The sequence below is a fragment of the Arachis hypogaea genome, chromosome 7 (assembly GCF_003086295.3).
Source record: "Arachis hypogaea cultivar Tifrunner chromosome 7, arahy.Tifrunner.gnm2.J5K5, whole genome shotgun sequence".
Lineage (NCBI taxonomy): Eukaryota > Viridiplantae > Streptophyta > Magnoliopsida > Fabales > Fabaceae > Arachis > Arachis hypogaea.
Genome location: NC_092042.1, coordinates 56800245 through 56872333, shown reverse-complemented (window position 1 = coordinate 56872333; position 72089 = coordinate 56800245). Strand labels below are relative to the sequence as shown.

The following is a 72089-nucleotide window of genomic DNA, read 5'->3' as shown; positions in this document are numbered from 1 at the left end:
ATAATTTGATAATAAAATACCTATCAAAATTCTAAACTCACAAAAAAATCTAAAAAAATAAACCAAATCCTAATCACAAATTTTATTACACTAATTTAATTAATAATTTTTATTAATGTTATGACATGATTTGACTATGTGCTACCTGTTGAATTGGGAAATTACTTTTGCTTCGGTATAAACAATTGCAAGGGCATTGAACTTATTCCTTCGGTTATGTTAATTTGTCGCCGGATACAAATAAAAGACAATAGAGGAAGTATTAATTTCATTTTCATTGATCCTTCTCGATTGTCTACAGGATATATTAAAATCCTGTTATTGTTAAGGTTGCTACTAAAGCTTTCTGGACTTTTTGCCAAGTCAAATATTGATCAGTGTTAGATAGGTGTTTTCTTGTGGCCATATTCTAGTTAAGTCATGCCATTGTCTAAATTTAAAAACTGAAACTGTCATACGTTATTTTGATTCTATTATCAGTCACATTCCAATTTATATTATCCTCTCATACTTTTAGATGATGAAATTCATAAACAAAATTTATTTACATGCATGACTCGATCTGCACAATATTCGTTCCTTACAATTTTTCATAAATTATTTATAGCCCTCAATAGAGGCTGCAATTCTTATCACTATTTCAATTCAAAATTTTAGGTGAAAGAAACTCGTTTAGTTAACCAACTTGTTGGCCATAGTAATGCATGTACATTGAATTGTTATAATGTCAGCAAACTTTGGATTCAAACAAGTGTACCACCAAACTATGTGAATTGGTAATTTTCTTGCTTCTTATTGGCTATTAATTTAGAGGTAAGGAAGTACATTAATAATACAAAAGACCATGTCAATGTCCAACTTTAAAAATTTTATATTTATAGAAACTAATTCTAAATAAAAGTATTCAGCAATTTAGGAATTCAACTAAAGCTGACAACTTGACATTGACCATTGCATTAATTTATTATAGCCATTAGAGCTTTAATTTCTAGTGTATTTAGTATGAATCTTCAGTGCCATTACTATATGATATAAATGGATTGAAGACACATTCTGGACCTAAATTGTAACCCTCTTAGTTTATCTTTGTCTATGGGAAATATAATTTTTCTTTCTTTACAAAAAAAATATAATTTCCTTTTTTACTTTTTATAATAATATCCATGCTCTTCTTATTCATACTTTACAAAAAAAACTATGATGAGAATGAGGATATACTTGTGTAAAAGATATTGAAGTTTTGTGTAAATAATGACAAAATAGTTTCTTAATGTTCATATATCAACTTCTAATAGTACCCAATTCTTAAAGTGTGACCTTATACATTATTATTATTCTTTGATTTAAGTAATATAGTTTTTTCTTATTTATTTGATAAACTATGCAATGTGCATAATTTATTAACATGGAACCCTTTAATTATATGTCTTACTATGTTTTTACAGATACTAAGAGAAAGAGAGAAAAAAGACCAATGAAAAAGTATCAAAGTCCTAAAAAAATTTTTAAAGATGTTGAAGATGCTAAATTAGTGCCATCTCCTAATACAAGAGGAAATGATCATATCTCAATTTTCAATTTTATCAAATTCTTAAAGTGTGAACTTATACATGATTATTATTCTTTGATTTAAGTAATATAGTTTTCTCTTATTTCTTTTATGTTTTTACAGGTATGAAGAGAAGAAAGCTAATAAAGAAGTATCAAAGCCCTAAAAAATCCCTCAAAGTTGTTAAAAATACTAGACTAGTGTCATCCCCTAATGTAACAAAAAATGATCATATCTCAATTTTTAATTTTACCTAATTCTTAAAGTGTCATTCTCTAATATTGTTTTTTTCTTATTTTTTTATATTATTGCAGGTATTAAAAAGAGAAGGCTTATACAATTTGAAGATGAAGAAGATGAACATATTGAACCGAATATTGTATATGCTAGAGAAAATGTTCATCTCTAAAATGATGAAAATGGTAACTATCTCCTCTTTTAGCATACTATGATAAAAATATTGTGAAGTTTCTAATTCTTTTAATTAGGGTTTTAGTTTTTTTACTTTAAAGTTATTTTGGCACGAGAAAAAAGATATCTTCCAAGTCATTCTAGGTCATTATCTTCTAAAGGCACGAGTCAACAAGAACATATAGTTCAAAGTTCATCCATTCAAAATGATTGTAAGAGATTTGTAGTTTTTATTATTGCAGTTTATTATTGCAATTTTTAGTAACAATTAGGATAAAGTAACTCTGTATATATGGAAAGAGTGGAGTGCATGCAATTACTGCGTTTTCTTAAGGAAGGTACCTGTTTAAAGGATCATAAAGAAAATTAAGAATATGATATGATCCAGTCAAAATTAAAGTTACTCACTGTAGGAATAATTAAGTTCATTTAGGAATCTGTTGACATTGTTGAATGCTAAAACTTAAATCAGTTCATATATTTATATTATAGTACTCATTAATGTCACAGTTGGAATATATATATATATATATATATATATATATATATATATATATATATTAATTATAGTAAATGGTTTAATATTTTAACACTCCCATTGTTTGCTTATAGATGTCTTTTTTCAGAAAAAAAATTGTAAATTATGTGTATGAAATAACTCCCCCTGCTTGCAGGTTACATTACAATCAAAAATATTTACACGAACTTATATCAAAACACCAAAAGCTGAAAACTATCTTATGCTTATTTTATACTATTTTATTTTTTGACAGATGCTAAAAATCATAGTTATGACATCCTCCCCCTCAAAAAAAATGCAGGAATAATGCACTCCCATAAAAATTCTTGCAAGATAATACAAATTTTCCGTTAAATTTGAACAGCGGTTTGCATTAGTTACCGTATTAGGATGCCTTTTAAATGCAAGAAAGCTCAACATCATCTTATTTCTGAATCTGATTTAAGATTTCCAGTTATGAATCTCACTGTTTTAAGAAACAAGTTTTGAAACAAAAGTAATGGAAGAGTGATATATATATATATCCCGAAAAATTATTTTAAAAAGAATATTGATTAAACATAGTACAAAATAATAAGTACAACAGATTAACAAATGAAATGTGAACTAACTTGGTGCATATTAAGGATAATATTTGATTGGCCAATAAACACATATTTTTGTTTTTTCTTAAAGTGTCATTCCCTAATATTGTTTTTCCTTTTTTTATATTATTGCAGGTATTAAAAGGAGAAGGCTTGTACAATTCAAAGAGAAAGAAGATGAACATATTGAACCGAATGTTGTATATGCTAAAGAAAATGTTCATCTCTCAAATGATGAAAATGTTAACTATCTCCTCTTTTAACATACTATGATAAAAATATTATGAAGTTTCTAATTTCTTTAATTAGGTTTCTAATTCTTTTACTTTGAAGTTATCTTGGCATGAGAAAAAAGACATCTTCCAAGTCATTCTAGGTCAACATCTTCTAAAGGCACGAGTCAACAAGAGCATATAGCTCAAAGTTCATCCATTCAAAATGAAGTTCATAGCCATAACCTATTAGATGATGATTTTCTTAATAATGGAGAGGTAGATGGAGTTGCTATTTCTAGAAAGAAGTGGAACACCACATGGTCTGTTATTGTTGTAGGTATGTTATTTTTTCTTATTAATTTACTAGTTCAAATAATCTGTTGTCAATTACGAGTTGTATTAAATAATAGCTCTTTTATTTTCTTTTTAGATGAACAAGGGGTTGAAAAGAGTATGCATCTTAAGTTAAAAGATGATTTTCCCTTCATCATAGTAGGAAACATGTTCTTATAGAATGGAATGGAAGTAGTCAGCCAATTACAGAATCTGGTGGACTCTTGGGAGGTGTTTTGGGGCTCATTGCAAGTAATTTTAATAATTTTCTTATAATATACAAAACTTGGCATAAAGTTCCAATGCAATACAAAGATGTTGTTCTCGAGAATACTATTAAGGTATGCTATTTTTTATTATATTTTTGTTTTGAAAAATATTATTTGTTGTGTTTACCTTAAGTTTTACATACTAACTACATATTTATGTTTTTTTTTTTGAAGAAAATATTTGTTGTTAATAATGATGAACACAAAAGGTATATCTTGTCAAATCTTGGAAATAAGTGGAAGAATAATAGATGTAAGCTATTCAATGAGCATTGTAAATCGGAACTTAGTTGGGATGTAAATGTTAATTTGAATTCAATTGGAGTTTCCAAAGACCATTGGACTACATTTTTGGAATATAGATTGAGTCCAAAAACTCAGGTAAACACATGTATTATTTGTTAGTTTTTATTTGTGTTTAAGATCCATTAACTTTTATGTTTGTTAATATGCAGGAATTGTGTGAAAATAATGCTACAAATCGGTAACAACTAAAAATTCCTCACACTCTTGTCTCAAAAACACTTGCTAGGAAACGCCATGAACTTGTACATTTGTTTACTTTCTTAGTATTTTTGTTTTATTAATTTTATGTATTAGTTATATTTTAATTTGACCAATCTTATTATAATAATGTTAGGAAGTTGAAACTGGGCGACAATTTAGTAGAGAAGAAATATTTTCTATCACTCACAAGAAAAAAGATGGAACATTTGTCAATGAAAAAGCACAACAAAAAAATATAAGATAAGATTCTAATCTATATTTGTGCTCACAATGATATGAACATAGTGCCCTTTCCATCTTGTGGTTGAATTCATATGATTTAGTTAGTATAATATTTTATTAATTATTTTATGACAACTTGACAGTATATAGTTACAACTAACTCTCATTCATCATGGAAATTAGAGGCTATATAAACACATATATTTTTGGATCAATTAATAACTAACCAGTACGTGTAAGTTCATGGTGCTATTGTTTGACAATCAGGTTCAAATGGCTTTAAATATTTGTATATCTAACCAAGAGGCCAATCAAATAACATCTTCATTATAACAAAATGGAAAAGTCTAGGGGACCAGCAACTTTATTAAATTCTGGCCAGCATGTAACCAGTAAAGAAAAGTGAGTCATTGGATGAAATCTCACACCAATATCACACCATTAGATCATCATTGATGGCTATTTGATGGCTACAAATCACAAAAGTTACTGACCTCCTATCATTCCTCTAACAAAATAATGCACAAATAGAAAACAACTAATGCTGACTTTTGAGTTTTGATATAGCTCTAGTAAAATGTTAGGGTATTCTAGAACACTTCTGCTTTCATTTCTAGCAATCTTTCAGATAAATTCTGTTGAGTTTTATCATCAATGCCTCATTTACAAGTTTTTAATGCCTTGCTGTTCTTCTTTGCAAAATGATTGATAAATTCTGTTGGACTAATATTGCATATGTAACATTATTATTTGTCTATGAATCACTTCAGGAAGACTTACAAAAGAAAATTGGTGAGGGTGCTTCTGAAAATGAAGCATATGTTAAAGTATTTGGCAAAGAGAATACGTTAGAGGTATAGGATTTGGTGTTTGTCCATCTCAAGTGATTGGATCCTCATCCCACTGAAGAGAGTCTATGCAATCTACTACAACTAGTGGACCATCAAGAACTGAATATCAAAACTTGAAGTTACAAGTACAATTGCTACAGGAGCAAGTAAATTTTCTTGTGAATCGTCAAGAGGGTCAATTGCCACCCAGTTTTCCTATTGAGGTAAGATAAGGATATATGTTATACTTAATTTTATAGACTTGCATACTTAATTGTCGTCATCAACAACTTCTAAAATGATTGTAGTTTGTAATCATAGCCTCTTGTATAACACTTGTTGATCTGTTAAGTATCCTTCTAAAATATTTTCTAAATTTTTTTATTTTCAATTATAGGTTGCAGATTTTGAATCACCAACACATATAAGACCATATTCTTCTGCCAGTCATGAACCTCAACAACATAGGCCATCCAACGTTTAAAGGAGTTTTATGATTGAATTATTAGGTTTACAAGTTTGGATTAAGTTGAATTTTTTTGAATTTACATTTGGATTATGACTATGTAATTAAAACTTGTAGAATTCAACTTTTAAAATACATTGTTGCTATTTTTGTAAAACTTGTGGGATTGAATTTGGATTTGTTGAAAAACAATGTCATTTATGGAGAATTCAACTTTTGATAATAGAAATTTTGATGTTGGAGAGATTATGACAATTTAAAATAGTCACTAAATACAGGAAAAAACTATCATAGGAATAAATAACTTAGTAATGGTTTTAAATCGAAAAACTGTCACTAAAAATATTGTGACGGTTTAAATAGTCACTAAATATGCCTAAAAATTTTCATAAGAACTATTAACTAAGTGATGGTTTAAATAGTCACTAAATATGCCTAAAATTGTCACAGGATTTAGTAATTTAACGACGATTTCAAAACGTCGTGAAATACTGTATAAAAAATACATTTACAAGTGTTACAAATTAGTGACGGTTTTAAACTTTAAAAACTGTCACAAATAATTTAGCGACACTCCTTACCAACGGTGGTCCAAAACCATCACTATGCCAGCTGGTGACGCTCAAATCCGTGACGCTATTTTTATCCGTCGCAAAACCATTTAGTGACAGTTAAAACCGTCACCAAGCATTAAAAAAAATATCGTCAAAATGCTGTTTTGTTATAGTGAAGATGAGTAAAATATATATTACTTTTGAGTATGGTATGTGAACTTACACTATCCACAAAGCAAATATCTTCACTATATGTTCTTGCCATTTTCTTCAAAGACAAATAATAATAATAAGATCATAACATAAAATAAGTAAAGGTACATACACAGTAAAATTATATTCTTGATTGGGACTATTTGTTACTGTATATAAAAATAGTATCATATACTAAAAATTTTATTATTATTATTTCAGAACCTAACATATTTAGTGATTTTGAAATCCTTAAATATAAATATTAATATTTTATTAAACATTATTTATATACATCATACTTAAAATTCAAATGCATAGAAAATAAAACTTAACAAAAAATTTCTTATATTATTTATTTATATAAGTACTTAACGAACTTAAATATTAAATTTTTTTTATCATTGATTAAATGACTAATATTTATTTTAGGATTATCAAAGAATCAGATACTTCATAATGAGTGGTGTAATTTTTAGCAACATCCTTTGAAACAAAATTTGTCTCCTTTTCTTTTTTATCCTTTTATAAGGATGCTTGATAAAGATCAATTAAGTGTCTTGGGGTACGACAGGTACGTGGCCAATAGCCCTTTCTACCACAACTGAAATATTTATTCTCTGTTGATTTATTTTGCCCATTATTTCTTTCTTTATTCCACTTCTGGTGAGATCCTTTCTTGTGAACATAATATTTTATCCTAGTTGGGTGCACTTCATGATTTCTTAAAAGAAATTCATTGTTTCGTTCAGTAATAAGAATGCAAGAAATTAGTTCAGAATATTTTTTAAATTCTTTCTTCATACTACTGCTACAGGAGCCCATTCGAGGCATGGAAGATCGAAAAAATTTTCTCTAACATGTCACTATCAGTTATCTTTTTCCCACATAATTTCATTTGTGACGTAATTCGAAACATTGTTGAATTGTATTCATTTATAGATTTAAAATTCTATAGACACAAATGTCTCTACTCATATTGCGCTTGAGGAAGTATCACTGTCTTTTGATGATTATACATTTTTTCAAGGTTATTCCACAGATTTGTATGATCTTTTAGTGTGAGATATTCATTTTTCAATGTTTTGTCAAGATGATAACGAAGGAAGATTATGACTTGGCTTTATCCTTCTAAGATGCTTTATTTTCAGTTATAATGGTATCTCCAGGATCTATTGAATCAAGATGAATTTCGGGATCTAATATCCATGATAAGTAGTTATTTTCAGATATATCAAGAGCATTAAATTCAAGATGAGAGAGTTTTGACATAATAAAAATTTATTACCTGATGAGTCTTCCTAAATTTTGATCAGAGTCTCATGCTAATAACGTGCTGTGAAATATATAAATAAGAAAAAGAAAATAAATATAAAATAAAGAAGTATAAATAGCGAACTCTAGTATTAATATTTACCAATGTTATTATCTAACTAAAATAGAGATGATTCATATATATATTCACTAATAATATATATTGCAGTGTACATATATAAAAAAAGAGAGGAATGTTTTATATATTGTTGTGTGTGTAAGTTCTTTGCCTCATACCATGCTTCTATCTATATACGTATAGAAGTTATACTTTCAAACTTTATTAAGTTCAATCTATCTAGAGAAATTGAACTTCACTATTGAAAAAGTTAGTCGCCCAAATCATTAAATAGACATCCATCCATATCCAACAAGATATCCTTTTTTATATAAAATAAGAGATAAACAAAAAGATTAAAATTAAATAAAAAAATTAAAATTAAAATAAAAAATAAAAGGTGTTGAGTTAAGAAATTAACTAAATTAATTGATGATGAAATATATTATTTTTATTGGGTTAACTACCCAATTAGTATTGATCATGCTTGACTAAGTGATGTAGGCCACAATTAGTAAACATAACGGCAGCCCAAAATGGAATAAAGAAGTTGAATCTGCTCTTGTGGGCAACATTTACAAACAAATCTCAAATAAGAAATGACAAAAGAATCTCATGGGATAAAAGGTAAGTGAACAAAATCCAAGGCCAAGGTACTTCACTCAAACTGATGCCTTCCAAGCTCTTTACATCTGCTTCAATTAGACTCAAAGAAAAGAAAGAGAGAGCTCTATTCCTCGTTCATTCATCAAAGAAGAAAGAAAGAGAAAGCTTAATCAAAGAAAGCAAATATCTAATCACCCAAATCAGATCCATTTAAGCTAAGTCAGAAGATAAAGGTGATTTATTTCCATTTGCATGCATGTTAATTTCTTCACTCCTTCTCCAACTTTCTGCGATACCATTTTTGGTTAAATAAAGAAAGAAGTCTTTGATCTCTGCTGCTGTAAATCAATGGTTCACAAAGTTACTTGGAGCCAAAGCACATTATTAATGGTTCGGATGTAGGTTTACCACTGAACAACTTTCTCGTTGCTACTCTGATGTCTTCGGTTAAGTAAAAAGGACTAGCTTTGAAATTCCTAATTTGGGGGTTAATTGAAGAAAGTAAAATGACAAACTTGGGAAAGCACACAGCTCAAGGAGTTGACTTGGAAGAAGAGCAACTCAGCAACATAGAAGGAGATACAAAAAGAAAAATCTTCACGTTTCTGGAGACAAGGAGAAAGAACCAGAATCTGAGTTTCATAGAGAGCTTCTTGAGAAAGTTCAACGTTTTGAACAGTGCTATCTAAAGAAAGAAGCATTCCGCCAAGATGAAGAACTTGATTAGTGTTTGCTCAACTCGATTCATCTTATAGCAACAGAGGCTGTTGAAGCATCAATCTCTTCATGTTTTACAGATTGTAATTTCATTTTAATCTATATCTTTCTGTAATTTCTTAAGTGGTAAAAGGCTGAAAGAGAGAGATTAAGGAAAAGTCAAAGAGTGACAAAAGGTTGAGTGATACACTTGAGTGAAAAGTCTAGAGTGATTTCAGATTTTTTTATATTGTTTCATATGTCTTGTATCTTGTACCTGTGAGGTACCCCTTTCTATGTTGGGTTAACACTTAGAGTGGAGAGTTAGGTATTAGCATAACCAAGACAAGTTAGGATAGAACTTGAGAGGGAAATGATTGTGTCAATCCTGTGAAATAAATTAGTGTATGTAATACTTTAATTATAGTGAAAATTTCACCACTGTTGTGGTGGAGACTAGATGTAGATTGCATTGTACAAGGCAACTGAATCAAGATACATGCTGGTGTTATTTTTCTTCTCTTTCTCTGAATTCTGTTTTCTGATATTTATGAGACAAAACGAAATTGTCTCATAAAGTTTTCGCTGCACAGTTCAAACAGATTCTATGTCAAAGTCAATAATTAAAGGCTTATTTCATTAAAGTAAAAGAAGGTCATAGATCGAACCCCCCTTCTTTAAGCCTTTTACAACCTTCAAAAGTAATAAATTAAAATGAAATACAAAGAGAATCATTTTATTTTTTTTTATCAAATTTCTTGATGCAATAAAAAAGAAACTCGCTCAATTTAATTTGTCCACAATATAATTTAAAAATTGAATCGAAAAAATCACTCAATTTTTTAACTCAATTTTTTAACGCAACAAGAGAGACTCACTCAACCTCACTTGTCCATACCTGGTTTCATTACGGAACCAAAAAATGATTTTTCACACATCTAATCACTCTATGCTGACTATAACAATTTAAAAACTATTTATAATCTTATATTAGATTAAAATAAAAAAAACTTTAAACCTACTAACATAATATAAAGACTAATCTATTAACTAAATAAATAAATTTAAAATACATAAAATTAAACATTCTAATATTTAAAAATATAAATTAATAACTATTAAATAATATTTAAATTTTTTATCACGAGTATTAAACTATGTATTAATTTTTTTTAAAAATTATTTTTAAATTTTATAGATAAAAAATAATATATGAAAAAGACAAATAAATATTAAAAAAGATAAATTTTTTTGTGTTTTTTTTTTTACATTATATTCTTTTCCCTTAAAGAAACATAAAGGCTACTGCTCAATTTTTTTTAAATAAAAAAAAAAAAGACATCACGCTAAAAAGAAGAAAGACGCAAGAAAAGAGAATAAAAAAATAATAAGAGAAATAGCAAAGAAATTCACGTGAAGATAAGAATGATGATTTCCAAGAGAAGAGAATAAGGTAAGACTTACGAGGACATTTTGGTGGTATTTTTTATTTTAAACAATAAAATTAATAATAACAATAAAACAATAATAAAACAAAAACAAAAAAGAACAATAAGAATAAAGACGCGAGAGACGCTAGAAAAATTTTTTTTTATAGGACACAAAAAAATAAATATAGACTAATAAAAATTAATTTAATACTTAAAATTTGATATTAAATGATATAGAACGAATACAATAATTGATATTAAAAAAATAAATTAAAATTAAATTAAAATAAAAAACAAAAAAATTAGTTTAAATTAAATATAAAAAATTACTCTTATTTTATCTAATTTTTTAATATATATAGAGTAAATAATCATTTCTGACCACGAAAGATTCGAACGCTGACAAAATTAACCATAAAAGAATAAAATTAAAGTTGTACCTATAAAAAATGAATTATGTTTGCCAAAAATAATCAATTATTAATTTTTATTAAAACATTAATTATAATACTCAAATTACCCCAATCTTTTTTATTATCTTTAACCTTTCAAAATTTTTTAACTCAACTCTCTGTTAGCAACAAAATTACTATCTTTTTTTCAAATTTTGAATACCACCATCACTGTCAATACTACCGTCAACACAACATCAGTAAAATGAGATAGAATGAGACAAAAGAAGATAAACTGAAGGAAGACAAACAAAGCTAGAAAAAACAATGAAGAGCAAAAATTATCAACTCCGTCGTTTTTAGTAATCATTAAGCTCGAGAGAAGGAGGGGAAACGTTACTTCCGTCGTTGAGGCGGTTCTGCCGAAGGCGGCAACGGAGGAAAGATGCTATAACCCTAACTCTAGTGAATTCCCTGCAACTTTATTTTGCAACAGTGGATCCGTTGGGCTTGACGAGGAGAGGATCGAGTTGTCAAATATGGAGGTATGAGAAATTGAACAAGAGCTATAGCTCATTTCGATTTCTATTCAAATTCTCTTAACTGAACAAAAAAAAATAATAAATGTTGTTATTGGAGTTTATAGATTTTTATTGAACTTTCATTTTGTTTGTTCTTTAATTGTTTCTTCTTGCTTTATTTTCCATGATTCCTCTATTTGTGTGCGAAATAGAGTCTTTTAATGGCAAACTATTGAAGAGGATGATAAGAAGAGAATCAATGGTTACTAACAGTTTATCTTCTTTTGTCACACTCTCTCTATCTTTATTTATTGATGAATTTTGTTGAGGGTGGTGTTGATAGTGACGATTGTGGTGGTATTCAAAATTTGAGAACAAGAGGCAATGATTTTGCTGTTAACACAGTGAAATTGAAAAATTCAAAAAATTCAAATAGAGGTATTTTGATTATTTTAATTATTTTTTTAATAAAAATAATAAAAAATTAATAATTTATTATTTTTGTTGAACATAATTCATCTTTCATAGGTACAACTTTAATTTTATTCTTTTATGGTTAATTTTATCGGTGTTTAAATCTTTTGTGGTTAAAAATAATTATTTACTCATATATATAATAAAAAAATGACACACTTAATAACTAATTCACACTATAATTTTAAAATAAAATAAAAAAATTATTTAATTTTCTATCTGATTCTTTAATACAATAAGACAAAAATCCATTCAATCTTTTTTATCTACATCATAATTTTATCAAAATATTATAAAAAAATGTTTTTATACTTCAAATCATTCTATGACATTATAATAATTAAAAAGTATTTATAATTTTATATTAAATTTAAATAAAAATTTAAATCAATTAATATCAAATATAATTTATTAATTAAATAAATAAAATTAAAATACATAACAATAACTATTTTAATACTTAAAAATATAAATTAATAATTACTAAATAATACTTAAATTTTTTATATCACCAATACTTAAAATACTTATCGCTTTTGGTATGTAAGTTAATAAACCCATTTGCTACTCGAAGAGGCTGTAGCCTGTAGGATTAGGAATAGAAGGGAAACAATGGACTTCCAATAAATTAATTAATAATAATCCAATCATAAGGCAAAAGATAGAACAAATAATATTTTAGTCTTGAATGGCAGCTGTAATATATTACTCTTCGAAACTCCCGAATTCGGCACCTCTTCATTTATACACGTCATTAAGTGGGTAGCATAGGACAACTATAAATCAGCCATTCTCACTAGGAAGATTACTACTAACATAGTGCATCACAAGATTACTAGAATAGGAGTGCTTTATTTCTAGTTTTTATCATTCATTCACAAGAATAATGTGTATAGCTTTGTTTCTATGGCAAGCCCACCCACTCTACCCTTTTCTTCTCTTCAACAACAGAGATGAGTATCACAACAGGCAAGTTTTTATTTTTGGGAATTTATATTTGTTATATGATATACTAATTGATTTAATTTGGGTAAGGAGATATATAGGCCTACGAAGGAAGTGTCATGGTGGGAAGGAAGTGATATATTGGGAGGGAGGGATGAGATAGCAGGAGGAACATGGATGGGTTGTTCAAGAGAAGGAAGGATTGCTTTTCTTACAAATGTTTTGGAGCTTCATACCCTTCCTGAGGCCAAATCCCGGGGTGACTTACCCCTCTTATTTCTCAAGGTACGTGTATAGCTACTATTCTACTAACAATACTAATACTATTTGCTTCTTACATGCCAATTTTACTTGACTCAAGTGAAGAGTATTGATCGAGACTCTTAATTTATTTTTTTATTATTTTATTAATATTTAAAATTAAAAATTTTTAAAATAAATATTACTTTTTAAAACCATTAAAAATTAAGAGAAAAATAAAAAAGATGAGTTAGTATTTCAAATTATTTTGCAGTTTAAAATATTCAGAATAAGTGATATATGTAAGAATTTTTCTTAGGGATATACGATCGATATCACCAAAAGTTGTTAGTCTCTATCAAGTTATTTTCCAAATTTAGAGATAAAAAGATAGATGAGTAATAAAGATAAGTAAGGTCACTAAGCTCCATAAAATTTGATTAAGATTGTGTGTTAGAATGTCATTAAATGGTAAAAATTTTTTAAGTAAAAATGAAAGTATTGAAAAAATAAAAAATATATTTTTCAAAATTCTATAACTCTTGTTTTTTTAAAAAATCTTTTATTTTAAAGAAATTTTAACATAATAAATAAATAAAAATTATTTTGTATTACTATACCAAAATATAATTTATAACTAAAAAGTTAAAGATATTTAAATACTAAATTATTTTTATTTTTAAAAAAATATTTTTTTAGAAGTGCTCGAAACACTTCTTGAATAGAAGTAAAATCAAGTATAAAGGATAAAGTATATTTTATATTTGAAATTTGTTAACAAATTTAAAAATATTCTTAAATTTTATTTTTTTTAAAATTTTTTGATTTGCATCAAATATATCATTGCTGACAGCTAAATTTGAAAAAGTTTAAGATGAATTCAATAATAATGCATGATAATTATGTGTGATTTGTTTTTGTCAAAAATTATTTTGTGAAATTATTATTGAATTAATCATAATTTTTTTAAAAAAATTAGTCATTAAAAATAAATTTGATACAAATTAAAAATTTTAAAAAAAATAAAATAAAATAAAACTTAAAAAAAATTAAATTTTTAAACAAATTTTAAAAATAAAAAATATACTTTATCCATCTATAAATAAATACACTATCAATTTTTAATGCATAGAAAATGAATTGAATTGGTTTATGTGAAAAATCTAAAGTGTGTAGTGGATCATTTCTTGACCATTATTTTAATTATACTCTATTGCTCAAGACAAAAACGAAACCTTGCTCTTATCATAGGCATAATTCTCTCATTCCTCTGTTTGAATGGAAAATTGCAGAGCAACAAAAGTCCCAAAGAATTTGCAGAAAGCCTAAAAAGACAAGCTCATTATTACAATGGTTTCAACTTAATTGTGATCGATATTAAGTCAAAATCCATGGTATACATCTCCAACAGGCCCAAAGGACAACCTATTACCATTGAAGAGGTTTCTCCAGGACTCCATGTGCTTTCTAATGCCAAACTTGACACACCCTGGCACAAGGTTAGTTATGTATATATGTGTGTGTGTGTGGTTACGGCACTTTAAAAAATGTTACTAACAATTAAAAGTAATTTTTTATTATTTAATAATATTTTTTAATTTAAAATATACAAAATTATTATTAAAATATAAAAAAATATTACTTCAATTTCAACAAAAACTTAAACAGCCATCATAGTTACCGTATCATAAATTCATAACCACGTGTGTGTGTGTATATATTAGGTTGTGCGCCTATATATATATAATGTACTAACTGAAATCTATATCAGCGACATCAGACATGTAGACTGGCTTTAATTTATTAACATGTAGACTGGCTAAAATATGAAAATGAGAAATAAGAAATTGAATTTTTTTTTCATAATACAAAAGAGATAATTGAATATTTTAAATATTATAACTTCATTCTATTTTTTACAAGAAGATAACAATAAGTCAATAACATTCTTTCTTTGGAAAAAAAACACAAGTCTCTCTTGTATAGATAACTCTTTCAAAAAAAAATATCTTTTTAATTCTAATACAATGTGACTAGATGGTTTAATAAAATAAGAAAATAAATAATTTCTCAAAAATAATACTCAGTATATAAGATTGTAATCTAGGGAGTTATTGAATTTCGGTTTATAGACAAAAACCCCAAATAATTATTCTCTATCCAATCGTGGATGGATAAACTTATTCCTATTTCGAACCGTTCCCCGGCTAAAATCCGAAATTTTAATTTAACGAAATTCTAATTTCTGTTTTTCCCCTTTTTTTTCCTTCTCTCTATATTTTTCTAGACTCAGCGTCTTGAACAGAGTTTCAAAGAACAGCTTGCTAAGTATGGAAAAGGTGAGATTCCTGTTAAGGAAATGATCCAAAAGCTAATGAAGGACAAAGTTAAAGCTGACCAGAGTGGTTTACCTCATATTTGCTCTCTTGATTGGGAGCTTAGTTTGAGCTCCATTTTTGTTGAAGTACAAACGCCATTGGTAAATTAACAACATTTATTCTCTGATCTCTACTTTTTTTCTATTTGTCATTATTATGTTCTAGAGTAATTATCTAAACTAGTTTTATCAATATTTTTATTTCAGAAAAATTAGTTTTTAGGAAGAAAAAGAATTTAATTTTGATGCATTGACATGTAAAACAGTTTTATATGTGCATCTAGTTAAATATTATCGTGTCAACGAAAATAGTTACCTTTTACAATCGACAGATGAATAATCATCGAAGAAAATAGACGTGATTGAATCACTGTAAAATAGTTTAGACTGGTTTAAACTGTCATTGCATTAAAATTAACTTAAAAAAAGTTATTCATTTCACTTCTTAATTTGAGATGACTCATTCCACTTCTTTTATGCAGGGTCTTTATGGCACAAGGAGCAGTGCTGCATTAGTTATAAGATCAAGTGGGGAAGCAAGTTTCTTTGAGGAATACCTTGATGATGGCATTTGGAAGGAGCATGTTGTTGATTTCTATATTCCCAAATTGAAGTTCATCAAAGGACAAACATAGAGCTAACATCCTCCATCCTCAAAAGCAAGAATATTAATTCAGTTCTTATATAACTTCTACATTTTATGCTATCACTGAGCATTTTCGGTGTGCTCTTGTATAGTTGGGAACTTGTCAATAAAATAAAAAGCCATAAGGTAGAAGGCAGAAACTTGGCTATCCATAAGGTAACAGCAGTTTGAAGATTTTTCTGATCAATGGTTCACTGATCTGGCTCACTAAAGTGTGAACTTGTAATGGGGCTTCAAGAAAAGTAGTGAAATAAACCAATAAAGATCTTGTCCCTCCATGGAAAGTAAAGAAAACGGAAAAAATTATTTTCCTTTTTTGGTCATATGGAAACAATGACTATCAACTCTTATTCACAGTTGGAAATTACTTATTAGGCTATAACGAGTAAAAATTCGTAGAACCAAAAAAATATGCTCTCCCTCCATATGGAAAATAAAAATACATGATGCTTGTTGAGAAGTTTTTAATTTTGATATGGAGGGGTTGATGAAGTATAGCAGCGATATGGGGGTTTATGGTGTTTCACGGAGATATGATGGTTGGGTAAAAGAAATCGGACGGACCGATTTGGTGGACAGAAATCGGATGGACCGATTTCAAGACGCGGAAGGTGCACAAATCGGACCCACCGATTTGTGTTCCCTGTCCACACGTCACGTATGCAGCCTTCCTTGGTTGGCCCGTGATTCTCTCATCCAAAAGACCATTGATTTCCCCCTCCCAACAGTATACCTTTCACTCTCGTATCCCTCTCTTCAACACACATTTAACCTCACCATTTTCTTCCTTTATCACTATTGTTGGACCACAACAAACTTTCAAAAAAATTTAAAAAAAATGTCAAGAAGGCCAAAAATTAAAGAAGTAAATCAACCAGAGTTTCATATTGTTAATTATCTTGGGCATCTAAATTATGTAAGTTTTTATTTTTTAATAATCTAGTTTAATAATAATAATAGTGATAATATTAAATTTTATTAGCAATATACATTATAATGGCACTAAGTAGAGATTAATTATGTATGTGCGTATGATTTTATTGTTAGGTGGTTAGAAATAGAAATCAAAATAGGAATTAATCATGTATGTATGTATGTATGATATGGTGCTCTATGGAAGAATTGGGGTTTTTTTTTTTAATGGTTATTGGTTAAAATAAAATAATAAAAGAATGAATGAATGTAATGAAAGAAGAAGGAGAATGAGATGAGATCTGTACATATCAGATTAGAGTAGAGTAGATTAATATACTGTTGTTGTTATTATTATTATTAGCAGTAATAATTAAGTTTAATAAATTATTATGATTAATAATAAAAATTTAATAAATTATTTTATTTATGATCATTAAGAATTGAATTTAATTCAGTAAAATGTAGATAATAAATTAGTAATAACTAAACTTAGATTAGGAAATTATTATTATGATGCCGTGTTATTAATAATAATAATAATAATAATAATAAAATTAGTATGCTGTTTTATGAATAATAATAACAATAATAAAATTAGTATGCTGTTTTACGAATAAATAGTTTATCAGTCGTAAAATTATTCTAGTTAGTTATTTAAGGTTAAAAAATTTTTGTTATAAGGTAATGAATATGATTGAAGGATTTTTGTATAACAGATTTACTGTGTATGTTTGAAATGCAATTATGTTGGAATTAGTTATAATGGACATGTAAGGATAATTATGTTTTTGAGAATATAGTTATATTATACTGGTACTTATAGCAAAAATGTGATATTGTAGGGTTCACGGATGTTGATGTGTGATCATTTAAAGTCGCCGGATCCATACAACTAAATTGTTGAGTCACACTTACGCGAGACTGGATTTTATTATGTTTCACAAATTGGAATTATCCAATGTCAGTCAGCAATGATTAATGCTCTGATTGAGAGATGGCGGCCTGAAACTCATACATTTCATTTTCCGGTTGGTGAGTGTGCCGTGACCTTGGAGGATGTGGCGATAATTCTTGGTCTGCCGACAAATGGTCTTCCGGTTACAGGACCGACCATGAGTAGTTTTGAGGCATTGGAAGCCGAGTGCTTGCACCAATTTGGAGTTGCACTGAGGAAGACAGACTGTAGAGGGAGCTTTAGAAAATTAACATGGTTTAGGGGTTTGAAAGATCGTATAGTGTTGAATGATGATGTGCACATTCAGATGTATGTAAGGTGTCACATAATGTTGTTATTTGGGATAATTCTATTTGGAGATAAGTCAGGTGCAGCTGTGCATTGGAAATTTTTACTTTTGCTCCGTAACTTTGGTCAGATCATACAGTTTAGTTGGGGTTTGGCATGCCTGGAACACTTGTATAGATCATTGTGTAGGGCAACTCGTGTCGACTGCAAGGAGATGGACGATCCACTGACACTGTTGCTCACTTGGACTTGGATCCGGCTACCATTTCTAGCGCCAATTCCCGGCAATCCCCGAGTGTTTCCAATTGCAAACAGGTAATTTTGATTAAAGAATGCATTGAAAGAAATGATAGAAATTGTATTTTATTTTCCACAAGATAAGTTAACTAATGGATTATCCGACGGCAGGTGGCGTAACTAGGACCGTGAAAACTATGCCTACCGATATAAAATACTTGCGCACTACAGGAGGTTGTTAGATGAACTATAAGAAGGACAGATATGTTGTAAAATACAAGTACCGTATATAACTTGTTAAGTGAATTAATTGTTGTGTAATCGTCTGACTGGTTCGATGTGTCCAGTTTGTTTGGCAGGCTTATGGCATTGGAAACATCGATCCAGACGTTATTCCTTTAGCCATCCGTCATAATTCGGTTATCTGGAGTGCCACAGTGCCACTTATATCTTTTAAATGCATCGAGTGGTATGCATATGATAGAGTCAGGAGGCAATTTGGATTGAGATAAGGTGTTCCTAATCAAGAGCGGGATCTAGGTACATCACACGACAAAATTCTAACTGGGCCTAAGAATCAAGATTGGGCTAATACCCACTCTTTTTGGGTGATGCAGTGGACTAATCGGTATAGTCACACTCTCTCTGATGACTTGGTGCATTTACATTATCCATTGGAAATTTACATGAATTGGTACCGAGAAGCATTTGGTGACCACTTGCAATTGTCGAACCTTGTATTTGAAGAGAATCCATAAGGTCCTCTGATGCGTGAGCATCTTTCCTATCTTTTCCTAGTGAATTTGCATCTAATTTGTTGAGTTTAATAAATAATTAATTATCTTTTAGCCAATATGGATGCTACTTTGAGTCTTTTGCAATTCTATTTATTTTAGGTAGCATTCGGCTGGATTTGATGGAGTTTCTGCAGCATAAGAATCAAAGGAGATGGCAGCGAGGAGCGACGCGTACATGTGACTAACGCGTGCACGTGATTTGGAGCTTTCCATGGCGACGTGTGCGCGTGACTGACGCGTACGCGTGATTGGAAAATTTGCTCAGCGACGCGTGCGCGTAACCGAAGCGTCCGCGTGACTTGCGAAAAAGACCATCGACGCGTACGCATGACTGACGCGTACGCGTGACATGCGCCACGTGCAGAAAACACAGAAAATGCTGGGGTGATTTCTGGGCCCCATTTTAGCACCCAAGTTAGGCGTGGATCCAGTGAAGCCAAGTGGTCCCCACGTTACAAGACGCGGAGTAGTTAGTTAATTCTGATTTGAATTCAAATTTGATTTTAAAATAGGAAAATATATTATTTTAATTTTAGAAATTAGATTTTAAATTAATTAGGATTAGTTATAAAAAGGAGAGACTTCTCTTCTATGGAGGTGCCAGGAGGGGGATTCCATTAGGAAATTCTATACAAAATTTACATGCCATCAGATTGAAACTCTGTACATTTTTACTAGAATCCTATTTTTCTCTGAACCATGAGAAACTAATCCTCCATTGTTAAGGTTAGGAGCTCTGTCTATTGTATGGATTGATTCATTTGCTCTTTCTAATTTAATTTATGTTTTGATTTATATTTCAATAATTGTTTTCGTTCTTTATTTTATGAATTTGGGTGGAACGGAAGTATGACCCATGTTCTAATTGAGTTCTTGTATAACTTGGAAAAGCTCTTTACTTGAACAACAGCTTGAAAACATATTATCCTGAATTTCTAATTGTTTGTATTTAACGGGATACGTGACATATAATCCCCTTATTTTTGGATAATTAGGATTCTTGTGGCATATAAACTAGAATTTGATCATCACCTTCTAATTGGAATTAATTGACCAAGGAATTGGCAGTTAATGAATTTTAGAGGAGACTAGGAAGGTCTAAGGAATTAGGGTCTAGTCACATATAGTTTGCCATGAATTAAATCTTGCATGATTAAAATAGTTAGTAAGAAAAGTTAATCCGGAAAAATAGATAACTCTGAAGCCTTAACTATCTTTCCAATATTTTATTTTCAACTTACTTACTTGCGTACCTGCCTTCTGATATTTTCAAATTTAAACCTTTTGAATATCTCAAAACCCTTTTCTGCTTGCCTAACTAAGCCAGTCAATCAATCATTATTGCTTGATCCATCAATCCTCGTGGGATCGATCCTTACTCACGTAAGGTATTACTTGGTACAACCCAGTGCACTTGCCGGTTAGTCTGTGGTTGTTAAATCACCGCACCATCCTCCACTACCACCGGCACCGGAACCGAACCGGCACCGGTACCTCCACCACCACCGTCACTGGAACCACCACAACAGGGGGTTGACTATTTTGCACCATATGTTCCTGACACGCATCCGTCTGATTATTTTTCAGCGTCAGTCCCAGTACATCAACAATATTGGGGTGGTCCACAATTTGAGTATGGAGAGCAAACTTCATTCAGTCAAGTGCTTGGTTTCATGGCATCAGGGTCCCACCACTCACATTTAGGTAATTATGTTGACATTCCCACCGACCATCAAACACATTTGGGTGGTATTACTCCAGCTAGGAGGTCATTGGATTCGAGACCTCGGGTTCGCACTTCTTCTGATAATTCTGGTGCCAGAATGTCTGTTGACTCGAGCAGAAGTGCTGAAGGGGCGGGAGGGATTATATAGAGTGGAAACCTTAGACGTATTCCGATGAGTCTGATTCATAAGAGTAATAGGGCAGTTGATGATGAGACTGGTAACTACCAAGTAGACCACCCAGAGGATGTGGGTGAGGGTGAGCATAAGGATGAGGATGAGGATGAGGATGAGGGTGAGGATGAAGATGAGGATGAGAATGATGATGATGCTGTTGATGAGGATCCAGCGCCTAGTGCAAGTAAAATAAACTATTGGTAATGATTTAGGGCTTGATTATGAATTTTTGTTAGTAGCTTCATGGTGAACTTGTATTTATATTACATATTGAATTGCCATTTGAGTAATAGCATCCAACATTTGTTGTGTTTTCATAGGTATGGCCACAAGTGAAAAAGGTAAAGATTACAACCTTAGAGCTGATCCTCCACGTCGGAGTGCGAATCGGTATACACCATCCGGTTTTAACAGGATTGCCAAGAAGTGCAAAAAGTTATACAAAGATATGAAGTGGGCACCGAGGAAGTGAAGTTGTATGGATGAATTAAGTTTTTAATTAGGTAGTTATTACTATCTAAAAATGAAGCTGTAATTATTTAATTATTGAGTATGTTAATTAGGTTGTTATTACTATTTACTTATTGAGTATGTTAACCAGGTTGTTATTACTATTTAATTATCGAATATGTTAATTACGTTGTTATGATTATTTTTCTATCGAGTATGTTAATCAGGTTTGAAATGAATACAAGCACGAGTTGGTAAATTCAAATGTCAATGTCGTACATAAATGTAAATTCAAATGAAATGTAAAAAAAGGTAACTACTACTCTTCGGCTGGACCTGCACTTGGTCCACTGCCTTGGCGACATCTACTACGACTTTGGCCTTCGGAACCGCATTGCTTGCATTGCCTAGGGCAACACAACATACGAGTGTCCATCTCATTCAAGAAGTGGGTCATCTTCAGGCGACCTTTGGCTACACGTTTGAGAAACAAGTTTCCAATAAATCGAGGGCCATGATAAGCAGGCCACGTTGCAGGATTTCCCAGTGGTCTAAACCAAGCCCTATATACTCTTCAAACTTAGTCCATCTTGTATACATCATGAACATACACTTGCCAGTCCAACCGCTGATTTGCACAACAAGCAAACACATGTCAACACAGAATTCGGTCAACCTAGAATTCACCACAATTGCAACGACGGTGGCGTAAGTTAACTGCATACTCAACCCCACTCGGCATCTCGCGTACCTCAAATACTTCATGTTCTCTATCAAAATAACTAACCTGTATGTTACCCGATGCTCGTTGATTTGCATGCAGCTTGGAGGTCACCATCTCAGAGAGCACAAGTCCAGCATTAATTCGGGCTTCAGCCTCGGCTCTTTTTCTAGTGAACAACTCATTCAGTCTGTAAAATATAGCCTTAACAAGCACAGTCACTGGGAAATTGCGTGCACCCTTTAAGACAGAGTTGATGCACTCCACAAGATTGGTGGTCATATGACCCCATCGGTATCCATCATAAAATGCCAAAGCATACTGCTCACGTGGGATCCGATCAAGCCAGTTGGTGTAAGCCTCACCCCGTTCCTTTAATCGTTCATAGCACATCTGTTACTCCCTGATCGTCCTCGAGTATCCTATGAAAAACATTCAGTCAACAATGAACACCATTCTATTTGATCATACTTACAATAAATTCAAAGTTCATTGTATTTAAACTTACCAATGTTGACGATGAGCTTCTGCAAGTAAGGTGCCTTAAACTTCCTCAAGAAGTTGGACTTAATATGCCGGATACAAAACATATGGAATGCTCTAGGAGGAGACCAAGCCCCATTACTTCTCTCAATAGCTGACCTAATAGAATCGTGTCAATCAGAGATAAGTCCCACACCATCATGTGTCACCACATGTTAACGCAAGTTACTCAGGAAAAAGTACCATGCATCAGAAGTCTCTCCCTCTACTATGGCGAATGCAATAGGCACGATGTTGTTATTACCATCTTGTGAGACTGCAACCAATAAACAACCCTTGTATTTTTCATACAAATGAGTCCTGTCCACCTGCACTACTAGCTTGCAGTGTCTGAAGGCCCTTATACAAGAGTAATAACTCCAGAAGACTCTATGCAGTACACGTATATCAGGAACCAAATCATCCCCCTGGTAAGCAGGCATTATTTCAAAGTGAACCACTGCTGATGGCTCCTTGTGACACATGACCTCAAACCATATGGGCAAAGCTTCATACGATGCTTTCCAACCTCTGAAAATTGATTCCACCGCCTGCTGCTTTGCTAACCAAGCCTTGCGATAACTGATGGTGTAGTTAAACTTTGACTGGACTTCAGCAATGACTGATTTCACCTTTATAGATGGGTCAACCTCTACCAACGGCTTAATTGCTTCTGTAACTGTCTTAGAATCCATCTTTGAATGGTCTTGAGAAATAGTAGACCTAGTACAAGTGTGACTTCCATTGTACCTCCTTATCTCCCAACAGTACTTCTTTTGCATTTTGGTAACCCTGATCAACCAGTTACAACCATTGCCATATTCTGTACATTCGGCATAGAATGTCGTCGGTTCCGACTCATATACCCGATAGCCTACACCTCTCCGGATGGTATAATCTTTCATTGCCTTGATTATTGCCTCCCTTGAACTAAATTTCATCCCCACTGTGAACTCACCATCTGCCACAACAAGAAGCACTGCATACATCAAAAGAAATAAATCATGTATTATGTACTCGGTAATAAATCATTTATTACAACTCAATTAACAAACACACTTTACCATGTAAGATCATAATAGTCTTTTTTTTTCGCTATTCTATCTACGTAAAGAACAACTAAATATAATCCATAACAAAGAACTATTAATTAATAAAAAAATCAAATGCCATGGTCACAAATGACTATCCACATATCACATATATTACTCATCTGACTTATTAATCAGCTACTACAGAGTTTCACATAGCTGTCTAGCTTTACGCACCTGCATTTATATATTGCGGAAACTCCTGTGCGTGCATAGCCTCCAAATCCAACGACCGCATGAAAGAAGACTCCTGAAATGGATGCGGGTTTGCTAGTGCATTTGCAACTTCCGCCACATCTGCGTTCATGGCGCTGCCAGCTTCATCTTCATCTTCACCTGGACCAACCATCTCATAATTACTTTCAAATTCATCCTCGCTTTCACTATTATAATCTTCCAATTCAATGTTACAGTCCACTTCAGATTGCTCAAACTCAACATACAACTCGATGCACGATATTCGGTGGTGATTTTCCATATACATTGAAAATATTTCATGCATACTCGCTTCATCCGTCACGTACTTGGTCTGAAATTGAACAAACCCACCAAACACAGATAAATGATACCTGTACAAAATATACGATACTCTCCTAGATCTTTGAGAATCTATCTTCTCACAAATCACACCTTTCAATTCCTCAAATGACAATGTGAACGGAATAACAACATCTAATGAATTTTCACACACAAATTGAACTCCTTCATATGTTTGCAACAAAATCTGCCCGTAACAAAAAATTTTCAACACAACTCTATCATCCATATCAGTATACGTACTTGCCTATTCTCACACTCACTGAAATCTATTCTACAAGAATGAAGGAGAAGAATGAGAGAAGAGGAAGAACATCAGCTGAGACCGGTGATGACAAAATGAGGCTTCTGTGATTTTTTTTCATTTATGTATGCAGTTACAGGCAAATCGGACCGACTGACCGCGTGCCACACAAATCGCTTGGTCCGATTGGTGCACTCTTGGATTAAAAAAAAAATTTGGCCACCCAAAATCGGTGGGTCCGATTACTGCACTCTTCATTTTATAAAATTGGACTCCCACAAATCGGTGGGTCCAATTTGATGTTACTGAATCTCTCTCTCACACAAATCTGTGGGTTCGATTTGTGTTCCTTCCTCTCTCTGCTTGAAATCGGACCCACCAATTTCTTCTCTCCTAAATTCCTAAAAGCAACGCCGTCATAACAGTGTAATTCCTCCCTAATGATCATAACGCAGCATAACTCACACCACTAAATCATATAAAAAAATAAAAGTTTAATTACCTTTAAATTAATATAGTAAAACTATAAAATAAATCACAAATTTAAGTTGATTAACTTTTCAATTACTTTTTTTTCTTACTTCAAAAGATGTAAAAAAATAGCTTGTATATTTTTTTGGCTTTATGAAAATTTGTCATGCATAATGAAAATAGTTTATTTGGAGTAAATAATTATTTTTAATCATAAAAAATTTAGCCGTTAATAAATTTATCTAAAAAAATAAAATTAAGGTTATATCCATAAAAAATAAATTTTGATTGGCAAAACTATCTAAACTCTAAAAAATTATTCAAAATTTTAAAATTATCTCTTAACTTATTTAAACTTAAATTGCAAATATAATCTAATTCTGTCCTACCGTATTCTTAATCTCCAACCTTCCACTGTTACTTTGGTGGATACTCCTCAATAGTTTGGTGAATCAGTACTCTATATACTCTTTAAATTATTTGGTGAATCAATGCTCCATATATTTTTCAATTTTTAAATATTTCTAAATCAATTTTTTTAGTTAAAATATTTATTATACACTTTAATACTTATTTTATTTTTTATCTTTTAAATTAAAAACCTAATTTAAACTTTGCTCCCATTTACCGTTTACAAAAAGAGAAAAAAGTCTGAGTTATTCATAATCTCTTATTCCCTCCCTGTGTCATCTTAACCACTGACACCGCTAACTAGTCAACTCACCCTTGCTTCTTTTTGCCCTATCTCCTTCCTCCATCATTGTCATGGAGTGGCTGCTCTACCTTTTCACCTATTAGGAATTCATCATAACACATTTAACATAAATTCAATACTGACAAACTAAAATTAATGAAAAAAATCAATTTTTTTAGAGGCAGTGCAATAAAAGAGAAATGGTCGAAATAAAGAGGACGTTATTACAGATCTAAGAAGTAGAGGAAAAGGACAGCAAGGAGGGAAAGACAGTGGGTGACGATATTGCAATTGGAAGGATGAAAGATTCGGAGACTTCGTTGTTGTGTTAGATCAAGCAGACCAGAGAGAGAAGGGCAAATGATTGGTAGAGGTAGAGCCCAAGCGTGGTAGGAGAGGAGGCCATAGGTGAATAGGTGGTGGGCGAGAACAAATGCAGAAGCATGGTGGTGGCATGGTGGCTAACAGGTGTAATGAGCAGATGCAGAGGCGGAGGAGCAGTGGAAAAGAAAGGGGTAGGGGCCGAGAGCATGGTAGGGGAGGAGAGCAAAAGCGGAGGTGTACAGAAGAGAGGCGGAGGAAGCAATGGAGGCATGGTGGAGAAAAGGGAGATTCAGAGGGTGTAGAGAGGAGAGAACTGAGTATAATTAAAATAGCCTTAATTCTACGAGTAAAACCCTACCTCTGTCCCTAACCATTTACCAAAAGGACCTGGCACCCCCTGACCATTAGAAAATAAAAACGCGATCCTCATCTATTTTCTCCTTGTGACTGAAAAACCCCTCTTGTAGGTTTTCGGGTAAATGGTAACCAGAAAAGCCTATGTGTACCGGTCACTCTTATACGTGGACTGACTATATTTAATAGGACAAAAAGCCTGTACACAGTCATAAAAAACGTTATAGTTTTTATTCTAGTTCTTCAAAAGAGCTAACCCAAATGTTGATGTGAACCCTAGATATCAAACCCTACCCTTAGTGATGACATGGAAGATCATTCATCAGGTTCAATCTGTCATTCATGGAAAGAGAAGTCGATGGGCTCTTCAAGCAACAATTCTGGCAATGTTGGCATGGCAAGGAAGAAGTTCATACATCCAACTTACAATTGTGGAGCTTATGCAATTCTTTTTGAATCCACCACATCAAATAACCCAAATAGATTGTTCTTTGGTTGCAGTTATTTCAAGGTAAATTAGTATTCACTCCATCTTACAATCTTCTCTATAATTAGGTTGATTAAAAAATAATTGTTCATAATTGTAGACTTCTTCAATACATTGTAAATATTTTAAGTGGTTGGATGAGCTCATAACTGAGTCTAACTATACGATGGTGAAAGTGTTGAAGATGGAAGTTCATGGTAGATTAAAGGAGTTAGAGAAAAAAATTAAAGAAATTGAGATTAAGCTCTATGATGGAGTTTATAGAAGAAGTTACACAAGACAAAATGGATGTATCATCATAACATTTTTCATTGCTGTTGCTCTTGGATTCTTGTTTACTGCACTTCAACCTAATAGGATGTAAAAAATTATAACTTATTTTGGTTTTTAATGTTATAAGTTAGATACACATTAAGGATGGTGACTGAGATGTAAAAATTGTTGGATTTTGATGATGGAAAGATTATTGTGAGTTAAATTACAAGTAAGAATGTGATGGATGGTTTTTTAGTATTTTTCACTGTTTTGAGTTGAAGTGACAATTTTTCAGTATTTTGTTATTTGAAGTATGTTTTCATACAATTTCATTGAATCAAGAATAAACCAAATTCAATAAGCAATGAAAATCTTTAACTTGAAAAACAAATATCTAATATATAGAAAGTTGCAAACTACTTACGACATGTAACAACATCTCACAAAAGCAACACCTACATGCCAATACATACTAACCCTAGTAACTAAACAAAACAGAAAATATAAAGTATTTAAGTACTAGAAGTTCCAAAATATTTAACCAATACTATGCATAGTTTGCATTCAGATATCAGTTACAAAATACTATCCAACTTGATCGATACTATATATCTAAAATACTAGCCATAACTATCTAGTCCTCATTTTTTCTATAGAGCTTTGAAAGGTGATGCAGTGGAGCCAAATTCCTTAATGCTTGGTGGTGCTCCGAAACTTGGTCCCTTGATTCCTTGTTTGAGTCCTGGTGTTGGGATAAATTTTGGAACATCTTAACTGTTGTGCTAGCACTAGTTGATACCTATGTCTCGAGAAAAATTTCAATGGACTTAGTTGATCTCATAGCAATCTTTGGTTGGGTTAATGGGACTTGGTTTATGGGTACAATGGGTGGAAGTAACAGTCCATGAACTTGAGGTGTCAATGGCTTACGATTGGTTGCTTCTTCCTGAATCAAGCAGGAATCTATGGAACATTGATCATATTTTGCAAGACATGGTTGCTTGTAGCTGTGGTTGGGCCTGGGGTAGTCGGATTAGGTATGACTGGATTTAGTGCAAGTGATCCATTGCCATTTTTACTACTATGTCCATTGATGTTTTGAGCCTGTTTTTTTTTTATGAAATATAATGTGAATTAGAATCTGAACATGATACTAAAAATTCAATCACAATGTTAAGTTTTTCATTATTACTTCACTTGTAGGAGTAAATTGGGACACTGAAATTTTTTCTCCTATTTATTGAAGTGTCATTGGAGTAAAATTTCTTGGTAACTTCTTCTTTTGCTTCTTTACTTTGGCCTATAATTTTTGCACAGTGATAGATATCCTATTTTAAGTCACACCATAATTTGATAACATAAATGAGTCATGAACTGACCATAGAATCTAGTACTACAGATGGAGCAGCACCAGATTTGGGTGCAATATTAGTTGGGTTATCACCTTGTAAACAATAATAAGACATTTAGAAGACATATAAATTCCTCATTAAACCATTTCTAAGACACATGAACCCCTCATTAACCCATTTGCAAGACATATAAATCCCTTTGATACTTACATTATAAGACATTTAAATTCCTATAAATACTAATACTAGCCTAATTATTATATCTTTGATTTTTTTTGCCTTCTTCTTCTTTGGTTGTCAATTGGAATCCCTTGGAGCTCCCTTACATTTCTTATAATAATGATCTTTTTTCCCACACTTGCTACATGTCACCTCGAAGGCCTTCTTCACTTTGTTCCCTATTAATTGGCTCTCAAACACAGGATCAACAGTTCTTCTCTTCCTAGGACAACCAGGGGTCTCTTGATGGAAGGTGCCATTGGACTAAAGCATCTGATGTTAAGCCATAAGTGGCACAAAACTCCTCTCTATTTATAGTTTGAATTGTTATACCATAAGTGGCACGAATGGCATCCATGGTAAGCCACTCATGCACAAAATCTTCAGGCTTCAAGTTAAGCTTCCGTAGCTTAGAGATTGCAGCAACTTCATATTTAGATGGCATGCCTACAATAAATTGCCTTATTAGAAATCTCAACATTAATGTAGATAATAGTAACTACAAATTACTAGTACTAGAGAATTACTAGTAAGCTGCCATAGGTTACAAGTGCAGGTCTTTTTCTTTAGATTCACTCTAAGTTTGCTTTGGCGTCTTTGAACCTCAAAGATAATTCTTTTATCATCTCCAGTCCACTCAGCTGTCCACTTAGTGCTTTTAAACTTAATGAATTCATCCAACCTCTACTGTTGCACATGAGCCAATTTTTCATGATAGTTACTTAGCCTCTTCTTATGTCCAGCCATTTTTCTCATTATATAACACCTCAAATTCTTACACATTATCAAAATTGGCTTGCTCTTATATTCCACAATCTTAGCATTCCAAACCTCACACATATTGTTAGTAATATTATCAATATTTGGATACTGAGAGAATTGACTTTTAGTCTGTGTAGATTCACAAAATCTGGAGAGATACTCCCAAGCTGGTTGGTTCACCGATTTTAACTTGTCCATATTCGCACGAAACTCTAGAGTTGTTATACTCCTTGCACATTGTCACACTTGTCCCTTGGATTGTATGTCTTTCCATTGCTTAACAAATTTTTTCCAGATGTAGTAGAATAGTTTCTGTGATTCGCCCGTGGCATAACTTCTTGAAGAGCAATTGCCAATCCCTTCCACCCAATAGGCACACAATCATTGGATTAATAATTCAGATTGGGTATCAAATAAAATAACACATCAAATAAAATTTAGTATCAACACAAAAATAATTAACACATAAATACTTAACAAACCTTCTGCCGATCAAAAATAAAATTCCAGCCAAATTCAGTGCATGAGCTTAGGTCCTCCTGGAGGAGAGTTAGAAACCACCTCCATGTTTCAGTACATTCACTGTCAACCACAACATAAGCAATTATGAAGAAGTGGTTGTTAGCGTCTTGAGCCACGGCAGAAAGGAGGTGGCCACCAAAATAACCCTTTAGGTGACAGTCAACTAGCCCAATTAAAGGATGACATCCTACCTTGAATCCATGTTTGCATGCATCCAATGATATGTATAGCTTGTCAAACACAGGTGGGATGACATCCACTATAGTTGTTGACCCTGGATTATTCCTATGAAACTCACACAAGTAATCTCTAACATTCCCAAATTGCTCATTTTCATTTCCTATAACCTCCTCTCTAGCTGCCTTCAAAGCTCTGCTGATCATTTTAGGGTGGATATGGACATTGTAGTCCTCTTTCATGTGCTCTAAAGCTTCCTTAGGTGATAGTTACGACTATGTGACCAACCTCTTCACTAGCTTGCTTGTAACCCATGATCTACTTGCCATGTTGCTTGTAAGATTTCTACCACAAGTGTGCTCCTTAACATATGTTTTAACTTGAAAATACAATTCCTGACTGTTCTAGGAAGTTAGGATTAGCCAAGGATAACCCTCTTCAGCATACTTTACTCTCACTCTATACTTTTCATTTTTTATATACTTTAACTCTTTTCCTTTAAAAACAAACATGTCCTTCAATGATTGCTTGAATTGTGCCATAGTGTCAAAAATTTCTCCAACTTCGAAATTCACTTCACCGTAACTAATGTCTTCATCAAATTTATAAAATTTAGGCTTTCTGACCTCATCATCAGAAGAAATTTGAGAGTTGAATGCTTTTGATTCATATTGATATGGGTTGTCAACCTGCTCTAGGCACTTCATTTGGGCTTTCAACCTCACTCACAGCGTCATTACAATTTGAACCCTTGTCTCTATCATGTTGCCCTTGCCTTGGCCCATTCACAGCCTCATCCCTATTTAAAATATGCCTTCTTGTTCTGCCCCATATCTCTTATTTTTCTTATTCTTCTTGGTTTTTCTTTTTCTTTATGTTGATGTTATAGTCTTTGTGTTCTCTATTTACTGCTTATGGACTCATGTTATAATAAAGATTGATCATAAAAAGTGGAATATAGAACATCAATAAAAAAGGTCTGAATATATAACATAACATAACATAAACTATAAATATGATGAACATAACATCACTGCATGACAACGTGGAATACATGAAAATAAGGAATACATAACTGCATGGAATACATAACTACAATGATTACAAAACTAACACTGAAATACATACCATAAAACGAAATATGCGCTCCTCAAAACTCAAAAGAGATGCAATCCAGTGAAGCAGTGTCGAGGATGCCTGATCCGTCGTGCTCTCTGGGCTAGAGGGACCTCGTCCTCATCACTGTCTCCATCTCTAGCCTGCTCCACCTCGTCTAGTGTGCGCTCCTGCGATGTGGATGGACCAGGCTGTGATGTAGTAGGAGCTGCAAATGTCGAGGGAGGTGTCCTGCCCAATACAAATGTGTCGTCTACAAGTCGAGTAGGAGACTCATTCAGATCTAATCAACACGGGCCTGGGATCCAACTACCGGAGATCTGTGTCTGGCCAGCTCATCCTCTTACATGATCATGCTGATCTCGTCAAGGAAGCGTGACACCTCCAATGTGTGACCTGAGGCCCCCTGTCACTCAACGTCGGCTGGTAACATAACCATCTGAAAACCAAATTGATCAACAAAGAAGTAAATCGATGAATTCTTAAAAACATGATGCTGAACCCAAAAGAGAGTACCTCGACGCCAACGGCTAATGAAAGATATCAAATTCATCTAGCCAAAAACTAGGGAACCTCTAGAAGATCCAGGATTGCAGAAGCTGCAATGAACCGGCCAACTTGACGACATTCTTATTGGTCACACGACACATGCACATATATAACCATGAGAGTGTAGTAGACCCCCAACTATATTGACCCATGTCGTCTAGCCTGGCGATGTAGGATATCCAACGAATGTGACGACGTGCACTAGACTTATCCCCGAACAGTTTTGTCGGCAAGAGAATCATGATATACACACGGGCATACCTCTTAATCGTCTTATCGTCTGCCCCCTGTAGAAGCTCACCAAATGTGTCCTACATCCAAGTGCATTTCACTATGAACTTCTTGATACAGTTCGTAGGAGGCAAAACACCCAACAGCTCCTTAAATCATACCCATGTTGGGTGGCCGCCCACAATATGTTGCTCAAAGTCCATGAGGCATCCGCTGACATACTGACCGTCGATCAGAAGTCCTAGCTAGTACGCTACATCCTACAGCGTGATTGTTCACTCCCCGAACAACATGTAAAAATTATGCATCTCTAGACGTCATCTCTCCACGAATGCGCTCACTAATGCATGGGCAACTTTCTTATCTTTTCTTAGTAATTTGCATGTGAATTTGCTATATTATTCTGAGATTTAGGTGTTTTAAGCCACCATGAATGCTACTTTGATTTATTTTGTAATTTGATTTATTATAGGTAGCGTTCGGGTGAGTTTGGCAAAGTGCAAAGAGAATTCATGGATGTTGTCAACCCTGACCTCTTCACACTCTAATGAGTATAACTTGAGTTATAGAGATCCAATTTATGCAGTTTTAATGACATTGGAAAGCCAACTTCTAGGGCTTTCCAACGATATATAATAGTATATGTTTACGCACTACCTTTGGGGCGGAAGGTGGTGCCAAACACTATGGATCTCAAGTATGGCGCCACCCAATTGCCATATTCTCAAGTCAAACGCCACGACTCTAAGTAGGGCTCCATGAGTGATGCCAATTAGCTCCAAATGCCACCATTGGGGCAGCAAACACCTGGACTTCAAGTATGGCACCAAGCTCCTCGAGTTTTGTGCCTTTCCAATGCTTCAGGTGGTGCCAAACGCCACTTGCTCTGCGTTTGGCGCTAGTCTCTGGACCCAGGGTGGTCCCCACATCCTCAGAAATGTAATCTCGTGTATTTAACTTATATTTTAATTTATTTTTAATTAGAAAGATATTAATTAGGTTTTCGAATTTAATTTCTAGATGAATTATGTTAGATATAAAAGGAGAAAAGATTCAGCCCTTCGGGCTCTCTCCTCTCTCTCTCTTCTTCTCCTATTCCACACTTTACACTTTTCTCTGCTAGAGTTTTTCACACCATGAGCAACTAAACTTCCATTGTTAAGGTTAGGAGTTTTGTTTATTTGGATGGATTAATAACTATTGTTTTCTACTTCTGATTTATGCATTGATTTACATTCAAGAATTTGTTTCATTTTTCATCCTATGGATTAGAGTGTATTGGAAGATAACTCTTTTCTAACTTGAATTCTTGTTAAATCTTGGAAAAGTTATATCACCTGAATAACAGCTTGAAACTGAATTCTCATAACTCTCTAACTATCTATATTTAATTAATATGATACGTGACATATAATCATATCATCTTTGGGTTTTTAGGGTTTTGTGTGGCTTATAAACTAGGATTTGAACTTAAACCCTCTAATTAGATTAAGTGACTAAGGAATTGATGGTTGATTAAGCTAGAGGAGGATTAAATTACCAAAGAATTGGAGTCTAATCACTTAAAGTTTGCTATGAATTGAATCTTTACATAATCAAAGTAGTTACTAAGAATTGTTAATCCTAAAATTTGAACATCTCCAAAACCTTAATGTTTTTCTCTCATTAATTCTCACAACCAATTTATTGTTTGCTTTGTTAGATCTTTTGAATTAATGTTTAATGCAATTGAACCCAAAACACTCCTTTTTACTTGTCTGACTAAGTGAATCACTCAATTATTGTTGCTTGATCCATCAATCATCGTGGGATCGATCCTCACTCACCTGAGATATTACTTGATATGATGATAAACTCCAATTTTGTGATTTATCTCATGTTGAATTTAGTGGATTTTATCAACTTATCTCACATTTATTCAATAAAATAGCATAGTTTTGTGAATTTCTCCTAATTTGTGCTTAAGAGTGAAAATATGCTTTTTAGGCCTTAAAATTGCTAAATTTAATTCACTTTAATTCCATTTGATGTCTTGATATATTTGTTGAGTGGTTCCAGGTTTATAAGGTAAGGATTGGATTGAAAGAATGAAGAAAAAAGCATGCAAAGTGGAGAATTGATGAAGAAATGAGGATTTGAGAATCTGCCATGTGACACGTACGTGTGATCCACGTGTACGCATGACCTGAAAAATGCAATATGACGCGTACGCGTGACATCCTGTGTACGCGTGACAAGCGACACGTGACTTCATCAAAGAACACGTTGGGGCAATTTCTGAGGTCATCCAAGCCCATATTCAACTCATTTCTAAAGCTATTAGAGGCCAAATTCAAGATGGATCAAGGGGGGAGCAATTAGTGTAGCTTAGGACCATGTTTTAGGATAGTTTTCTAGAGAGAGAGGCTCCTTCTTCTCTCTAGAATTAGGGTTTTTAGGTTAATTTTCTCTTTAATTTCATATTTTATTTCTTATTTTAGTGTAGTTCTCTTTACATTTTCATGCTCTAGTAGTTTAATTCTCTTGTTTCCTCTTATTAGTTTCTCTTTTGAACTACTTTTTAGTTTTATGAACTATTGTTAATTTCATTTTTTTTAATGCAATTGATGCCTTTTTATGTTTCTTATTGTTTAATTGAGTTGTTATTGTTACTTTTTTGCATTTGGTAGTAATAGATTTTATTATTTTTGCAATTTGTGATGCATTTCTTTTGTTGCACACCAAGTGTTTGATAAAATGCTTGGCTTAGGTTTAGAGTAGATTTTGAGCATTCTTGGCTTGGAAAGAGAAATTAGGTGCTCTTGAGTCATTAATACCCAACTTATGTTGGTGATCTAGAGTTGTTGGTTAATATTGTTTCCATTGACGCTAATCTCTTGCTAATTCAATTAGTAAGTTGATTAAGACTTATGGATTGAGATTAACTAGTCTTGTTTGATTTTCTCCTGATGTTGGAGATAACGAAATAGGATTATCTCTTGGTAGTTATTGTGTTATGATTAATGACTAGAATAGAAAACCTTGATTCTCAATCCTTGCCATGAATGCCTCTCTTTAATATTTGCTATCTTTAGTTGTTTGCTTTATTTTCTTGCCATTTATATTCTTGTCCTCTTAATTGCAAACCACCCCTTTGGACCTCATAACCGATAACATGCATACCTCACTGTAATTCCTTTGAGAGACAACCTGAGATCTAATACTCTCGGTATTTTTATTGGTTTACACTTGTGACAAACAAAATTAAACTTTGATTGAAGGTTGTTTGTCGGTTTGGGACTATACTTGCAATGAAGTGATTTCTTTTATTGAGAAGAAAATCCTAACCGACGATAACCCTCTTTCAAGTTTTTGATGTATTACTTGGTATGACCCGATGCACTTGCCGGTTAGTTTGTGGTTTAAAATTTCGCATCACTCACCAATGACTCGTCCAATCGAAACCAAGTCTCGTTCAGTCATACAAGATGGTATAAAAAAATTATCTTTAGCGTATCAAAAATATCAAAAATTTTATATTTAACCCTAACCCTAAACTAAGTCTCGCTGAATATAAAAGTAATAACTTCAAATATCCTAACAAACCTTTTTAGGTACCATTTTAAGTTCTCAAAATCTAACCACATAATAGCTTATTAGTTCTAAAAAGCATTTATATTAAAAAGAAAAATAATTTTCTAATTCCTAATTAACGACTCTAAACAACTACTACACAAATTATGTTAACATTAGTAAGAAGACTAATTTATATTCAAAACAAAAATTTTTGTTCACTAACCTCGAGGTGGACGGCACTAGCAATATGCTGACTCCGTCTAACTGATAGAGACGATTCGGATCGTCGTCCATGTGTTCGGATTCGTTTTTTTGGGGTTGCTTTCCAAGATTTCGTTGCTGGGTGATAGGGATCGTGGAGGAGTTTGTGTGTTTTGTAATTCGAATGGACGGTTTTGAAATTGTATATATAGGCACATTCACACTAAATCTACCCCATTTGATTCGAATTAGTATGGAACATTTTTGCATGTAAATCCAATCTATGTGCATCGATTTACCAATACCTTTAAATCGAAATTATTGACTTTGATTTATTGTGGACGTGTTAAAACCATCTAGTTCATTATAAATCGAATCTTTTTCATTCGATTTACTATGAAGGAGCTAAATCGAATTTAGTAGTGGAGATAACATACAAGTAATTTGAATCTTATAAATTCAATTTACATATATATGTGAATTGAGGCATACACATAACTTTCTTTTATTTTGGAGAATACACGTAAATTTAATTTTCAAATGGTTTATTAGGGTGAATTACCCTAAATTTAATTAGATTCGAATTCTATTAGAATATTTTATTAGATCTATTTTAAATATTTAAATTCGACAATAGATTTTAATTTAATATAATCAAGTTAAATTAGGTCGCCTTTATTTATAATTAATGTATATAATTTTATATAAAAAATTAATAAAATTTTATCTTTAAAAATTAATATTAATAAAAATTATATAACATTTCTGCCAAATAAATTATTTAAACATAAACAACATCAGATAATATAAAAAATATTAATTGAAATAAATAAACAAAATATTTTGTTATTAATTTTAACATAAAACATATAGTGAAATTATAAAATATAATAATTTTGAATTGAGTTAAATCTACTTGAAGAATGACTCGAATTTAGTCCGAAAATCATCGTAAAAATAACAAACTTCAAAAAGAAGAGTCTTTGGCTCTATTAAAAAAAAAGTTATTTTATTAATTTTAGCCAATTTTAAATTTATTATTACTATTCTACTATTGTTATTTAATTTCTAAAAAAGTTGGAATACTATTAATGCTTTAATATTTATATAATTCTCATCGGTGCAGTCAGTCTCCACAAATGCATACAGTTCTAAAGAATAAAATACAAGAATAAATCGGAATCAGAATCAGAATCAGCATCACTTTCTCCAAAATCCACCTGCTCTTTTATGTTTTTATATTTAATTTTTAGTTTTTAATTATCTGCTCAACTGTACCATCTCAATTCTCAAAAGCCAAAAGCTCCCTTAATCAGTCATCACAAGTCACAACACAGAGAGAGGGAAAACGGAAGAGCTGTTGACTTCTCTCTCGCTCTCTGTCTCTCTCTCTCGCCAAAATCCAAACCTTTCGGAGTCAGGTAAACCATTGATCTCTTCGCTTCTATTCTATTCTTAGTCGTTCGTTTTCTCCTGATTTTCATAGTTTTTTCTTTTTATATTTACTTTATTTTATTTTGCTATATGTTTGACTCCGTTCTTCTTTTAGTCCTTATTATTACCATTTATTTATTTATATTATATTATTATGTAACGTGGTACTCTGCGAAGCAGGAAAAATATCATTTTTAATTTCGTATTTTTCAATCTTTGTTTTAAAGGTAATTTTTGGCAACAATCATAGTGGATCGTATAATTTGTGAATAACTGAAAGCTGTTGGTGTTTTTCGTTTTTGAAAAGCACAATTGCAGAAGCTGAGGTAAGATCCTTTCTATGAAGACCTTTCTTGAGCTTTTGTGTGGATAATTTTAATTTGTGTTAGATTTAGGAGCTTCTGATTATGAATTAGGATGAAATATGAAGTTTAGTGTTAGTTATGTGAAGGTCATACTATTCAGCAAAAAGTTTATTCAGTGGTCAATGTATGTTAGGGCAAGGGTGTATTAGCAATTCACAATCCTCACTAACCCCCTCAATTGCAGTTTTCTAAATTCCTGTTAATTAAATGTGATTGAAAAAAAATGGAAAAGCGGGGGGGGGGGGGGGGGGGGGGGGGCGCTGTTACTAATGTTGAAGACTTGTAGATTAGCTATGAAGGGCTTATTATAAGCCTTCTCTTTTGTTTGAGTTTGGTGACAAACTATGTTTATGCTAGAATATCGTGGCAGTCCGTGGATCATCCCACCTAATGTGGCATGAGTACAAAATGATTTGGGGAAAATTAGATAGTTGCAACTCAATTAAGCAGTTGGGAGTGTGAATAAACAAAGTTTTCCAATAGTAAGCCCTTACGTGATCTACATTTTCAAATGATAAAGTTTTAATCTCACTTTCTGAGTTCTGGGGTCTTCTAAATTCGAATGGTCCTATTTGCTTTAAGTTGCACATGGTGTGCTTCCTAGTTGAAGGTAAAACAAATGTGAATTGCAAATGAGCTGTTAAGCTTAAAAAACTATTTTGAATTAATATTCATTTCGTATCCTTCTTTACTCTCATTCGATTGGTTCTAAATAAATATTTGTATCTGTAACCCATTTCATCTGTCTATGGGCTTAAGGAAATCTCTAATTTTCGCACTTTCAAATAGCAACTCTTCATTATGGGAGTGTTTGGTATGGGGCTAAAGTAGGGGTGAAGATTTTATTCGTAATACTTGCCCACCACGGTGATAATGTGTGTTAAAGCATTCTCTTTATTATAATGTTAGCTTTTGTTATGCTTTCTAGCAGGGATGGAATGAGTAAAGTTGGTCTACTGGCTGCATGCATCCTATATCTCTTCTATATTAACAAATTTTCGGTTGAAAGGCTTTAGCTTTGAGGTTTTAGTCTCTTGTCCCCCCCATAAACCCCCGAACAAAACTACCTCAATGTAGTTCTGCCTGGCTTAAGTTTCATATGGATTAAAAATTGTATTTTAAACTTTACAATTGACCAACACTCCAATTTTTTCAACAAACAAAACAGTAAGAGTGAGTATGAATGAAATCTCACTGACCCCTTCAAAGCTTTTTTTCCCAGATCTTTTTACATAGTTTAGTGAATGGCATAATATAGTTGATATTAGTTACTCATATTTACAACTTGTAACTATATACGTCATGAATATAGTATCCATGAGAAAAAAAAATTATTTACAGATTTTAGACTGCATAAATGACGAGCTATTGGATTCAATGTATCATAGTGGCATAGTGCATAGCATTTTGTTTTACTTTAAATGATATGAGTAATTACATAGATGTATTGGTATTGTCTTCTCTTGCAGAACTCGCTATTTTCTTTCTGAGCGTCTCTAAACTGACACCATGAGTGTGGATTTAAAGAAAACTACCTCTAATGGCCATGAGAAAATGTTAAGCTTAGAAGAGCAGCAGTCCCTGGTATGTCCTGTACTTGTGAATTCTTGGTTTGAACCCATGAAGATTCATATGCTGTCGATTTTTTCGATACTTTGTATTTGACAATATGAAGCTGCAATCTTTGCAAGAAAGAAAACATGTTTTCTAGCTCATAATTATTTGCTTCTTTCTAGATCATGGAGGTCAGAAGGTTGATTGGACCACTGTCTGGTAAGGCATCTCTTTATTGTTCTGATGCATCCATTGCAAGGCATTTGAGGGCGCGGAATTGGAATGTCAAGAAGGCGGTTAAAATGTTGAAACAGACACTAAAATGGAGAGCAGAATACAAACCAGAAGAGATCCGATGGGTGAGTGATTGCATATTTGTGCCCGTCTCTTGCTGTCCTCTTGGTCACTCTTGTCTCTTAGGAGGAGTTAACTGTAGGACTGCGTAAACTTTAAAGATGCTCAGTCAGATCCAGTGGCCGTGTTTAACCATATCTGATCCTGCTTGAACTACCACCAATTTAATATCATGTAGTTCCTAGACTGAGTTAATGGATTCAGGATCCATCTAGTTATCTACTTCACCTGGAATTTTTGTGATCTGGGAATGTTTGATCAAATTATTAAACCCTGATATTATCTTCTGCCAAAATTTTAGTTGAAGTGCACTTCTGTTAATGCAGGAAGATGTTGCTCAGGAAGCGGATACTGGAAAGATCTACAGAACAGATTATGTTGACAAGCATGGGAGAACAGTCCTTGTCATGAGACCTAGTCGCCAGGTATCTTTCGAAAATAATTTATAAGTTATGATATGTAGTATGTCTATTCAAGTCAGTTTTTTTTGGGGGTGTTCTTGGAATAAGTGAAATCTGAAGGATGAGAATGTGGGGTGATTTTAAGCATACCCTGTGTTCACTGTCCAGCTACCTAGCCAGGTTCAGTTTCTATCATTTTGACACACTTTCTTACCCCTTGATTTGACATCAGGCAAGGTTTAGTAGATATACCTGCACAAATGGTTGAAATCTGATTTGTTGCTGATGTTGTAGAAGAATGTTATTCATGATTTCCAATTTGTTCTTCCTTGGAGTGCAGAACTCGAAGTCAATAAAAGGACAGGTTAAATATTTGGTATACTGCATGGAGAATGCTATTCTAAATCTTCCACCACAGCAGGAACAGATGGTCTGGCTAATTGACTTCCAGGGTTTCAATTTGTCACATATATCAGTCAGGGTGACCCGTGAAACTGCCCATGTATTGCAAGATCAGTATCCTGAACGTCTGGGTCTTGCAATACTGTACAATCCACCTAAGTTCTTTGAACCATTCTTCACGGTAATTAAGCTTTTTCCTGTTCTCAAATTTCATGCCTTTGATATCTTACACAATTGCATGCTGTTGTGAGGCTGACTATTTTAGATTCTGTAAGAGTGAGGCCAAAGTTGAATTGCATTCTTAGTTAGTAAGCTTTATGATATGCATCTAAGCCGCCAGATATGATATTTGGGATCAGGTCCAAGTTTTTCATTTTTCCTTTTTTTTTATATTATTGTTTTCCTAGTGCACATATCAATGCTATGATTAACAAAAGTATCTATTTAATTTGAGTAAATCTCCAGTTTGGTCCTTGAAATATTTTCTTTTTAAAACTTAATTCTTAGTCTAGCAGTCAAAGACAGAAAGAGAAAGGAGACGTAAGAACGTGTAAGTTATTAAAAGAAATTAAAGTATATAACGATAAAATCTTATACCTGGTAGGGTTTGCTACATAAGTCAAACAACATTATTGTTTCCTGTATCATGTTTGTAGTAAATGCTCATTTATGTTAAATCTTTGTTGACCACCTTATTCAGAGTTCTTAGGCTCCGTCTGGATTCCGTCCCAGACGGAAATATGGAGACAAACAAAATATGGAGATGAATCATGTTTGGATGTAGAGATGACTAAATCAATCATAATATTTTCTGTCTAGTCTATGAGCTAGGATAGTGAGATGGATTCTAGGGACATAAAATAAATTTTTTATTCCAAAACTATCCCTATTAAATTTTTCATAATCCAATTATACTCTTTATATTTTTCAAACCATCTTCCTAGAACTACACTCCCAAGCTTTCCCTTTTACTACAAATTGCACTACTGCCGCTGCCACCACCACTGCCGCGGCTGTTGCTGCTACTGCTACAACCACAAACACTACCGCCACCACTTTCTTCCTCAATCAACAAAATCAGATTTAAAATGAAGTACTGCAAATCTGGATCATGAAGAGCAAATAGCAATGGACCTTGCCTCCGATTTTGTTGTAGCAGCTACTTATCTCTTGCCTCTGCCTTTGTCACTGTGCTCTACAAATCACTTTTCTATTGATCTCTCTGTCCCCTGCGCCACCTTGAGATCCCATGGTCGCAACCCGTATTCACTCTGCCTCCTCCTTCTTCCACCTCTTCTTCTCTTGATCCTCTCTCAATCTCACTGTCCCTTCCTTTACCTCCAATCCTCTAGTTCCTGCCACTGATGATGCTGGATTCTGTTGATGCAGCCCCTGCCTCGTCTCCCTTGATCTCTGCTTCTCTCCTCTCTCTCTCTCTCTCTCAACAACGCGTGAGGATGGTAATAAAAAAAGAAAGAAGTGGAATGGCTCCCAAAATATTCAGAGTTTTCAATATCTTATCAATGGCTTCTCTTACATTGCCAGGCATGAGCAGTTTTGTTGCAATGGGATATTTCTTAGCAAAATTTGCTCAATTTTATATGTCCTACTGTCGCCAACTATCGATTTCAAAAAAAAAAAAAGTTTAGCTTTTGGTATGGGTGATGTTCATGGGTTTACCGGTTTGTCTCAGAATGAAATCCAAACAGAACGTTAGGTCTCTCAGTCTCCCTCTACCTTTAATGATTGGTCAATCTTACATTTAATCTACCTTCCTTATTGGATGTTTTGCTAGTCCACTCCCCACATGTCCAAACCACGTAAGACAGAATTCTATTATGCCCTCAATAATGGGGGCAACTCCGACTTTCTCTATCATGTTTTCGTTCTTTATTATGTTCAATTGCGTATGGTCACTCATCAATTTAAGCATCTTCACTTCGAACGCAGAAAACTTATATTCCTGTTCACTTTTTACTGCCCAACACGCCATTCCATGTATGTTGCATTTTAAAGGTACTTGTTGCAAATGATGTCCGATGCACTCCACCACTATGACAAACTCACTTGAATCCTATAATTTACATCATCCTTTTTTTTCTCCTTTGTCTTTTTTCTCTTGCTTCTCTTCATCTCCCTCTCCCATAACTTCATAGTATGACTTACGAGTTTGTCTCGTGATTTCCACAACTATATCTCGTTTTTGTAAATAAGGATCAAGGTGCTTCTTTTCTTAGATCTTCAAATCTAATTTAAAAGCTTGGTTAGCCGACTAACACCTTTTCCTCCTAAATCTTTCCAAACTTCAATCGGTATATTGTTCAAACCCGTTGATCTACCATTCTTCATCCATTTTAGGGCTCTTGATTTCAAAACCTTGAATTCTCTTGATTTCAAAACCTTGAATTCTTGAATAATAATTGTAGTTTGGGTTCTCCTTCCCCGTGTAGCCAATTCGTGCACGAAAGAATTTCATGTGCCCTGTATTGAATAATTTGTGAAAGTAATTCTTTCATCTTAGTATAAATGAGCTAAATGTAGAAAAACTCTGGTAGCCATGATGTTATTTGATTTACGTAGCTGAGCCACCTAGAGTGGGATATGATTTTGTTATTATATGCTGTTGTTTTTCATGTTGTTACTCTGTGGTGCTTAAAAGATCAAATGCATATGTAGTTCTCAAAAGGCTTTCCTTACCTGTTGATAATTCTACCGTTACCCTTCACCATTTTATGGTTATGTATAATTTGTTGCTGCAGATGGTAAAGCCCCTATTGGAGCCTAAGACTTACAATAAAGTGAAGTTTGTTTACGCTGATGATAACAATACCAAGAAGATCATGGAGGATTTATTTGATTTGGACCAACTTGAATCTGCATTTGGCGGGAAGAATGACACAGGGTTTGACATAAACAGGTATGCGGAGAGGATGAAAGAGGACGACAAGAAGATTCCCTCTTTCTGGACAGGGGAGAACTCTCTATCATCAGTTCCAGTTGCTCCTCCATCGTTAGATTCAATTAAGTTAGATTCTGATTCTGACCCATCTGACTACGAGAAGAGAGAATCTTCCCCTGACTTAGACCCTGACCCTAGAATGGACACCGAGATCGTTAACCATAATGATGAGAATGTCTTGGTTAATCAAGAGTATGGAAACGCCAGAGTTGATACGCATTAAAATGACAAATTAAGCAACACAGCACCTTTTTCCTGGAGTGCTGTTCAACTGTAATTAGCAGATGCTATAACATGCTAGTTTAAAACTGAAAATCACACCATCTTGGGACTATTTTTTTATGTCTTTTACCCCAACTTTATGTTGGATTTTGATGACAACTGATTATACCCTTTGAGATGCTTGATTGTGCACCTAGCAGGCCTTTGGTGTCCTGTGATTGATACTAGTTCTGTTTTCAGGTCCATCTATTTTCTGGTATATTGCACCAGATTTTCACCACTTATTTCCGAATAAAATGACAGCACTGTAGTATATAGTGAATACAATAAAATGTCCATTTACTATAAAATAATGTATGTTATCTCAGACACTAGAACTGAGCTAGTGGCGAGAAATTTGGAAGTTATCTTCAGTAGCTTATTTCTTTTGCCACAAGGGAGGAACATTTATTATTGTTATTATCATTATGTTATTTCTTTTCTTTTTTATTTTAAAATGAAGCAAAGAGTGTATTTACTTTTCATTATTTGATAAGCTATGGATATGTTTTATTGAATTCCAATTGGGGTTACATTCAACGATTATAACAACGAAGCATCAGTTACACAGAGACGCCAACGTGTCTTAAATATCCATAGTGAGATTTACCACTCTAATTTGTTAATTCTGTTGACTATTTTAGTACTGTACTCAATTCATTTCTTTTGATTTGTCATTTGATAGAGTACCCATTTATTTTTCAATCCTACAACTTCGTTGAAATATGAGTTAATTGATTTAATCAAAGGGGAATAAAAATGCATCTATTTTGTTAAGTAGATTCAATCTTTTGTACCTCAAACATCCCTTCCATTACAAAATATTCGGACTATTAAATTCTCTTAAATTTTATCCATTATTTAAATTAGTTTCAACTTCTGTTCTAATCAAACTAGTCTTTTCAAACTTTCCAGTCTTTCTCTCTATTTAGTTTTTTTTGTTAGGTTTTTATTTCTCTCTCAAATCTGAACTAAGTCCAAACAGTTCTCTGTAAGAAAGCTTATCTCAGGATACTGACATCAAGAAGTTCCCTGTCCTAAACCTAATCTAAGGACACAGAGTTAACTGACAGACCTGTAAGAAACCTCATCTAAGTCCAATTCATTCCAATAGTTTATTAAGGTTTTCCTTTTTCTCTGTCTCAAATCTCTTTCATCCAAGTAACCCCAGATTTCCAGATATTAGGAACTACGGAATGAAGTCTTATTGGAACTAGCGGGACTCATACAATCTCAGGCTTGGCTCGCTCCTCGCTTAAGTTTTTAGTTAATTTTTATTTGAATGTCCTTTTAGTTTTTATTGTCGATCATTTTTGGATAAGTTTTAGATGCATTTGCATAATCTTTTAGTACACCTTAAAGTATATACTTTTCTCTCGAGGCATAGTAGTCAAATTTTCAGGTATTAAATTTTTTGAATTATTCCTACCAAGATGCAATTTGAGGTTTAATTACACTTGTTAGCTAAGACTATGTTGTGTTTGTGTGAAATTCCTCCTCTAATTTATGTCAAATCCTAATATAAGCATTATCTAGATTCTTATCTATAAATAAATTTGATTCAGTATTTGCATTCTTTTACAAATTTGGTAACTAAATGATCACATAACACAAGATTGAATAATATAACTAGTAATTGCATATGATCTAGATAAATATAACTCGATATTATTATATATACAACTTTGTACCTTCCACCAATACATGATCAAAATTTCATTGTGATGATGGCAACACAAAGTTTAAGACACTAACACAAATTTTTTTTGGTGACTCACTAACACCTAAATTTTATATGCTAGGACGACGCATTAAACATTCCAACAATGGAAACCAAAAGGATTACCCAAATGCAAGAATATTTAAAACAAAAAAAAATCCTAAAAGGTAAAGTACACTTCGTCTCAATAATTTTAAAATTTTTTGAATTACGCCCTGACGTTTTTAAATAAGTTTAATAGAATGGCAAAATTGAAACTCTTTAAAAATGTTAGGATAAAATTGAAATAATCTAACATGAAAAATGTTTCGCGCACCACTTTTATGTCTACTTCTCTTATACACTTTAATTTTGGTAGTAAAAATAATTGAAAAAAATATAAAAATATTTGTCTTCTGTACCATAAAAAAATATATACAAGAGAGGTGTACATAAAAAGTGGTACAAATTTTATTTCTGGTTTGAACATTAGTACTAAGTTTAAAAACTTTGAAAAAAATGGTTAGACAGAGGAAAACAAGTGCACTTTACCTACTAAAAAACAGAGTAGCTTTTTCCTGAAACTAATTCTTAGAACCGAACTTGTAGTACTTCCTTAGAATATCGGCACAACCCGACAAAGCTTCATTCTTCATGAAACCCAAGTTATTAACAAACCTATCATTGGTGGCAATGCCATTGAAACGGTTGAGTATGACACGAGATTGGTCACGACCTAATGCAGGTTCTTTGCAATCATCTTGTGAACTGCTTAAAAGCTTCACATCACAAACTTGGTTTTCAAAATCTGCGTCGACATCTATTGTATATGCTCCTGATGAATCAGTTTGGCTTTGTTTGCTGAAAACAATGTCATTTGTGATCCTGTCCTTGCATTGTAAAATAACCTCCGCACCTAGGAAGGATCATTTGATTGCAATATAACACAGGTTACCAACTATAAATGATAACAATTCATAAAATTGGAGATATATATAGTAGTTTATGATTTCTTAATTAGATCTCTACTGCTTCAAAATTTAAAATCTAATTTTCTAGAAAAATCTTATTAAAAATTATTCTTCTATAAATACATGAACTAAATTTTTATCTACAGTTTTTCTAGGAAATCAATAATAAGTCATTATAGGGAGAGAAAGAAAGATTCAAAAGAAAATGTGTGAAACAACGTGTATACATATATGTATACAAATAAATTTCATGCACTTAAGATCGAGTTTTCTTACGAACAATACTTTTAAAGGGTAGTAGTATTAATAAATTGTAATTTTTTACAAATTTAGAGTAGAAATTTATAGCTGCCAATTGCCACATTTTGTGCATGTTTAGTGGACATAAAATTAGTGTACCAAAGTTCAAATTAAAACTATCATTTTTTTGCATAAAAGATTTCAGCACCTATAATTCTAATCATAAAAGATGTAAATTAATTCGATAGTCATTAAAGATTGAATTATTTTAAAAAAGTTCCACAAAATGTTCAACAAAACGACTTAATAAATTAGGATAATTTTGTCGAACTAACTCGATCTTTGATAAGTATCGAGTTAGTTTATTTTTGTGATGGTGAAAATGTTTTATTGTTAGAAACCATAATATACTCGCATTTAATAAGGACAACAATATTGCATATAATAACAAAAATATCAAAAGACAATACTTTGTCAATGAGTTATAACTCAAATGGTATAGTCTCCGTACAGTACTTTTTTCTATATTATACTTTACCAAACAGATATGATATGAATATAATAAAGTGGTGTTATATATGGATTATTACCAGCAATGTATGTGGTGGCAAGGCTCTCAAAACTAAAACGGCAAGGGTCACAATAAACTCGACCCTTCACAGAGAAAGGGTTGTTATTATTTATGCGTATGAAGCGTATTCCTGAAACCATTGCAGGAAGAATAATGCACAAAAGCAAAAGAAATTGCACTTTAAGGCCCATCTTCAAACTAAAAAAGTTACAAGGTTTTTTGTGTATGGAGATCGATTGGAGAGGAAATTAAAATTGTAATAAAGCAAAAGTGTATGTAGAATAAGTAGTGAGTGTGAGTGTGAAGAGTGTTTGTAATTTGGATGAGGAATCGTGTAAATGTAAGTGCTTGAAGTGTGTGTTTATTTGCAGCACTAGCTTGTTCCCTTTTGTAGTAGTTGTTTCCATGAAACTAAACGCGAGTAAAAATTGGCGCGTCATATGGTTATAGTCAACTGAGTAATGCATGAAAAATTCTTGCATATATTTAGGACAATGAGAATCTTTCAAAGTTCAAAATTAACACACCATGAGAATAGTGAATAATATTAATGGATAATACTTCCTAATAGAATCTTCCAATTCGTGCAACAATTATTTTTCATGTTGGCATAATTTTTCATAATTTTTACAAGTTTCTGATTCTTAAAAAAAATGGAAAAGGGAAGACGGTGTGGAAGTGAAGAACGAAGAACTATAGCATAATAGAAAGTGCGTTATGGTTTTGGATTGCTATAAAATAAAACTTTTGTTTGAGTTGAATAAGTTTTGAACTCCACTTCTTATCTAAAACCTTAAGCCGCTGGACCATTGATGAGTGCTAAATATTAGTTTAGAAATTTACAAATTATAAAGATCAAATTTGTTGTAGATAGTTCTAAACCAGCATTCAATATTCTTCAAAGTTTAGTTTAAAAAGATATCACAAATCAAATCAATAATCAAGAGTTTAATTTCGGGCCGTTCTTTTTTAGAATCACAATCGAAGTGCTCTATCATTAGCTATTAGCTATGAAAAAATCGAAGGTTTTGATCGCAATTAATAAAAATTTAAATTGCAAGAAATTAAACTAAAACAACTAGTAAAAGAAATTAAATCCAATTGCATAAAAGATCTTGACAAGAATTGAGGATTAAGGATCATTATCCTTATCACTAAGCTTAACATAATAATTACAAAAAACAAACCCAATTCGTCAACCTTTACATATTGGGAAAAGTCAATTAGACTTAATTAATTCCAATCCACAAGTCCTAATCAACTTAATAATTAAAATTAGTAAAAGATTAATTTTATTAGAAACAAGACTAACTAACATCTCTAAATTATCAACCAACTTGGACATAGCAACTCAAGATCACCTAAGTTCCCAACTCAAGCTAAGAATGTAAAAATCTACTCTATAACTAGTTCAAGTATTTTATCAAACACTTGGAAGGTATAAAAATAAAATATCATAAATTGCAAGAACTAGTAAAATCTACAATTACGCAATTAAAAAAAACAACAATAACATATTAAATAAGATAGAATAAAATATCAAATATCAAATTCATTAAAGAAAATTGAGAATTCAACAAGAATTCATAAACTAAAATAATATAAACGTAAAAGCTAACAAGAGAATCTATCAAACTAAGATAGTAGAAAAAGAAAAAGTAAATAAAACTAAACTAAAATAAGATTAAAAACTAAAACAAGAGAGAATTGAATTAGAAATCCTAAGAATTTTAAAGAGAAGTTGGAGCTTCTCTCTCTAAAATTTACTAAAACATTCTAAAAACTAAAACTATAGACTACGTAGCGTGATCTCTTTAAGACTTGCTTGAAATAAAGCTCCAAAATGGTTTGAAATGGGCCAAAATGGCCCCATCGCAAGTCACATTCTATTTTAAATAAGGCACGCAACCAAACATGTGTGTGCACATATATGGGTGCCCATACACCCAAAAAGAAATTTTACTGACTCGTGCCTGGGCACTAGTGGGTGCGTGGGCACCAGACATGATTGCTTCTTCTTTCGTTTCTTTGTGAAATCTCCACTTCTACATGCTTTTTTTCTATTTTTCCAAATTATTCGTACCTTCTAAATTTTAAACAACTTAAACAAGCATATCAAGACATCGAATATAACAAAAATAAAATTAATTTGATCATTTTAAAGTATAAAAAATCTATTTTAATCAATTAAGTTCAATTATGAGAAATCTCAAAAAACATGCAATTAAAAGGACTAAATACAAGTTAAATTGATAAATTTTACTTTTTCTCAACCCAAAAATTATAGTACAATGAAAATTTATCAACCATATTCAACTTTCTTACATTTTATGTTACTAGATTTATTAATGTGATGATGATTATATTTGCATGCAATATAATTTTTTCGCATAAATGTTGATACATGATTCATTGAGAAATAGTTATAACATCTTTGATAATAATTACATTTAAATAAATTACATAAAGATTAATATGATATATTTATAATTATTGTGAATGATATAGTGAACTCATAGGAATTTATTATGTTATTCATATATAAATAGGTTGAAATAGAAAATATTCTACTTCTTAGCCCACAAGTATTGAAAAGTAGTATCTTATGTTCTACTTTTATCACTTTAGTAAATATAGTAAACATTATGTATATTAAAGTCTTTGCTCATAAATAGATTTTGATGACATGACTTGCATACAGTTATGTCTTTTGAATTGACAAATGCTCCTGTAGTATTCATGGATTATATGAACTGTATCTTTCGTCCATATTAAGATCAGTTTGTGGTAGTCTTTATAGATGACATTCTCATCTATTCTAAAATAGGGGAAGAACATAAAGAACATATGAGGATTGTACTACAGATATTAAGGAAGCAAAAGTTACATGCAAAGTTATCGGAATATGAGTTTTGGACAACCAATGTGGCATTTTTAGGACATATTATTTCAAAGGGAGGAATAGCAGTAGATCCTTCAAAGATTGAAGTGGTATTGCAGTGGAAGCAGCCTTTGATAGTTACTTAAGTTCGGAGTTTTCTAGGGCTGGTTAGATACTACCAAAGGTTTATCAAAAAATTTTCACAGATAGCTTTGCCTTTGACACGACTTACACGCAAGGAAGTTCCATTTGAGTGGACAGAGGAATGTGAAAAAATTTTGTATACTTTAAAAGAGAAGCTGACGACAGCACCAATTTTGACATTACCGGATCCACAAAAAACTTTTGAAATGTATTGTGATACTTCTTTTAAAGGTTTATGATATGTGCTGATGCAATATAAGAATGTGGTAGCTTATGCTTCACAACAGCTGAGACCTTATGAGAAGAACTACCCAACGCATGACTTGGAATTAGCTGCGGTGATTTTTGCACTCAAGATATGAAGGCATTATATGTATGGAGCACAGTTTGAAGTTTTTTCTGATCACAAGAGTTTGAAATATATTTTTTTATCAGAAGGACCTCAACATTAGATAGAGGCAATGGATAGAATTCCTAAAATACTACGAGTATAAGTTGAGTTATCATCATGAAAAGGCGAATGTAGTTGCGGACACTTTAAGTCGGAAGAGTTTAAGTATTTCTTGGATGATAATGAGGGAAAAGGAGTTGATTTCGGTTTTTGAGAATCTAAATTTGGGAATGAAGGAGACGTCAAAAGGAGTTGTTATGGCTCAATTGTACCTGACATCTGATTTCAAGACAGCTATTCAGAAAGCACAAGCTCAAGATACAGAAAATATCAGCACTATTAACATAGCTAAAAGAAGATCAACCAGAGGAAATATATCAAAATTGAGATGGTTTGTGGAGATACAAAAACAGAATTTGTGTACCTGCTCAACAAAGTTTACGATAGAGAATTTTGACAAAAACCCACTGGTGCGGTATTTTATAACCCACAAACTAATCGGCAAGTGTATCGGGTCGTACCAAGTAATACCTTACGTGAGTAAGGGTCGATCCCACGAGGATTGACGGACTAAGCAACAATGGTTAAGTGATTGGCTTAGTTAGGCAAACAGAAAAGAGTGTTTAGGTATTCAAAGAGCATTAAACAGTAAATTAAGAATTTCAGAAAGCAAGCAGCAATGAGTTGGGAATAAAATATGGAGAAAATAGTTAAAGTTTCAGAGTTATCTATTTTCTAGATTGATTTTTCTTACTAACTATTTTAATCATGAAAGATTTAATTCATGGCAAACTATATGTGACTAGGCCCTAATTCCTTAGACCTTCCTAGTCTCCTCTAAAATTCATTAACTACCAATTCCTTGGTCAATTAATTCCAATTAGAAGGTGATGATCAAATTCCAGTTTATATGCCACAAGAATCCTAATTATCCAAAAATAAGGGGATTATATGTCACGTATCCCATTAAATACAAACAATTAGAAATTCAGAATAATATGTTTTCAAGCTATTGTTCAAGTAAAGAGCTTTTCCAAGTTTTACAAGAACTCAATTAGAACATGGGTCATACTTCCGTTCCACCCAAATTCATAAAATAAAGAACGAAAACAATTATTGAAATATAAATCAAAACATGAGTTAAATTAGAAAGATCAAACGAATCAATCCATACAAATAGACAGAACTCCTAACCTTAACAATGAAGGATTAGTTGCTCATGGTTCAGAGAAGAAAACTAGGATTCTGGTAAAATGTACCGAGTTCCAATCTGATGGCATCTAAATTCCTATTTATAACTAATCCTAATAAATTTAAAATCTAATTATCTAAAATTAAAAATAATATCTTTTCCTAAAAATAAGATTTGAATTTAAATTTGAATTAATTAACAAGTCTTCAGCTGATGGGTGGGGACCACTTGATTTGTCTCTTCTGCATCTTCTAATATGTGTTTTCTGGGCTGAAAACTGGGTCAAAACAGCCCAGAAATCTCTCCCTGCATTTTTCTGCATTTTTTTACACGTGGCGCATGTCACACGTACACGTCAGTTACGCGTACACGTCGCTGGTCTTCTTCGCAAGTCACGCGGACGCATCGGTCACGTAGACGCGTCGCTGAGCAAATCTTCAATTCACGTGTGCGCGTCAGTCACACGCACGCATCGCCATGGATACCTCCAATTCACGCGCTCGCGTCAGGCTCGCGTGCGCGTCACTCCTCGCAGCCATCTCCTTTGATTCTCGTGCTGAAGAAACTCCATCAAATTCTGCCGAACGCTACCTAAAATAAACAAAATTGCAAAAGACTCAAAGTAGCATCCATAGTGGCTAAAATATAATTAATTCTTGATTAAACTCAACAAATTAGATGCAAATTCACTAGGAAAAGATAGAAAAGATTCTCACGCATCTCCCACCAGATATATTTTTTATGTATTCTGGTGTAACTAAGATGTACCAAGACCTGAAGCGTATGTTTTTGGTGGCCAAGGTTGAAGAAGGATGTAGCTGAGCCTGTTTCAAAGTGCCTAACCCATTAGAATATAAAAGTGGAACATCAGAGACCCTCGATGACTTTACAACCTTTAGATATAGCTCAGTGGAAATGGAAAAGATCACCATGGATTTCATAACTTGTTTACCAAGAACATCGTCAGGACATGACGTTATTTGGGTACTAGTGAATAGATTGACTAAGTCAGCGAATTTCCTCCCGATACAAGTTGATTATACATTGAAAAGACTTTTCCGGTTATATATTCAAGAGATAGTGCGATTGCATGGAGTGCCTTTATCAATTGTTTCTGATTAAAACCCGAGATTTACGTCTAGATTTTGGAGAGTGGTGGACGAAATTGTGATCACTATTCTTTGAGTTGTACTCATTGTAAAATTATGGAATTTAGAAATTGGCACGAGTGGACACAACTCCGTTCAACTAACCAGCAAGTGTACTGGGTCGTCCAAGTAATAAACCTTACGTGAGTAAGGGTCGATCCCACAGAGATTGTTGGTATGAAGCAAGCTATGGTCATCTTGTAGATCTCAGTTAGTGAGTGGAATCATAGAGTCAAATGGAATTAAATTGGATAAATAAAATAAATAAAAGGGATAGAATACTTATGTAGATTCATTGGTGGGAATTTCAGATAAGCATATGGAGATACTGTATGGCTCAAGGACGCCTGCTCTCCCACTGCTTCAACTCAATCCTTCTTACTCCTTCCCATGGCAAGCTGTATGTAGGGCATCACCGTTGTCAATGGCTACATCCCATCCTCTCAGTGAAAACGTTCCTATGCTCTGTCACAGCACGGCTAATCATCTGTCGGTTCTCAATCAGGTTGGAATAGAATCACTTGATTCTTTTGCGCTTGTCATCACGCCCAGCCTTCAGGAGTTTGAAGCTCGTCACAGTCATTCAATCCCAGAATCCTACTCGGAATACCACAGACAAGGTTTAGACTTTCCGGATCCTCATGAATGCCGCCATCTATCTAACTTATACCACGAAGATTCTGTTGGGGAATCTAAGAGATACACATTCAAGCTCTGTTGCATGTAGAACGGAAGTGGTTGTCAATCACGTGCGTTCATAAGTGAGAATGATAATGAGGGTTACTTATCATCACATTCATCATGTTCTTGGGTACGAATGAATATCTTGGAATAAGAATAAGAGAGATTTGAATAAAAGAAAATAGAATTGCATTAATACTTGAGGTACAGCAGAACTCCACACCCTTAATCTATGGTGTGCAGAAACTCCACCGTTGAAAATACACAAGCAAAAGGTTCAGGCATGGCCGAATGGCCAGCCCCCAAAACGTGATCACAGGATTCAAAATACAATCCAGGATATCTAATACATTAGTTAAATGTTCTATTTATAATAAACTAGCTCCTAGGGTTTACATGAGTAAGTAATTGATGCATAAATCCACTTCCGGGGCCCACTTGGTGTATGCTTGGGCTGAGCTTGATTAATCCACGAGCTGAGGCTTCTCTTGGAGTTGAACTCCGAGTTATGACGTGTTTTGGGCGTTCAACTCCGGATCATGACGTTTTTCTGGCGTTTAACTCCAGACAGCAGCATGTACTTGGCGTTCAACGCCAAGTTACGTCGTCAATCTTCGAATAAAGTATGAACTATTATATATTGCTGGAAGCCCTGGATGTCTACTTTCCAACGCCGTTGAGAGCGCGCCAATTGGAGTTCTGTAGCTCCAGAAAATCCATTTCGAGTGCAGGGAGGTCAGATTCCAACAGCATCAGCAGTCCTTTTGTCAGCCTTCTTCAGAGTTTTGCTCAAGTCCCTCAATTTCAGCCAGAATTTACCTGAAATCACAGAAAAACACACAAACTCATAGTAAAGTCCAGAAATGTGAATTTAACATAAAAACTAATGAAAACATCCCTAAAAGTAGCTTAAACTTACTAAAAACTATCTAAAAACAATGCCAAAAAGCGTATAAATTATCCGCTCATCACAACACCAAACTTAAATTGTTGCTTGTCCCCAAGCAACTGAAAATCAAATAGGATAAAAAGAAGAGAATATACTATAAATTCCAAAAAATCAATGAATATTAATTATAATTAGATGAGCGGGACTTGTAGCTTTTTGCTTCTGAATAGTTTTGGCATCTCACTTTTTCCTTTGAAGTTTAGAATGATTGGTTTCTCTAGGAACTTAGAATTTCGGATAGTGTTATTGACTTTCTTAGTTACGCATGTTGATTCTTGAACACAGCTACTTATGAGTCTTGGCTGTGGCCCTAAGCACTTTGTTTTCCAGTATTACCACCAGATACATAAATGCCACAGACACATAACTGGGTGAACCTTTTCAGATTGTGACTCAGCTTTGCTAGAGTCCCCAGTTAGTGGTGTCCAGAGCTCTTAAGCACACTCTTTTGCTTTGGATCACGACTTTAACCACTCAGTCTCAAGCTTTTTACTTGGACCTTCATGACACAAGCACATGGTTAGGGACAGCTTGATTTAGCCGCTTAGGCCTGGATTTAATTTCCTTGGGCCCTCCTATCCATTGATGCTCAAAGCCTTGGATCCTTTTTACCCTTGCCTTTTGGTTTTAAGGGCTATTGGCTTTTTCTACTGCTCCTTCTTTTTCTTTCTATTTTTTTTTGCCACTTTTTTTTTTCGCAAGCTTCCTTTTTCACTGCTTTTTCTTGCTTCAAGAATCAATTTCATGATTTTTCAGATCATCAATAACATTTCTCTTTGTTCATCATTCTTTCAAGAGCCAACAATTTTAACACTCATAAACAACAAGATCAAAAATATGCACTGTTCAAGCATTCATTCAGAAAACAAAAGTATTGCCACCACATCAATATAATTAAATTAAATTCAAGGATAAATTCGAAATTCATGTAATTCTTGTTCTTTTGAATTAAAACATTTTTCATTTAAGAGAGGTGAAGGATTAATGGATTTTATTCATAGCTTTAAGGCATGGTTACATACTAATGATCATGAAGTAGAGACACAAAACATAGATAAACACAACATTAAAAACCGAAAACAGAAAGAAATAAAGAACAAGGAATGAATCCACCTGAGTGAGGGTGGCGCCTTCTTGAAGGTCCAATGGTGCTTTTTGAGCTCCTCTATGTCTCTTCCTTGCTTCTGTTGAATGATTCCTAGTAATTTTGGTGTTTCTACCCTTAGTTGCTTCCAATATTTGTGTGGAGGATAACTTATTCCCTGAGGTATCTCAGGGATCTCTTGATTTGCAGCCACATGTTCTACCACTGAGCTATGACGGCTTATAGTCTTTCCATCTCCCAAGACTCAGAGGTGGAAGCTTTTGTCTTCCCTTTGAGGTTTCTCTGGCCTTAGGTGCCATTAATGGTAATGGAAAAGCAAAAAAGCTATGCTTTTACCACACCAAACTTAAAATATTGCTCGCCCTCGAGCAAGAGAAGAAAGAAGAGAGGAAGAAGAAGAAGAAGAAAATGGAGGTGAGTGAGGGGAGATGGATTCGGCTATATAGGTGGGATTGGGTGGGAAAGAGAAGTTGAATTGTAAAGTAGGTGGGGTGTATGGGGAAGAGTGGATAGATGTAGGTGGTGAATGAAAAATAGAAGGAATGACCATGAATGGAAAGAGAGAGGGCGAGGTAGGTGGGGATCCTGTGAGGTCCACAGATCCTGAGATGATCCTGTGGGGTCCACAGGTCCTGAGGTGTCAAGGAATTCCATCCCTGCACCAAATAGGCATGTAAATTGCCTTGGCACACCATTCTGGCATTTAAACGCCCATTGGTGCACGTTCTGGGCGTTCAACGCCCATGTAAAGCATGTTTCTGGCGTTGAACGCCAGTTTCATGCTTGTTACTGGCGTTCAGCGCCAGTTTTTCCTCTCTGGGCACATTCCTGGCATTCAGCGCTAGGATGTTGCTTGTTTCCGGCGTTCAGCGCCAGAATGGTGCTCTGTTCTGGCGTTGAACGCCGGCCAGATGCACCTTACTGGCGTTGAACGCCAGCCCGTGCGTCCTCCAAGGTGAAAAATTTTTTTCTTCTGTTTTTGACTCTGCTTTTTAATTTTTTTGATTTTTTCGTGACTCCTCATGATCATGTACCTAATAAAACACAAAATAACAATATAATAAAAATTAGATAAATAAACTTGGGTTGCCTCCCAACAAGCGCTTCTTTAATGTCAATAGCTTGACAGTGGCTCTCATGGAGCCACAAGGTGATCAGGTCAATGTTAGTGTAGTCCCAACACCAAACTTAGAGTTTGGATATGGGGTCTTAACACCAAACTTAGAGTTTGGTTGTGGCCTCACAACACCAAACTTAGAGTTTGACTGTGTGGGTTCTTCTTGACTCTGAACTGAGAGAAGCTCTTCATGCTTACTCTCTTCTGTCACAGAGGGGTGGCCATGTGCCTTAAACACAAGGTAGTCCTCATTCAATTGAAGGACTAACTCACCTCTATTGACATCTATCACAGCTTCTGCTGTGGCTAGGAAAGGTCTTCTAAGGATGATGCAATCATCCTCTTCCTTCCTAGTGTCTAAGATTATGAAATCAGCAGGAATGTAAAGGCCTTCAACCTTTACTAGCATGTCCTCTACTATTCCATAAGCTTGTCTCAATGACTTATCTGCCAATTGCAATGAGAACAAGGCAGGTTGTACCTCAATGATCCCTAACTTCTCCATTACAGAGAGTGGCATAAGATTTATCCCTGACCCTAGATCACATAGAGCTTTGAAAAAGCTCATGGTGCCAATGGTACAAGGTATTAAGAACTTGCCAGGATCTTGTTTCTTTTGAGGTAGAGTTTTCTGAATCCAAGTATCTAGTTCACTAATGAGCAAGGGAGGTTCACTTTCCCAAGTCTCATTACCAAACAGCTTGGCATTCAGCTTCATGATAGCTCCTAAATATTGAGCAACTTGCTCTCCAGTCACATCTTCATCCTCTTCAGAGGAAGAATAGTCTTCAGAGCTCATGAATGGTAGAAGGAGATTTAATGGAATCTCTATGGTCTCTGTATGGGCCTCAGATTCCCTTGGATCCTTAATGGGAAACTCCTTCTTGCTTGAGGGACGTCCCAGGAGGTCTTCCTCACTAGGATTTTCGTCCTCCTCCTCCCTTGTGCATTCGGCCACATTGATCACATCAATGGCCTTGCACTCTCCTTTTGGATTTTCTTCTGTATTGCTTGGGAGAATACTGGGAGGAGTTTCAATGACTTTCTTACTCAGCTGGCCCACTTGTGCCTCCAAATTTCTGATGGAGGATCTTGTTTCATTCATGAAACTGAAAGTGGCCTTTGACAGATCAGAGACAATATTGGCTAAATTAGAAGTGTTTTGTTCAGAATTCTCTGTCTGTTGCTGAGAAGATGATGGATATGGCTTGCTATTGCTTAGCCTATTGCGTCCACCATTGTTAAAGCCTTGTTGAGGCTTTTGTTGATCCTTCCAGGAGAAATTTGGATGATTTCTCCATGATGGATTATAGGTGTTTCCATAAGGTTCACCCATATAATTAACCTCTGCCATGGCAGGGTTCTCAGGATCATAAGCTTCTTCAGAAGCTGCCTCTCTAGTGTTGTTGGATGCATGTTGCAGCCCATTCAGATTTTGAGAGATCATGTTGACCTGTTGAGTCAACACTTTGTTCTGAGCCAATATGGCATTCAGAGCATCAATTTCAAGAACTTCTTTTTTTCTGAGGTATTCCATTATTCACGGAATTCCTCTCAGAGGTGTACATGAATTGGTTGTTGGCAAGCATGTCAATGAGTTCTTGAGCCTCTTCAGGCGTTTTCTTCAGGTGAATAGATCCACCTGCAGAATGGTCCAATGACATTTTCGAAAATTCAGAGAGACCATAATAGAATATATCTAATAGGGTCCATTCTGAAAACATGTCAGATGGACATCTTTTGGTCAACTGCTTATATCTTTCCCAAGCTTCATAGAGGGATTCACCATCTTTTTGTTTGAAGGTTTGAACATCCACTCTCAGCTTGCTCAGCTTTTGAGGAGGAAAGAATTTATCCAAGAAGGCAGTGACCAGCTTATCCCAGGAGTCCAGGCTATCCTTAGGTTGTGAATCCAACCATATTCTAGCTCTGTCTCTTACAGCAAAAGGGAAAAGCATGAGTCTGTAGACTTCAGGATCAACTCCATTCGTCTTTACAGTCTCACAGATCTGCAAGAACTCAGTTAAAAACTGATAAGGATCTTCAGATGGAAGTCCATAAAACTTGCAGTTTTGTTGCATTAATGCAACTAGTTGAGGCTTAAGCTCAAAGTTATTGGCTCCAATGGCAGGAATGGAGATGCTTCTTCCATCAAACTTGGACGTTGGCTTTGTGAAGTCACCAAGCATTCTCCTTGCATTATTATTATTATTTTCGGCTGCCATGTCCTTCTCTTGTTCGAAAATTTCTGAAAGGTTGTTTCTGGATTGTTGTAATTTAGCTTCTCTTAATTTTCTCTTCAGAGTCCTTTCAGGTTCTGGATCAATTTCAACAAGAGTGTCTTTTTCCCTGTTCCTGCTCATATGAAAGAGAAGAAAACAAGAAAAGAAAGAGGAATCCTCTATGTCACAGTATAGAGATTCCCTTATGTTAGTAGAAGAAGAAAGGGGTTAGAAGAATGGAGATGGGGATTCGGATTTTTGGATGAAGAGAGGTGAAGAGAAGTGTTAGTAATTAAATAATTAAATAGAAGAAGAAAAGAGAAGGAAGATTTCGAAAATAATTTTTGAAAAAGATAAGATAAAAGATAAAAAGATAAGATAAAAATTTTAATAAAAAGATATTTTGAAAAAGATTTAATAGAAAAGACTCAACTAACAAGAAACTACAGGATAAGATTCTAGAACTTAAAGATTGAACCTTTCTTAACAAGAAAGTAACAAACTTCAAATTTTTGAACCAATCACATTAATTGTTAGCTAATTTTCGAAAATTTGATAAAAAGATAAGAAAAAGATTTTGAAAATATTTTGAAAAAGATTTTTGAAATTTTCGAAATTTATAAAAAAAAATGAAAAAGATATGATTTTTGAAAAAGATTTTGAAAAGATAAGATTTTTAAAATTGAAATTTTGACTTGACTTGTAAGAAACAACTAATTTTAAAAATTTTTTGACCAAGTCAACCCAAAATTTCGAAATTTTGGAGGGAAATAAGGAAAAGACATTTTTTTTATTTTTGAATTTTTAAAGAAAAACACAAAAATGACCCAAAACATGAAAATTTTGGATCAAGACACAAGATGCATGCAAGAATGCTATGAATATCAAGATGAACACCAAGAACACTTTGAAGATCATGATGAACATCAAGAACATAATTTTGAAAAATTTTTTATGCAAAGAAAACATGCAAGACACCAAACTTAGAAATCTTTAATGCATGGAAGATATGAATGCAAAAGTGCACATGAAAAACAACAAAAGACACAAAACAAGAAATCATCAAGATCAAACAAGAAGACTTGTCAAGAACAACTTGAAGATCATGAAGAACACTATGAATGCATGAAATTTTCGAAAAAATGCAAGAAAAATTTTAAAAGCATGTAATTGACACCAAACTTAAAAATTAACACAAGACTCAAACAAGAAACACAAAATATTTTTTTTGATTTTTATGATTTTCTAATTTTTTTTTTGTTTTATTTTTTTTTCGAAAAGCATTTTTGGAAAAACGAAAAATAAAAGAAAAATTTTGAAAAATATTTTTGAAAAGAAAATTACCTAATCTGAGCAACAAGACGAACCGTCAGTTGTCCATACTCGAACAATCCCCGGCAACAGCGCCAAAAACTTGGTGGACGAAATTGTGATCACTATTCTTTGAGTTGTACTCATTGTAAAATTATGGAATTTAGAAATTGGCACGAGTGGACACAACTCCGTTCAACTAACCAGCAAGTGTACTGGGTCGTCCAAGTAATAAACCTTACGTGAGTAAGGGTCGATCCCACAGAGATTGTTGGTATGAAGCAAGCTATGGTCATCTTGTAGATCTCAGTTAGTGAGTGGAATCATAGAGTCAAATGGAATTAAATTGGATAAATAAAATAAATAAAAGGGATAGAATACTTATGTAGATTCATTGGTGGGAATTTCAGATAAGCATATGGAGATACTGTATGGCTCAAGGACGCCTGCTCTCCCACTGTTTCAACTCAATCCTTCTTACTCCTTCCCATGGCAAGCTGTATGTAGGGCATCACCGTTGTCAATGGCTACATCCCATCCTCTCAGTGAAAACGTTCCTATGCTCTGTCACAGCACGGCTAATCATCTGTCGGTTCTCAATCAGGTTGGAATAGAATCCCTTGATTCTTTTGCGCTTGTCATCACGCCCAGCCTTCAGGAGTTTGAAGCTCGTCACAGTCATTCAATCCCAGAATCCTACTCGGAATACCACAGACAAGGTTTAGACTTTCCGGATCCTCATGAATGCCGCCATCTATCTAACTTATACCACGAAGATTCTATTGGGGAATCTAAGAGATACACATTCAAGCTCTGTTGCATGTAGAACGGAAGTGGTTGTCAATCACGTGCGTTCATAAGTGAGAATGATAATGAGGGTTACTTATCATCACATTCATCATGTTCTTGGGTACGAATGAATATCTTGGAATAAGAATAAGAGAGATTTGAATAAAAGAAAATAGAATTGCATTAATACTTGAGGTACAGCAGAACTCCACACCCTTAATCTATGGTGTGCAGAAACTCCACCGTTGAAAATACACAAGCAAAAGGTTCAGGCATGGCCGAATGGCCAGCCCCCAAAACGTGATCACAGGATTCAAAATACAATCCAGGATATCTAATACATTAGTTAAATGTTCTATTTATAATAAACTAGCTCCTAGGGTTTACATGAGTAAGTAATTGATGCATAAATCCACTTCCGGGGCCCACTTGGTGTATGCTTGGGTTGAGCTTGATTAATCCACGAGCTGAGGCTTCTCTTGGAGTTGAACTCCGAGTTATGACGTGTTTTGGGCGTTCAACTCCGAATCATGACGTTTTTCTGGCGTTTAACTCCAGACAGCAGCATGTACTTGGCGTTCAACGCCAAGTTACGTTGTCAATCTTCGAATAAAGTATGGACTATTATATATTGCTGGAAAGCTCTGGATGTCTAATTTCCAACGCCGTTGAGAGCGCGCCAATTGGAGTTCTGTAGCTCCAGAAAATCCATTTCGAGTGCAGGGAGGTCAGATTCCAACAGCATCAGCAGTCCTTTTGTCAGCCTTCTTCAGAGTTTTGCTCAAGTCCCTCAATTTCAGCCAGAATTTACCTGAAATCACAGAAAAACACACAAACTCATAGTAAAGTCCAGAAATGTGAATTTAACATAAAAACTAATGAAAACATCCCTAAAAGTAGCTTAAACTTACTAAAAACTATCTAAAAACAATGCCAAAAAGCGTATAAATTATCCGCTCATCAGAGAGCTTTTCAGAAAGCATTTGGAATAGAGCTACACATGAGTACAACGTATCATCCCTAAACAGATGGATAATCGGAGCGAAAAATCCAAACATTGAAAGATATGTTGAGATCTTGCATGATGGATCATCAAGAAAATTGGGACAAGTATCTGCTGTTTATTGAGTTTGCCTACAACTACAGTTTTCAACAATATATTGGAATGATGCCATATGAAGCTCTTTTTGCTAGGAGGTGTCAATTGCCATTATGTTGGTATGACAGAGGAGAAGCTAGTGTATTGGGACTAGACTTGGTACAGGAAACAACTGAGAAGATTAAGAAGATCCGTGGAAAGATTCAAGCAGCGCAAAGTTGATAGAAGAGCTATGCCGATAATAAATGTAAGGTTCTAGAGTTTAGTGAGAGTGACCATGTTTTCCTGAAAGTAACCCCTGCTACCAGAATAGGTCTAGTATTACATTATGGTATCAGAGCAGTTCGTTCCCGTAGAGCTTGAGAAACGGACTGGCTATGCTTTTGAGCATACTCTGGGTATGTGTACATGCTATTTAGGATGTCTGCTTGACATATATAGCATAGATGTTCATGAGCGTACTTTTGGAGATTCAAATCACTAGACTTGAGATATTAAGACTGATCACCTTAATATCAATTGTTCGGTGTGGACAAGATCCAAAGGGCATCTCGTGGATGCGAGCAAGGTGATACAATTGAGAATATGGCTGCTACTGTCGAAGATACTACTGAAAGGATAGAACAAACAAACTAGGAACTGTGATGGAGGTGGTAATGGACCTGGTGGTGGAGACAAATAAGGAAATTAGAACTCGTACAGTTGAAGTAAAGGTTAATGATGCTTAGTCAGTGAGATAAAGAGATTCAAGGAGAGTTCCGGCCGAGTAGATGGATGATTAAGTTCTTAATGGTTTACAATCAGAGTGGTTCTGTGGAAGTGCGGTGATTTTAGTGGCTTTAGAATTGTAATGACGTGAGAAAGGAGTTTTGGGATATGAAATTGTTTCGAGGATTGACGAAGAATCGAGGAATAGGAAGTGAGTGCGTGGTCTAGGTTACAATGGATTGATTTAGACTAAGAGGTTGAAGAATTGTTTAGTTTTTGAGAAAGTTGAGAAGGATTTAAGATTGATTTGATTTAGATGGAACCCTTAAAGGGTAGGGAAGTTTAACTAGGAATGACATGAACTTGATATTTTGTAGCTGTTGAGAAAGAGTTAGACGAAGTTAAGAGTGAAATATATAGGTATGTCTTAGGCTTGAATTAGGTTAAGTTTATGACCTTGTACATGAGAGTGAAGGATGTGAAATAGAATTTAAATTAATTTTGGGAATGGTAGAACGAATGGTTTGAGGGTGGTTGAATTTGAGATATGAAGATTGGAGAGCAAATTTTGGGGACAAAATTCCTAATTAGGTGTGTAAGATGTAAACTTTGGGTAATTAATAAATAATTAACCAATAAATTAACTATTATTCAAAGAAATTATAAAATTAAGTTTGATAAGTTAAAAAAGTAAAAATATTTAAAATACAAATTTTAACACTAATTTTAAAGATTTTGACCCAAAATTTCATTAACACTTGAGAAAGTGAAAGAGAGCATGATGGAGGAGAGATTGAAGGAGAGAACCCTAACCCCAAATCACTTCTACTTTCAAATTTTTCTAACTTTAAATCTGAAACGCTGATTAATGAGTTGTTCTTGGCCACGTGTTTGTTTCATCGAGCTCTTTGATTCTATTTGATTGATTTGGTAAGGAATCTTTAAATTCATGCCCAGTTTCCCCTTCCCTATAATTTTACATTTTTGGTTTTGGAGATGTTGAATTACTATGATTTTGATTGTTTAGGGGTACTCCATCGTGAATTATAAGTGGGTTTCATCCCAATTTTGAGTGGTTAAGGTAAGAAACCTTTGAACCCTTGTAAATTATTGAAATTAATGAACCCTATATTGATTATAGTGAAATTGTATGGTATTAGATTGAATTGTATGAATTGGAGTCAAATTAATAGATGTTGGATGCTTGAATTGAGCTTTGGAAGCTGAAAATTCATTTGGTGAGGAATTAGAGACTTGGAAATGTGGGACGAAGAAAGGTTTTGAGGTGTTTTCGGGCTTGGAAAAAAATCGGCCAAGGTATGGTTTTGGTTTCTCATAGTTAATATATAATGTTGCATGAAAACTTAGGCTAATTGTCCGTAAGATAGGTTGAACGGTGTGGAATTATGCATTATTATTGAGAATTGAATTGTATGTTGACTGAGTGTGAAGTGAACTGGATTGATAGAGCTTTGATATGATGCTATGGAATGATGATAATTGTTGATTTTAATAATGATTGGTTTTAAAATGAGAGTTTTGAAAAACTAGAGGTTTGTAAACTTTGGTAAAAACTGATTTTTGACATCTCCGTCTCTGTGGTCATCTCCACCACCATGTCCATTACCGCCCAGATTACTAATTTCCACTTGTTGTCCCATCATTTTCACTGCTCGGTTGGTAGCAGCAACACTAGCGTTCATGGAAGCAGCCATGTTTACCATAGTAGTCACGAAATCAATCGAATTATTCACCAAATCGGTTCCCTCATTACCTATCCGCCTCGTTTACGTCCACGGGATGCCATTTTGGTCTTGTCCATACCAAATAATTGATATTAAGGTGATCAGTCTCAACATATCAAGTCTAGTACTTCAAATTTCCAAAAGTATATTAATGAATAGTTATGTTATATTTATCAAGCAAATATCTTAAACAGCATAAAAACACAACTTAGAATATGCACAGAAGTATAATCAATCCATCCCTCAGGCTCTACAAGGATGAATTGCTTTGATACCATAAATTTAACACCCTACTATACAAACCTTTACGCTATAGTCGTAAATCAAAGGTGGTGAGGTATTACGACACTTAAAAAGAGGAATACACGCATATTAATAGAAGAATAATAATATAACTAGGAGCTCATGAAGAAAGTTAAACATCGTCAGTTTTTAATTACACATGAATGCGTTAAGGTGACCAGCATCGTATACAAAAGTAGGATATAGCATGAGTTCAAAGTGAAAATACATAATAACGCATATACATAATAGTTACTAGTCTCGACCCATGAAGAAAAGACCAGCTATAATATACATCACTAGAGAAGTACAAATATACACCTATCTCTCCATTAAAAGCCTCTAAGAGTAAATTAAAGTCATATATAATATACTTCCAAAAAGGAAGAGAAAATCTCTAGACATCAAATAAAACTCTTCAAAATAAATCCTCTTCACTTTATCACCTGAAATCCCGCACACTCAACGAGGTGCGTTGCGTCCTATACCTGAAAAATAGAATAATAATAACGGGTAAGAACCCGAAGGTTTCCAGTAGGGTACCAGTTCCAAATAAAAACTACATAAGGATATATGAACCTACTAGACAATCTTGATCTCCAACATCACAGGAATTCAAACATAGGGTCTTAACTAATCCATATAGGGTTAGATTTGGTAAACTCTCAACTCTATAAACTACCTCTAGTCTCAATGTTTCCCAATACATTATCATCTTTATCCTCAGTCTTAAGATTTCTCAGTTTAGTAGGATCAATCACTTATACAAATCAAATACAAGACAATCACAAATAAGTACGATTTGAAAAAGTAGTACAACTAGAAATTAGGCAAGATTATCAATTAGGAAAACCAAAATAATTATGAACACCCAAGAAATATCAAACATGTGCAATATGATGCATGCCTGTCCTACTATCCGTGAGCTCACGTGTTGATTAAAGTAATAGACCTGACACATCCAGTGGCTAACCGGGACATTGTCTCTCTGCTACGCATCCTAAGAGGAATATAATCGAAGGAGAGTGCCTTTTCACCATCTTTTGGAGGTATCATCAGGGAGAATAATACAAAGGAGTGTGTCTTTCCACAAAAATACGAAGGAGTGTGCCTTTCCACCTTCTGTGAGGCCGTGTCATCTAAAACGAAAGAGAGTGCCTTTTCACCTTACAACTAGAGAAAATGTGGGGGAATAACACGAAGAAGCGTGCCTTTACATAAAATTACGAAGGAGTGTGTCTTTCCACCTTTCCCATATCCACATCGCAACTCTGAAAAAGCATAACAAAACCCCCCATCCTTGCCTGGTGTCGATGCCTCATCAACAACGCAAGCGAGACAAAACCCACGTCCTTGCCAATTTAGTTTTTAAATCACATTCAATTATAATCGCCGGATTAATCAATTTCATAAGTTATGATATATCGTAACCCTATTTGTTCATTGAAATATTCAACCTTATCATTCCATGAGCGGGAATAAGCCACCATCCTTACCGTGGGTGGGACGAACCACCATCCCCACAATATTTTCTATCCAATTCATAAAGTTTGATCCGGTCATTACTCAATTGAATTCAATATATTCACCTCCAGTATATTTAAAGATTTAAAAATAGCTCTCAAACACCATACAAAGATTATAGGGGGTTATAGGCTTGCCAGAAGGGCTAAACAATTCAAAACAACATTTTCAGCAATAACATGATGCGGTGCATACACATGGCTTGTGCATACGCACAGAACTTGGTTCAGTTCTCGCAAGAAATTGTCATCGTGTGTATGCACAAATCCAATGATGTGTACGGATGCAAGGTGCGTACGCACGGAACTTGGTTCTGCCACCAATTCTGCAAAATCTGCATAATTCAATTTTAAACACTAATTTTTAAATACCTATAAATTTTGATACAAAAATTCTTTTCCCTCTATTTTTGAGGATCTTAAAGTAGACATTTCCAGTTTTAATTCAAGATAAATTTCTTTGATTTCCAAGCTTCAGGGGCTAAGTTATGCCCCGTCGAAGTTGGCCAAAATGACCAAATTACCCAATTTACTGCATTATTAAGTTTTACCATTTCTTAATTCTTTCTCTTTTGAAACCCTTATCAACAAGCCTCATCTATCATTTACACTTCATCAACTCATGAAACACTAAATTTTTCTCCCAATTCTTCATTTAACGTTTCGTTAGCCAAACTTACACATTTTCTCCAAATTCAAGAAATTAATCATTCCACATTCAATCTCACATGTTATCAACAAGGATTTCAACCTCAACAAATATATCTCAATACAATCAATGCATGCTCATAACCCACACAACATAATCAACCTTTACAACACATTGATAGATGCTCATAACTTACCAAGGGGTGTATCACACCCAATCACGACCTCTGGCCCAAAATTTATCCAACGATCAATGTCAAATCAATTTCACACATTTATCAACCATCGAAAATCATATATTCACACTAAGTCATTATCACCAACCACATCAACTCATCTATATTTTAAAGTCAACTAGATTAGAATTTCACATAGCATTACATAGTAATTACTTGAAACCGAAACCCGTACCTTTGTTGACGGCAATTTCAACCTCTTGGATCCCTCTCCGACCAATTCAAAGCCTCAATTCAAGCCCCAATCCACAGCAACTAAGCCAAGTATCCAAGCAACTCTACTCAATCTAATTTCATTCAAATTTTCACATTATTCATACTAAGGATTTTATACAAATTAGCGAGAAAATAGAGGGAAAGGATTTTCTTACCTTGTTCTACATGATCTTAGGTCAAAAGTCTGTTAGAATGTGAATTTGAGATTTTCCTAAAGCATCAAAATCACAAGTTTTCAACACCCACAACTCAAAACACAAAAATAGAGGAAAATGAAAAAATAGGGTAGGGTTCTCGTGATTATTCACCACAAAGGTTGTATAGAAATGTAGATGGAGTTGAGAGCAATGCATATCCACAAACAAATCATTGATCGGAGCTCCGATTTGTAAAAAAATTGAATTTGAAGGAAAAGGTGAATAGTATTTTGTGGGTGTGGTTTCTCTCTTCTCCTCTATGTCTCGAGCCCCCTGTAATGACCCACATTTTTTAAAACCTAAATATAAATAAGTTATCATTATTTTATTAATTGGAGTTCCTTATTTTTAGAAATTATTTTATTAAAAATAATTAAATTAATTTTATAATTATTTTAGTTTAATTAAATTTAGATTCTTATATATATTTTTATTATGATGAAATATTTTACATAATTAAAACTATAATTTTAGTAATTTATAAATAATGAAAATTATATATATTTTCATTTGAGTAATTTGATATTTTTAATTTTAAAATAAAGTTTAGTTAATATTATTATCGAGCTTAATATCCACTGAAATGAGTAAATATTGGTAGTCTTCGGTGAACTTAGCTTTGCTAATGCTTCACCATATATCTTTTATTGTTATGTTGGTAATGTCATTTATATTAGTAACTCATATATATTATTAATTGTGTTTTAATATATCCAGTTTTCATAATTATCCATTTAGAAAATTTATAACTTGAATTGCTGACTCAACAGCTTGATTTTGTAAGGTCCCACATCGGTTGGGGAGGAAACGAAGAATGCCTTATAAGGGTGTGGATACCTCTCCCTAGCATGACGCATTTTGACGAGTGAGTGTGGGGGATTTCGGCTATCATCCCTATCGTCAAAGACAAAAGCGTGAGGCCTTGTGTGCCAAAGCAGACAATATCGTGCTAGAGGGTGGTCTGGACTGTTATAGATGGTATCAGAGCCAGAGCCCAGATCGATGTGCTAGCGAGGGTGCTGGGCTCCCTTAGGGGGTAGATTGTAAGGTCTCACATCTGTTGGGAGGGGAACGAACCATGCCTTATAAGGGTGTTGATACCTCTCCCTAGCATGACGCGTTTTGACGAGTGAGTGTGGGGGGTTTTGGTTATCATCCCTATCATCAAAGGCAAAACCGTGAGGCCTTGTGTGCCAAAGCGGACAATATCGTGCTAGTGGATGGTCTGAACTATTACAGATGGTATCAGAGCCAGAGCCCGGATCGATGTTCCAGTGAGGGCGCTGGGCTCCCTTATGGGGGTGGATTGTAAGGTCCCACATCGGTTGGGGAGAGGAACGAAGCATGCCTTATAAGGGTGTGCATACCTCTCCCTTGCATGACGCGTTTTGACGAGTGAGTTGGGGGGGGCTTAGGCATTCATCCTTATCGTCAAAGGCAAAACTGTGAGGCCTTGTGTACCAAAGCGGACAATATCGTGCTAGCGGGTGGTCTGGGCTGTTACAGGTTTCGTGACACCCAACCTCCTACGTGTCACCAAACCATTCAAAACCATCCTCATCATTATTAATCACAATCATCGGCATCTCATCTTCTTCCTTTAATGTTACAAGAAGGAAGGAAAAAAAAGAAAGAGGCAACGTAAATTCCATGGAACCCGAGAGCATCTGATTTTGATTTTTTGAGATCCGTAACTCCAATAAAAAATATAATCCAATAAAAGTGTTCGTATCCTCCTCCTCTACATATTGACATTACTTTTGTTCGGTAGAATTTGACAGTGACGTAGCTCTCCTTCCCCTTGAGTTTGGCCGATTGGAGTTCTAGGAGGCACAAACGATTTCTGACGTTTTCTTCTTCAACAGCTCAGTCAGAATGCTTCTCCAGAGTTTTTGTTATTTTTATTTTGTATGGAGGTATAGTTTGATATTTTTATAGTAATTAAATGTGAATTTGATAAGTAAATATTGGTTTGATTGATTATTGTGTGAGTTTCATTAAGTTTATGTTGAATTATTATTGAATTATTGTTGTTTGCTTGAGATCTTGATTTGGTTATGTATGAACATATATTTAGGGTATTTTTATGATTTTGGGGATATTGTGATGTGATATTTTGAGATAAATTTGATGGCTACGAGACTAAATTAAAAGTTGTGAAAAAATAAAAAACCGTAAAACTAAAAAATAGATTAAAATTTAAATGTATATTTTGAAACAAAAATAAGAAAGGTTCGATTCTTTGTGAAGAAAGAAATCACCAAGAAAAATTATTTTTTGGGGATATCAAGATATTTTTATGAAAAGATTGAGTCTAATATCATAATTATATAAGTTTTTCGGGTATGTTGGGTAAAAAATAAAGTTCAGGGATAAAATAGGTATTTTATAAAAGTTCAGGGTTATTTTATTAATATGAAACAAAGAGTTAAGGTTTAAATATAATTCTATAAAATATTGAGGAATTCGTGATTTAGAAAGTAGTTAATAAAAGTTTGAAAATAGATTTATAAAATAAGTTTTAAGAGTATTATAAATATTAATTTAAATATTTATTTAAATTACTCATTTATATTAGAGTAAATTATAATTATAATTATAATTTATCAATATATTATTTTATAAGAATATTATTGTATGCATTATCAAAAATAAATAGAGAGTGATAAACAGACAAGTTTTTCTAAAAGTTTTAGAAAGACAAATCTAGGCTAATGATCTTTATAAAATATTTAGGAAAAGATGAGAAAAGAGTGTGAAGATAGTTTCTTTCATTGTTTTAATTAGAATTTTTTGTTCCAGATTCCTTCCTTAAAATGTGATGTGATTACTTTTTTTCAACCATACCTTATTGTTCATGTATATCTTTGCCTAATTGTGATCCTATCTGTTCACTTGAATCTTTTCGAATATTCATCCTTGATGTTGCCTGTATTTTTCACGTGAATCTAGTTTCTTTTTCATAGATTTCGAATTTATTTTATTGTATCAATTTTCGAGGGCGAAAATTTTTATAAGATGGGTAAAATGTAACGACCCACATTTTTTTAAATCTAAATAAAAATAAGTTATAATTTATTTTATTAATTAGAACTTCTTATTTTTAGAAATTATTTTATTAAAAATAAATAAATTAATTTTATAACTATTTGAGTTCAATTAAATTCAGATTCTTATATATATTTTTATTATGATAAAATATTTTACATAATTAAAACTATAATTTAGTAATTTATAAATAATAAAAATTATATATATATATATATTTTTAATTTGAGTAATTGATATTTTTAATTTAAAAATAAATTTTAGTTAATAATATTATTATCGAGCTCAATATTTGCCGATATGAGTAAATATTCTTCGTTGAACTTAACTTTGCTAATGCTTCACCATATATCTTTTATCGTTATATTGCTAATGTTATTTATATTAGTAACTCATATATATTATTACTTGTGTTTTAATATACACAGTTTTCATAATTATCTATTTAGGGTATTTATAACTTGAATCGTTGACTCAACAGTTTGGTTTCGTGACACCCAACACCTTACGTGTCACTAAACCATTCAAAACCATCCTCATCATTATTAATCACCATCATCGGCATCTCATCTTCTTCCTTTAATGTTACAAGAAGAAAGGAAAAAAAGAGAGAGGGAACGTAAATTCCATGGAACCCGAAAGCTTTTGATTTCGATTTATTGAGATCCGTAACTCGAATAAAAAATCTAATCCGATAAAAGTGTTTGTGTCTTCATTCTCTACACATTGACATTACTTTTGTTTGGTAGAAATTGACAGTGACGTAGTTTTCTTTCTCCTTGAGTTCGGCCAATTGGAGTTTTAGAAGGTACAGACAATTTCTGACGTTTTCTTCTTTAGCAGCTCGATCGAAAAGCTTCTCCGGAGTTTCCATTGTTTTGATTTTGTATGGAAGTAGGGTTTGTAATTTTATAGTAATTAAATATGAATTAATAAGTAAATTTTGGTTTGATTGATTATTGTTTGAG

The 72089-nt window shown here is 33.5% G+C and overlaps 4 protein-coding genes and 1 non-coding gene across 6 annotated transcripts; 3 read left to right on the top strand and 2 right to left on the bottom strand.

The window, feature by feature from the left end:
• Positions 1–12901: 12901 nt before the first annotated feature.
• LOC112703159 (uncharacterized) lies at positions 12902–16674 on the top strand. Its single transcript, XM_025754491.3, has 5 exons — positions 12902–13112; positions 13190–13373; positions 14621–14827; positions 15616–15807; positions 16188–16674. Exons 1-5 carry the CDS (start codon positions 13030–13032, stop codon positions 16338–16340), a joined length of 819 nt encoding a protein of 272 aa, XP_025610276.1. The 5' UTR covers positions 12902–13029; the 3' UTR covers positions 16341–16674.
• A 6337-nt stretch (positions 16675–23011) lies between these two features.
• On the bottom strand, positions 23012–24994 carry LOC112701494 (uncharacterized). Its single transcript, XM_025752244.1, has 5 exons — positions 24640–24994; positions 24406–24564; positions 23342–24116; positions 23124–23257; positions 23012–23037 (listed from the first exon to the last, which is right to left on the bottom strand). The coding sequence occupies exons 1-5, from the start codon at positions 24992–24994 to the stop codon at positions 23012–23014; spliced, it is 1449 nt and encodes a 482-aa protein (XP_025608029.1).
• A 12403-nt stretch (positions 24995–37397) lies between these two features.
• Positions 37398–44376, top strand: LOC112703158 (uncharacterized). 2 transcript variants are annotated; one of them, XM_025754490.3, is made up of 7 exons: positions 37398–37699; positions 37940–38038; positions 39547–39661; positions 39814–39990; positions 40312–40410; positions 40727–40969; positions 43548–44376. In XM_025754490.3, the coding sequence occupies exons 3-7, from the start codon at positions 39587–39589 to the stop codon at positions 43968–43970; spliced, it is 1017 nt and encodes a 338-aa protein (XP_025610275.1). In that variant the 5' UTR covers positions 37398–37699; positions 37940–38038; positions 39547–39586; the 3' UTR covers positions 43971–44376. The 2 variants fall into 2 exon arrangements, with proteins under 2 accessions (XP_025610275.1, XP_029143823.1); XM_029287990.2 differs by lacking the exon at positions 37940–38038.
• Positions 44377–46291: 1915 nt separating this feature from the next.
• On the bottom strand, positions 46292–47680 carry LOC112701493 (olee1-like protein). The gene is made up of 2 exons (XM_025752243.2): positions 47509–47680; positions 46292–46623 (listed from the first exon to the last, which is right to left on the bottom strand). Exons 1-2 carry the CDS (start codon positions 47678–47680, stop codon positions 46292–46294), a joined length of 504 nt encoding a protein of 167 aa, XP_025608028.1.
• Positions 47681–58819: 11139 nt separating this feature from the next.
• LOC112704817 (small nucleolar RNA R71) lies at positions 58820–58923 on the top strand. The gene has a single exon (XR_003155423.1). It is a non-coding gene; the product is annotated as a small nucleolar RNA R71 (small nucleolar RNA).
• The last annotated feature ends 13166 nt before the right edge of the window (positions 58924–72089 follow it).

Excerpts from the sequence above, each read along its gene's own strand:
- LOC112701493 (XM_025752243.2), bottom strand. The coding sequence starts at position 47,680 with ATGGGCCTTAAAGTGCAATTTCTTTTGCTTTTGTGCATTATTCTTCCT. Across the intron at positions 46,624-47,508 it reads TGCCACCACATACATTGCTG|GTGCGGAGGTTATTTTACAA; the intron begins GTAATAATCCAT and ends GATCCTTCCTAG.
- LOC112701494 (XM_025752244.1), bottom strand. The coding sequence starts at position 24,994 with ATGGATGATAGAGTTGTGTTGAAAATTTTTTGTTACGGGCAGATTTTG. Across the intron at positions 23,258-23,341 it reads GGAGAGACTTCTGATGCATG|GTCAGCTATTGAGAGAAGTA; the intron begins GTACTTTTTCCT and ends CGATTCTATTAG. Across the intron at positions 23,038-23,123 it reads GAAGCTCATCGTCAACATTG|GATACTCGAGGACGATCAGG; the intron begins GTAAGTTTAAAT and ends TGTTTTTCATAG.
- LOC112703159 (XM_025754491.3), top strand. The coding sequence starts at position 13,030 with ATGTGTATAGCTTTGTTTCTATGGCAAGCCCACCCACTCTACCCTTTT. Across the intron at positions 13,374-14,620 it reads TACCCCTCTTATTTCTCAAG|AGCAACAAAAGTCCCAAAGA; the intron begins GTACGTGTATAG and ends GGAAAATTGCAG. Across the intron at positions 15,808-16,187 it reads TTGAAGTACAAACGCCATTG|GGTCTTTATGGCACAAGGAG; the intron begins GTAAATTAACAA and ends TCTTTTATGCAG.
- LOC112703158 (XM_029287990.2), top strand. The coding sequence starts at position 39,587 with ATGAGTGTGGATTTAAAGAAAACTACCTCTAATGGCCATGAGAAAATG. Across the intron at positions 39,991-40,311 it reads AACCAGAAGAGATCCGATGG|GAAGATGTTGCTCAGGAAGC; the intron begins GTGAGTGATTGC and ends CTGTTAATGCAG. Across the intron at positions 40,970-43,547 it reads TCTTTGAACCATTCTTCACG|ATGGTAAAGCCCCTATTGGA; the intron begins GTAATTAAGCTT and ends TTGTTGCTGCAG.